Genomic DNA, 72,089 nt, shown 5'->3' on the forward strand with positions numbered 1-72,089 from the left:
GGTTCTGTCTTGGTTTCAACAAGATGCTTAGTAGCTTGGATTAAGCAGGCGGTTCGATAGCTCGGTCTTGGCAAAGCGATTCGTTATCTCGGTTAAAGAGAAAGCTCAGTCAGATCGGTTAAGCCTCTAGGGGCAGCTTTCTGAGTTCGGTCTAAAAACTTAGAAAGCTGGCTTAGCCCCAAAGACCTAGCTCGGTCGAACGACAAGGTTTCATTATGCTACGTTCGGACTTAGTTCGGTTCGTTTACCTCGGCTAAGGTCTATCAAGAAGTGGTTTGACTTATTCAAACTACTGGTACCAACATGGAGTGCTAGTTCGGTTAAAGTCTCTGATAGAAGGACATTGACTATAAACTACTTTTTAGTTCGGTTATATGGTAATTGTGGATCAAACACTGTTTTATAGATTACTTCATGAAGTTCATGAGGTTCTTATGAAGTTTTTCCTAGAAAACGCAAGGTGAAGCAAGAATATATGTTTTGCAAAAACAGAAACAGTGTGCCAAGAATGAAAGAAAGCAAATGCAAAGACCACAAAACAAAGTACGAAAACAAGGAAAGCAAGATAGAGGTGTAGTGCTTACCAGACGAAGAGGCAAGAACTGGAGATGAGAGCAGCAGCAATGGAGAACACGAGCTCAGAGGTTAAAGAGCAATAGAGGCAAAAAGAGAGAGAAGAGCTTGAAAACAGTAAAAATGATCGATGAGGGTGATTTAAAGGACGAAAAGGTTGTTTTGTGGAAAGAGAAGGGGCAAAAGACGGGAACTGTTCAAATTTTGCAGAGTACGAGGGCGGCGCGACAGCTGCAGTAAGCCAATGTTAGCATGCCACGTGTCATAGGGATAAGAATCGATTCAGTTTCTGTGATTGAAGGGACGTTGTGACCGGACAAGCACAACTCGGCTTAGGTTTAGCTCGGCTGAGAGAGTTTTAGCTCGGCTGGAAAGGCTAAAGGGTTTTTTTAGCTCGTTGAAAAGGTAAAACTTTAGCCTGGTTTATAGACAGGTAATCCCTATCATGCTACACAGATGGAAATAAGGGGCAATTGAGAGGGTAATTTATATGCAAAATTGGGCCGAGCTGGGCCTTTATGGGCCTCAGTACGAAGGGCTGAGTAAGGAGGCCATAAAGTTACTCCAGTCTTGAAGAGGCTTAAAGTTAGCCCGATCTCAAGCCCAGAAGGTAGACCGGTCCGAGTTACTCTTGATATTAGTCCGGTTGAAGGACGCTTTGTAGTTGGACCGGTTTAAGGATGCGTTGAACTTATATCAGTTAAGGCACAGTATGGTTAGTTCGGTCTAAAAGCCTTGCTAGAAGTTAGATCGGTTTAAACTTAACACTGTTGACAATGGAGGAACTGGAGTAGGAACACTGAAGGTAGAACCGAACTAACGATAGTTCGGTCTACTCTGTGGCTTGGCGTGATCATGATTACTTCGGTCCTGTTGGAGTTCGGCCATGGTAAAAACCATCTCACTTGGTTTAAGCAGTGGGGGGGGTGTTGAAAGATAAGCATTATCTTTCAGGAGTATGAATCCTAGGAGGACTCTGCATGGAGGAGTAGAAGTCCTACTAGGATTGTGCCACGCAAAACCTATAAAAGCTCACAAACATCACATTTGGAGAGGTAACACAACTTTGTTTTCTGGATACACAGAGCTTTTGTCTATTTGTCAAGCTTACTGACTTAGGCATCGAAGAGGTTTCCGGCACACACCCGCCGGCTAGCTCACGTTTGTGTTTTCAGGTAATAAAGCGACGTCGTACGGAGGAGCGCAGACTTGAACAACAGGATTATACGAGAAGGTTTATTTCTTTCCCGTACAGCATCCATTATGATTTGTACATTTATAGTATATATATCTATATATGTATGATTAAATAGCAAGAACAAATACTTATATAACATCCTGAGTATTTAATAACTAATTAAAAATACTTATATGAGAAATGATTAACTTTTCATCCCCATACTCACTATTGGTGGTGGGTCTCATTGTAAGTAGAAATAAGAAAATTTTAAAAACAAAAGGACTTGGTGGTTTAGATGGTGTTGGAACTAAAACTATGGCTTCTAGCAAGCATAAGTGTATGCTCAACAATTCACTCTGATCAAGCATCTCAAATATATATACGTATCAAAAGTTTTTGATGGTTTGATTAAATTAATTTCTCTCTCTCTCACACACACATACACACATACATATATATAGATGCACTAATATATACTAGAAGAAGATTGAAATACATACATCTATAATACGTATATCAATGTTGGGCCGCATTTGTCTTATGTATATATATATATGCAGGGAAACTTGGTACAAAATGCTACAATTTTTCCATCTGGTATGAAGACTCTAGCAGATTATGTCCACAGCAAAGGGCTCAAGATTGGGATTTATGCTGATGCGGGGTAACAGAGTTAACTGACAGTTCGAATTTGACAAATTATAGATCATCAAAGATAACATATGTCAGTAATTTGTAAAATTTATGAGAGCTGATTATTTATAGTCCTAAAACCTCACTCATCATAACTAATTCTTTAATCCAACATATGTTATCAATATCTTCTCTCTCTTTTTGATCAGCAAAAAGAAAGAGTATTATTGATGCAAATAAAAGGATTCCCTAGCTTGTAAATTGTTCCATTTATGTATTTTAGTTTTCAGGACATTGACTTGTGACAAAAGGATGCCTGGATCACTTGGCTACGAGGAACATGATGCCAACACCTTTGCTTCATGGGTACGTATGCATGTCTTAATTAATTGATCGATTATGCATTTTCATTATATTTTATTCATCAAATGATTGCATAATAAACTAAATTAAAATCGTATTAGTTATCTATGCCATGTGTGCGTCCGTGCTTGCATGCAAGATTAATAAGATGTTAGAGGTGGGAAGAATAAAAACTATAAACTTGGGATTGTATTTGTTTCTATTTTATTGTTCCTTTGATACTAATTAGTTTATTTAAAACTATTTTATTTGTTTCTATTAACATGGCATAAGGTATATAAAGAATATAAAATTTAAAATAAATTTCAGAAAAACTCAATTTAAGTATGTACAGGGAAATGACTCATTGGCATTACGAGTTTAATCTGTCTTCCAACACTGCAGGCTTATTTCAATGCACCTGACGGAGATGAGCCTCTGGCTTTGGACATGGGGAGTATGGGAAAAGGTCAAGTATGGATTAATGGTCAGAGCATTGGAAGATATTAGATAGTGTTCGCAACTGGTAATTGCAATGGACATGGGGAGTATGGGAAAAGGTCTCTTTGCTTGATCAAGCACAAGACTGATGCTTGGTGAAAAGAGCGATCAAGCACAAGGCTGATGCTTCAAAACCATATATATTCCTTCCAGTTTTAGGATTTTTTTTGGATTCCTTCATTGATTTTCCTTTTAATTTTTGTTCAATTACTTATTGGTTTTCAATGGATGGATGTTCAAAACTTGTCTCAATTAATGTTTTGAATGGAATGATTGTAAAGTTTGGAATTGAGCAGGAAAATATGATGAATTTTAATGTTATATTTGGGTTGGGTTGAATGAATTTTGTTCAATATTGGATTGAATGTTTATAAACAAAAATTGATTATTAAAAAAAAAAAAAAAAAAAAAAAACGAGATTTGGCGACTAACTAATTAGTCGTTGATTGTTTAATGTCTTTTGGCGACTAAATAATTGGTCGCCAAATTCTACATTTTTGCGACTAAAATCATTGGTCGGCAATTCCTTACCTTTTGGCGACTAAATTATTAATTGGCGATTTCTCAACTTTTGGCAACGAAAATAGTTGGTCGCCGATTTTTTGCTTTTGGCAACAAACATATTTGGTCTGAAAAATATCACTTTTCGCGACCAAAGTGTTTTAGCGACTAAATGAATTAGTCGCGGTAATGATATATTTAGCGACCAAAAAATTAGTCGGCAAATCTAACTTTTCCCGACCAACCAAAATTTTGGTCGCGAATTACTTTTGCCGACCCTCAATTGGCGACCAAAGTAACGATCAAAAAAATTGATCACGGATAACTTTTGCCGACCAACAATGGGCTTTTAACGACCAATTTTTTGGTCGGCAAAAGTGTTAATTCTTGTAGTGTACTATCACTACTGCTACCACCACCGTGCCATTACCACTGTTGCCGCCGCTACTATTACCACTTCCACTACCACTACCACCACCATCATGCCATTGCCACTAATACCACCATTGCTACTACTACTACCACCACCACCACCACCGCTACCACCATGCCACTACTATTGCTACTACCACCTTCATCACAATTGCCATTGTTACCACAAGTACTATCATCATTTTATTACAATTACCATTACTATCACTACCGCTACCACCACGATGCCGCCATCGTCGCACCACCATCATAATATAAAAATTAAAATATATAATTCAAAAATAATAAATTTCAAATTTGACCACCACCGCCGCCACCATCACAATATAAAAATTAAAATATACAAATTTGAAAATAATAATTTTCAAATTTGATCTTATGCATATCAAATAATTTATTTTTAGTTCATCACTTAAATTTTTATCAAATAGCTTATCAGTTTAAAAAATTTAGCATTTAATTTTCAATACTTAATTTTCAATTTTCAGTTTTCAACTTTGCCAATAAGTGGATATATATGATGGACAGTGGATAGATAAACAAATAGATAAGGATAATATGATCTTTGAAATTATTTTTGTCCGTATGGCCTCAAAATATTAGAATTTGAAATTATTGCTTAAAAAATTTTAAAATTGAATTTATGACTGAAAGTCTAAGAAACAATGTGTCCACATTATTATAGTATTTACTACTATGAAAAGTTTTAAAAATAAAAAATAAAAAATAAAAATAATATTTCACCTTTGTAACAAAATAAGCCTGAGGTTTTAATTTTGTTAATTTAAATTCTAATATTTTAATTTATTTTCAATATTAATTATTTATCTATTTTCGTTAGGTAAAACTAACGAAAAATAGGTACTTTAGCCATTAGATACACATAAAATATCTAAATTACCATTTGTTGAGTTTAATGACTAAAACACTATTTTTCTGTTGATTTTACTTAACAAAAATAGACAAATAATTTAGATTGAAAATAAAATAAAATATTAAAATTAAAATTGATAAAATTAAAATTTCAAAATTTATTTTATTATAAGGATCAAATCATAATTTTTTTTTAAAAATAACTTTCCCTTACTATTATTTATTAATGTGTATGTGCATTTAGAAATTCCTTGCCATACACAATATAGCATTGGACATAAAGTACATTAAGGACATAGATTGTCCAAAAAAATGTTTAATTTGGTTTGTCATGAAGGCACAAATAGATTCCACCATTGTGGTCCTTGTCCACACAAAATTGGGCATCATTTAAAATGATACATGAAATAAATGTAAATGTAAATGTACCACCCCATTGTGGCCCTTGTCCCTTTGGATTTTTCAAAAGTACATTTGATTTTCATTTGGAAATTTCGTGCCACTCTTCTCTTCTTCCCTTCCCTTGTTGGGTAATTTCCAATATAATGACGAATTTACCCATTTCGTTTTCATTGTTTGTTTCGTATTCAAGTGTTCCTTTTCCTTTTTATCATTGTGTTAAAAAATTTACAGAAATTTACAGCGTACAAATAGTCAATTTTTTTTAGGGAAAATTTTAATTCAGGGTATGTTTAGAAAAACAAAAAATTCAGTTTATTGAAAATTTTACAAAAATTAATAATTAAAATTTTAATTTTTTTATTTTTTATAAATCTATAATTATTTTGTGAAACTTAATCTTAACCATTGGCAAATACTCTTCCTACTTAGTCAACCACATATATGACACTAGCAAGCGGTGTTCATGGAACAGTTTAGTTTGATTTTAGGCTAAATTAAAAATTAAATCGATCATTATAAATTCAGAAATTTAATAATCAAATTAGATCTCAAAATATGTAGAACAAGAACCGAACTGTAAAAATAGATATATTCTTTTATATTTAAGATTATCTAACACAATAAAAATTGAGTCTACCTATACGTGTACTCCAAAAATTTCATTAGTTTAGTTCATAACTTTTTAAAATATTCTCCACATTAACTTTCATAAAATAGTGTAGAAATAAAACAACTCATATTATATAAAAATTACTATAAAAATGGAATTTTTAGTAATATATAAAGTGTCAAAATCATATAAATAGTGAAAACAAAAAACTGTAATTATATTTTTGTACAAAGAGAGAGCATTTTGTGAATAAGTTCAATGAATGCCCCACCGACGTCGGAATGAGAGTGAGGTTCGAAGAAATCAATGAGAAGAAAAGATATTCGTGAAACAGCATAGGCATAATAAAAAAAATTAAGAATAAATTACTAATAGGTCCTGATAGTTAGACTTAATTCCCGTTAAGTCGTATTGAAAATAAGTCTTGGTAAAATTGTCGTTAAAAATAATTTTTTTGGAACAATTTTTTATATATGTCTCTAAAAATTGACAATTAGTGACTTTTTGTCGCTAAAACTTACAATTAATGACTTTTTTTATGACGGATTTTTCGTATAGAACTTATTAGATAATAAGTCCACTTATTAAAGAGCTACACGTAAGTACTTCTAAAATTAATAATAACATGAAAAATTTTGCTTTGTCTTAATTCAGTTCTCTTTGAGCCTTAATTCGTGAACTGAATTGTAAATCAAATTTTGTGATACCAGAACCAATTCGTTCCCTAAACAATCAACATCAAATCATACCATTTGAACTTGTTCAAATCAATTTATTCTATTACCAATTTTTTTGAACCCCTCTACAAAGCATCAACTCAAAAACAATTACTGGTTTGTGTTTTGACTATTTTCTTTCTCTTACTTTTGGCTCTCTCTGTTGTTTGCCTCTCATCATAGGAACACAAAATGATTATCAAACTAAGGATCTATCAGAAAGTTTTTTTTTTTTTTTTTCCTCTAGAAAACAACCCAAAATTTACCCCACCAAAAAAAAAACACAAATTTTACTGTAACATGTTTGACATCATTCTTTTGTTCTATCTTTTTCCTTTGTGTTTTTTGATTGAATGATGATAAACTATTTGAATTTCTTTCTTCATCTAGAAAAAAGGTGAAAGTTTCATACTGCTAATTTTTGACAATTGTTAGAGAATTAAAAAATGAGAAGTGGGAGCATTCTCATTCTCAATTTTTTGAAGTGGGAGTACTCAGAGGGTGGGTAATCTCATTTACCCACACACACATACACCAAATCATAAGGGTATCTGTACTTTTTTTTGAGCAGAAAAGGACTATATATTAATTAGTTGAAGAAGAGACATCCAAGTGAGCCAAACAACTCAATTCCTGGGGGTGTAAAGCAACCCAACTTACAGGTAATTGTGACATTGCACTTGCATGGGCAACCCAGGGTGTAAATCATAAGAGCATCTGTACTTGAGTTGTCATTTTTGAGGTAACACTTTGATAATGAAATTTCACACAAGAGTTTTTTTTAGTTTGGTGTAAGCTTATTGATAATTTCCTCGTAAGTGCTGCTTGGCAATCCTTACTTTAATAGAAATTTCTATTGATCAACGAAAAATAAAAATAAAAAGAGTACGCAAAAGTGAGTTAGCAATTGACATGTCTTGAATAATGCTAAAAACAAAATGCCAATTTTATTTTACATTTTTTATAAAAATATTAAAGTAAAAATAATAAAATATTAAATTTGACATATTGGGTGAAGTGTTTTTTAGAGATATCAAATTTACATATGCCAATTTAACCCTAAGTTTTCACACAAAAAATAAAATAAAATAAAATAAAAAAGTAAAATTGCCGTATACAATTTTTAAAAGTTTCAGTGAAAATGTTCTAACATGCGAATCTTTTGAGATTAAAGAAAGTACACTTGATCATACGCGAAGCTTCATGTTAACCCTCTAAAGTTTGGAAGATTCCGCAATACACACTCTTATTTGGGTGGTATTATATTCAAGTTATAGTTTTTATACTATTTTGTGTTATAATCGAGCTATTTTAAGTCATAATCAAAAAGACTATAATAGATTATAATTAAAATTCTCTTCGATTATAACCAAAACAACAATCATGATAGGTCATAATTAATATCACAATAAATCATAAACAAATCATTATGATAACCAAACAAAATCATATTAACAAACGCAATATATCATAGTTAAGTGATAACCAACACGATCATAACTAAATATAACAAAAAGTTATAACTAAACGTATGATATATCTCATTTATAGATATGTATTATAGAATTTCTCCAAAATTTTTGAGTATTTCCCAATATATTATGACAAAAACTACTTTGCCTTTGTTTTGTGCTTACAGTTCCACTGTTTCTATAGTTTGTTTAAACCTGCCATGAGCGTTCATTAAGAATATCTTTTCGACTTTGGAGTGGAAAACTCTGCAAATCCTTTTAAACTTTAAGACTTTGAATTTAGGATTTGAGTAAGGATTTATACAGAAAATGAAAATGAACAAAGAAATATAAATTAATTTTATTTCATATTTCCCTTTATTTTTCTTCTTCTTTGGTAATCATTACTAAAATAAAATCCAATACTCAAACACAACGTAAAACATTTTACATTACTAACAATTGAGAAATGCTCTTCTGTTTCTCCTACTAGCTTATGCTTACAAAATATTCAGGTGGGTTTGGCATTCAAATTATATCCAAAAAAAAAAAATTTATAAATTTTTTTCAGTTCATCTAGTCTAGAAAAGTCTAAAAAATAAAATAATAAAATAAAATAAAAATTCACCAAAGAAAAAAAAAGGCAGAAAAATAAAAAACTTAGCCAACTTGGTTTGGCTTTTTATCTTTAGTAGATTTTTTTTCACTATATATATATATATATATTTAACTCTTTTGATTTATCTAGTTGAGTAAAAATTCAAAATTAAAAAAAAAAACACTAAATATATATATATATATATAAACGTATGCTTTTACTTTTATGAGGGATTATGTCAGCCATGTTTGTTTTGAGTTTCTAAATTATTTTTAGAAATTTTTTCCAAAAAATAAAAACTAATTTGATAAAAATAAATATTAAAAATATTTTTATATTTTTAAAAATTATTTTGACCCTCCAAAAAGATAAAATTATATAAAAATGATAAATATTTTTGATTTTTTAATTTTTCATGAAATTAATTTTTAATTTTTTTTAGAAATTTTTCCATAAACCAAACTAAACCTGACGATTCTCTTGTGGGTTAACAAATATTTTTTAACTGTCCTCCAGCACTAAAAAAAATATAAATTAAATTAAAATTAAAATTAAAAGTTGTCTTTTGCTTCACTTCTTGGTAGTAGAACCATATCGCCGTGTGGTGGAGCCTACTACACATCATAAAAAGTACTCCAACCCCAAAGTATGCATTGAAAGTACTCCAACCCCAAAGTATGCATTTTCAATGGACTAGTGTAAAGACTTTATACCATAAATCATATATTCATACACAATGGTGGTGCTTGGTGTAGCTGTTAAAATAGATTATAGATTATAACTTAACAGATTATAAATTATGACTTTAATCAGAAACGGTTAATCTGTTTGGTATAGCTGTTGGATTATAGATTTAAGTTGCTGAGTAGTGTTTGTTAAATAAGCTGTGAAGTAGCTTTTTCAATTAATTTTTATTTTTTATTATTCACTATTTGTCTACATTTTTCATAAAAAATAATAATAATATTTAATAGTCCATTTGAGTCTTTTTCTATTTTTAAAAAAAAAAATAAAAAAAAATCTAAGAGTATAACCGTGAATTAACTTGTCCACAGCAGAAGCTGATAATCAGAAGCAAGGGGTGAGCAGCTTCTCAGAATCAGCTTTTTTGACTTAAAATAAGTTGTTAGAATCAGAAGCTGTTTGAAATAAGTTTAACCAAACAGTCCAAAATAACTTTTTAAAAGCCAGAAGCCATAAGTTGGCTTAAAAAAGCTGCACCAAACACCCCCAATATCACATGCTTTCAGTATTGCTATTCAGATTTAAAAATTAAATTCATTTATTAGACCCAGTAATTAAAATATTTAAATTAATTTTTTCATTTATTCTTTAATTATTAATTAATTATTTTCTTAATATATCACTAAATCTAAAAAATAAGTCTAAAAAACAAACTTTTATACCAAAAAGCTTCACTTGTATTGTTAAAGCATCAAAATCAGTGCTGCACTCTTTATTAAAGTTGAAACGTATCCACTACTATACTATCACTTCTTCAAAACTATTTATATGTAATTGGTATTATATGTATTAATTGATATATTAATTAATATATTAATATATATTATAATAATATTATTGACTACATTTATTATATAAATTATAAATATTCAAAACTTCTAAAAGTATATTATATTAGTACATTAATTAATAGTGCATATAATATTATTCTTTATATATTGTTTGATTTATTCAAATAAAATAGAATGAAATTGAGTAATAATGAATAATAATAATTCTATTTGTAACATTTTTATTATATTTTAAAAAAATTAAAAGTGAAAATAGACATTATGATAAAATGATCATTCTATTCTATTTCAATTCGTTGAACCAAACACACCATGAGTATCTCCCAATGTTGAATTGTTAAAATGACATCAAAATCAAAATTTGAAATGCTCTAAAAAAAATTTCTTTTGAAAAAAAAAAGAAAAAAAAAAGTGAAAGGGAAATAGGGGAAGGATAGTTACATTCACAACAGTCATATTTGAATCCAAATTTCAAACTTAATAAAGGAGCATCTTAACTGCTACGTCAACCCCATGATCTTCCAAATTTGATATGTTAAAGTACTACAAATGTTAAAATTTAATACGGTAATGATACATCCCACTAAAAGTGATGCTCTAAAGCACCACTAATGAATTGGCAAGCACTTTAAATAAATAAATAAATAAAAAAAAACAAGACACAAGCAGTGGACCCCGTCCACTGCCACATCACTAGTGATGCTTTTAGAGCACCACTTCTAGTGGTCTCAAGCATTATTAAATTTAATAACCCTACTCCACTGGGGTAAATTTTTTATTTTTAATTTTATAATTTCATTCACAAAATAATCAAATACAATTTGTAAGCCCCATCAAGAGAGAAAAGACTTCTACCAAAATTTGCCAATTTACCAAACTTTTTGCACAAAGTAAAGCAATGTCAAATTTTATGAGATCTAATAGAAACTGCATTGAAACTCATTCTTTGTCAAACTTATTATATAGCTATATGGCAGATGATTTATAGCAACTACAATGAAAGCAGCTCTTACACCACAGAAGAGGGCTGAAATACATGCTGAAGAATGTCTCTGACAATTTCTATAATATCCTCTTCTTTGCATGAGGTTACAAACTTCACTGCAAATACAAAAACAAAAGGATCTTCAATTACTACTATCAACATTTATGCATGTGGGGATAGACAGACCTCCCACATCTCAATTATGTGCTTTGATTCTTGAAAGGAAGACTACTCATCATTGCTCTCTCTTTATTTACATATTTAAAGGTAATATTAAATTAGTACCATATAAAATAAATAAGGATAAATTTTACTCACCTCCCTTAAAGTTTGAAAAAAATACAATTAGCCCCACACTTTTGATATAATTACACGGACCACCTATTTAGTAAGATTAAAATGACTAAAACTAATGTGGATGATAGGTAAACACTGAAATAAACAAAGATAAATATACATTTGAGTAGAAAATATATGACAATATCATTTTTTCAATCATACAATTACTAATGAAAAAAACTTAATTGTTATGTCAATTAAAATCTTAAGAGAGATCAGTATAATTATGTTAAAAATGTAAGATTAACTATATTTTTTTTCTAAGGTGAGTGTGATTTATCCTTTTAAAATAAATAAATAGAAAGTTCAACATCAGGCTAAATTTGATGACCAAGATGCTTCATACAGTTGAAATATATGTATCTAGTTTAATGAGACCCAAAAGACTTGTTTACACTGAATTAATAAGAAACCTTGTTTCTAGAGACAAAAAAACAAGAGGCAGAACTTGCATGTGACCTGTGTGTACAAAAAGTTAGGCCCCAAATGACTCCTGTATCTCTTGTGACCAAAGATGGAACCATTGACAGCACCAAAATTTCTAAAACCTACTTATTATTTTAATATCAATTTAAAATATTTTCAAATTATATAGATTTATCCCAATTTTATTTTTTTTTAAATTTAATAACCATCATTTAAGAATTTCTTCTGAAACTAAAAAATTCTAGTCATATTATAATTTAAGGTCTATTTTTTTTTTTTTTTACATATTCGACCTTGTAATTGGAATTCCGGGTACATTCTTTTATGTGATAAGTTGGCTGACTTCACTTTCAAATTACTTACCACAAAACCAAAAAAAAAAAAAACCTTAACTTTCAAAGCATATGCCTGAAGTTAACATTATCAGTAGGTTCTTTAAGCGCAATCACCTATCCAAATACCCTTTTTTTCTCTTATATATTTCCATGAATTTATAGACAATGGACCTCTTTGGTGTAATTTTTACAGGTAAAAAATGCACTAAACATTTTAATACAAATTTTCAAAAATAAAAATAAAAGTAGCTCTATAAACTACAACAAATATCCTATTGTAAAGTTCTCTAATCACACTCCACTTTGGCCATCTTGTTATAATTAAACCTTGTTGGAAACTTCAGCTCGTATAAATACTGTATTGGTGCAATAGGTCGTATCTATTCCTAATACAGTAGAGAACAGAAGTCAAAGCTCCAAAGGTATCAATTGGAGTTGAGAGAGAAAGAGAGCTGGCGTTTGGTGAAGCCATTGATCGCAAGGAAAATGATAAGAGAATAGGAAGGACCCAAGTATTAAGAGGTAGGTAGATAGAATTATTAACATAAACATACACACATAAGAACAACATCAAAATCATTTCTCTTTTAAAGATTTGGGATTGGAAGATTACTAAATGCAGCAAATGGTGGGTCGAATTGGGAACCCCCATGACCAATTAATCATAGTCAAGGTCAGCAATTGCCACGCTCACTAGATGCTTTTTTGATAAGGATAGGCAGACAATACAGCCAGCCTGTGAAGAGAGAGAGAGAGAGAGAGAGAGAGAGAGAGGGGAATAAATACAACTCCTATCCTACCCCAAGTAACCCCAACACATTCCCTAGCTTAGCAATTAGTGTTGAATTCACACGTGTGGCTTGAGACCTATTTGACACACAATTTTATCATAACTCATCACCACTAGACATTGATGTATTATGACCACTAGATACAGCTGGTGGAAAAGGGTACAGGGCCCTCTATACACAAAATTCCAAAATCTTGTAGGATGTTGTAGCATCCTTAACATATTTAATCCAATAAGTCTAGGGCATTGTGATACCAACCTAACCCTTGTATGATAGGTTGGAAGTTCAAACCTTGTTAGAGGCGAGGTTGAATAGAATAGTTTCATTAATCTCTATCGGTATCACCTATCACCTGTTGTTGCAGGTTTATTCACCTCCATTACTTGGCGGGTCCTCTTCTCCATACCCGTCACACAAATGATTCTTAAAGTATGTATTCTGTTATATTTTACTTCTTCATTTTTTAATTGTTCTACTTTGGTCTTCTAAGTATGCGATTTACTACATTTTACTCTCTAGCATTAACACCAAGGTTCTGAAAAGCGGTTGCGGTGGCGCGGTTGCGGTTGCGGGGTGTAAAGGCCGTAGTGTAACGGTTGCGGTAACCGGAACCGTGAATTTTTTTATTTTTCGCACAATTTGAAAAAAACTTATCGATACACATATTTTTTTTCCATGATCATATTTATTGGGTTAAAAATAAATATTGATCAATTTTTGTAAATTTTTAAGTATGATCCAATATATTTGATATTTTTAAATCACTATAAACTGAGTTTTTTACATTTTATTTTAATAATTAATGACTTTATATTATACAAAAAATCAGTCACTAACTATTATATATAAGATAAACAATAACAAAAGTAAGGGAATAAATAAGTGCCTAAATATATATATATATATATATATATATATAAATATACATATTTTCAACAAGCCAAATAAATAATGACCACAATTATTATTATTATTATTTTCAAACAATATATAGATGGACACATACAAACAAAATGGTTGAGTGATAGCAGCTGAATAGAATAACATAGGTCTTACAGCTTCAACAAATCAATAACATATTCTTTATCTTCCCTCTTCTCTCTCTCTATCTCTTGCTCTTCCATTTTCTCTCTTATCTTCCCTCTTCTCTCTATCTCTCTTCCCCCATTTTCAGTTTTTTTTTTGTGTGTTTTTTTGAAAGAAACAGTTTGGAACCGTTACGTAATGGTGCGTAACAGGCCGTTACGGCTGTTACGGCGCTGTTACAACCGCCATGGCAGCCGCTACGGCCGACACACCTGTGAATCTCAATCACACTGCAAAAGCGGCCGTAACGGGTGGCGGTAACCGCCAAAACCGTTACGTAACGGCGTTACGTAACGGTTGCGACCGCTTTTTAAAACCTTGATTAACACTATTCAAAATCAATAATAAGGTGAGATATTTTCATAATTTAAATAAAAATAAAAGAATAGAAAAGAAAAGTAAGATGTAACATAATTAAAAGTGCATCCTTTGAAAACTAAACTAAAATAAAATGCATATTTTAATGACCAAAATGCATACTTTTAGAACATATGTACATTCGTTTATTTTGATTTATTGTGGCTTCTTGTAAAATTTCAAAAATAACCCTTCGGTTGTTATTGATTTTGAATAGCACCTGACATTAGGGACTAACAGTGCAATAAATCACATGTTTTGGAAACTTGAAGTATACTTATGCTATCAAAAAAAAATTAAGAAAAAAAAGCCCCTCATTGAGGAGAAGTTATTTAGTGGTTTTAAGAGTAGTAGTCCACACTATTTAATGTATGACACTTGTCTAGTTGTCTTGTAAAAGTCAACATAACAGTAGTGGACACCAGTCTTTCAACTAATAAAAAAACAAAATAGGGCACCATATAAATTTATCCCAGAACTACAATATAATTTTTCCTCAAAGAGAAACCCTAAATCGGATTTATCATTGGGAGGTCCATGAAATCACCTTCAATCACATCTTAAGAGAAAAGAGCATATAATCAAAGTCCTGGTTGAGAGAGAAACCCTAAATCAGGTTTATTAGTGCGAGGTCCATGAAATCAACTTCAATCACATCTTAAGATGGTTCAACTTCAGCTATTAGCTGGAACATCATTTTACGAGCCAATTCTTTATGCATCGGAAGGGTAGTTATGAAAAGTCTAATAATTGGCATAAAGGTATGGTTCTTTTTCCCTTCTACTTCATTCTACTATTTAATGCCTATTTCAAAAGCAAAGCTTAATAAATTAATTAATAGAGACTGCTACAATTCCCTAGCAATAAACCTAACCATAATCCATTTATTGAAACTCAAAATGAAATGAATTTTGATTTCTTCCTGTATGTTAATTTCTTCCGATGTTTTGTAAGTTAATGCAAATAAGAGAATGTGCTCAATTGTATCATCATTTTTTATACTTGACTATATTAAAAAAGAATGTGTAGCTAATGATAATGTCATTCCCTTTTTGTATTGGTAAAAAATTATAAATAACTTACCCAAAAAAATATTAATAATCCAACAAAATATATTATTTCACGTTTGGCTAACAAAATTAAAATTCAGACTAATAATCTATCCGAACATGTTATCTCCAATGAGAGATTACTGAATAACAAGAAAGGGGTTAAATACAAAATGGAGATGGACAAAAGGTTCGGATTAATTAACTAGATTATAAAATTGATACAATTTTGTTAATCACTCTTTATAATCTTAGGTCAAAACAAACATAGGACAAGATACAAAGGCCTAGTTTGGCATCACTTATAAGTTAACTTTTATGATTATAACTTTTTAAATTATTAGCTTAAAAAAATTTAAATAAATTATAAATCTGTTTGGTATAACTGTTCATAATATATATATATAATAAAATAAAATAAAAAACTGAAACTATTGGTTAAATAAGCTGTCAGACAGTGGTTTTTTTTTTTTTTTTTTTTTTTGGTTTTTGTGCGCCCGTGCAAATATCTAAGATGCCTTGAAAAGTTACAATTATGACTAAAGAAAAGAGCAATGGTAGAGGGCCCAAATTCTGTGGCTCAAATGTGGCTCAAATGGCCAAAACGACATCGTTTTGAGTACAAAACAACATCAAAATGGCCAAAACGACGTCGTTTTAGCCATTTGAGCCACATTTGAGCCACAAAATTAGGGCCCCCAAACATTTTTCTAAAGAAAATGAACTATTTTGCCCATACATATTTAAGAGTTTTAAACATTCTAAAAAAGTTACAAATTATAACTAAAGAAAATCTCACATTTTTTTGGCCAACTAAGCTGAAAAAAATAATCTAAAATTACAACTAAACATCATTATTCAACTTATTTTAATCAAATAAACTAAATAAATTAACTTATAAATACTACCATACAAGGCCAAAATTCAAAAAATTGATAACCCACACTATCAGTCTTAAGAATATTAATCAAATCTATCCAAATAAACATGGCCATAACCCTATGAAGTCATTTTAATAATTAACAATTGCCATGTTCACTCCACTAGAGGACCCTCAACCACCCTATTAGAAAAAAATTCCAAAGACACAATTATCAAGTGAGATTTGTGGGCTCAAATCAATGCCCAAGAACAAGGGGCATCAGTCCAAGAAAGAAAAATGGCCAGCAAAGACTTTGAAAAATTTTACCCACTTTGGCAGTGAGAGAATCACCTTTCCATTGACTTGGTACCATCAGTGAACAAATACATCTGATCTGAGATGCAATATACTGTTCGTACAAACAATATAATCTACAGTGACGTCCTTGATGTAGGCCCACTGATGAGAGGATCTGATATGGCCGGTGGTCAATATATCAACCTTATCCATACACCTTTTTATTCAATTGGTAATGCTTTTCTTTTTTGTTTTCATTTTTTTTTTTTAACTTGAAACAATAATTTATTAGATATATTATTCTCATTTTAGAAAAAGTGAAATTGATTTTAAAAAATGAAAAATAACATTTTTTTAATATTTGTTTTCAAAATAAATTTTTACTCTCCTCTCTCCCTCCCTCTGGCCACCACCCCACTACTGCCACCAGCTACCTGACTATCAACATCATTGGCTATTGGACGGCTAATGACTAGTTTCGACTCCAACCACACTCCAACAAACTCCAAGTGCCTTCCAACGATTTATCGATCACTGCCTGTTCTGCCACCACTACTGTGAGCTATCACATCCATCACCATCCACCGCTAACCATCATCTCTAACAACATATCAATATGGTTCTTTATTTATTTTCATTTATTTTAAAACATTTTTATACACATTTAAATTGTATTTAGATCATTGATTTGAATAAGAATTTAGAAGAAAAAAATTATATAAAATGTGACTATATTTTGTTCACTTATTACCCACACTTTTCCTATCATTTTTCAACTCTACCTAAATTGATAATACAAACACACTTAAAATTTTGTTTTTTACCCGAAAAGAAAAATGAAGACTTGATTCGCGTAATTTTGAAGAAAAAAAAAAGCCGACAATGTTATGAAATGACACCAAAGAGTCATGTCAAATAAAAAATGCTCCATAGCTTTAATTACAGTGCCACAAAGACCACGAGGCATATTACAGTGCCGCAAAGACCACGAGAGGCATGAATTGTCATTAAACTTTTGTCCCTATGGGCTGGTTAACATCACCGATCATACCAAAGGCCTATCTTCTGCTACTTATCCACAACCCACCCGACAACAAAGGAAGCCCTTTCAGCCCAGACCTATGTCAAATGCATCAGTGGACTCATACCATGAAAAAAGCTGAAAGTCAACGAGGCACTTACGGGTCAGTCTTGTTGTCCAAACTTATCAAACTTAATTATCTCTAAAGCATAGTTTGGGAAGTTGGTTTTGGTGGGTTAGGGGCTAAAATAGTCACAAAAAAAAAATAAACTATTTTAGACACAAAAAACAAAACATCAAATCCAACTCATAATCATTACACTACTCTCTCACAAAAAAAATTAAAAAACCCTTCCCAAACCAGACTTTTTAGCCTCAGACTAAAATAACCAAAAAGTCAAAAAGCTAAAAAGTCAACCCACTTCCCAAACGGAGGCTAAGGCCTCGTTTGGGAACATGTTAATTTAGTAACTTTTTGGCTATTTTGCTAAAATATGAGCTAAAAAAAACTAATATGTTTAGGATAACTTTTTAACTTTTTACGAAAAGATGTGCAAAAAGTAGAGAGAAAAGAGAATCTTTGACTATTTGGTATAAGTTGTTGGCTTTTTGATTAATTTAGTAACTTTTTGACTTTTTTGCTAAAAAGTTCAATTGTCAAACGAGGCCTAAGTCTTTTTATTTTTTCACCTATCAACATCCATAAAATATCCTTCCTTCACCTTCATCTCCATTATCAACGCTATTATGACTCTCCTCCCCTGCCAGCAATCACATCCGGCTGTCGGTGATCATATCCGATGACTCCTCCAACGATAGTTTCTGACAACATTTTTTCAGCCTTTTTTTGAACAAAAATAGCATCTATCTCCACCACATCAGCATTGGCACCACCTCCACCACTCACTCTCGCACAATCACTCATATCTACATACACAGCCTCACTATCATTTACTTATATACTTATTCATTCACATAAGCACAACTACACACAGACATATACACAGAGAAGGTGACATAGACTAATTTAATAAATTTATCAGAAACACATATAGTGAAATTACAAACGACAAATTTGATTAATTTACTCTTACTAATGTTCACTCACTCACTTACAAGAACTCACCTTGCTCTCCCACACACAAGGGGAGGAAAAAAAAGAAACAAAAAAAGGAGAAACGGATAAATTTATCACTGAAAAATAAATCTAAATCTGATTTGCAATAAATCTAGTTTGAGAGAGAGAGAAAGAGAGGAGCGAGATCAAGAAAATCACCATTGTTCATGTCATTTATAGTCGATTTCCAAAAAATAGCACCACCATGGAACACGGTAAATTTCAAAAAATGAGAGTACATGTGGATACGACAAAGAGTAATTATATATTTTTATAGGTACTCAGCCAAATGTCCAATTTTGAAATTTTTTGGACAATAGCTCCAAAGTCTATTATTTTAAGGTCATAAAAACAAAAACAAATTGAAAGACTATATTACTCCTACTACCTATTGTCTATTTGTCCATCCCCTTTGGGGACTTCTATTTTGGCTAAAACATCCAATAACCAATAACCAATAAGACAAAATGATACACCTTACAAATCAATCAATCACTTTTTATCTTACAACCATCTATTCAACTACAAAAAATTCACAAAGCATCAAAAACACAACTTGTTTTCATTTCATAAAATAGCCAAAAAGCAAACTAAAATAGCCAAGTCCTCAAACGAGGCCTAATATGGTGACGTGTCCCTAACATGTCCAAGTGGAGAAAAAATAATTTTTAAAAATAGGACACGTGGCATGTCCAATATGTATCCCGGCATGTCTAAGACACAAATATGGCAACTAAGTTGAAGTGTCCGTGCATCATAACCCAAAAGCCAAATCTGTCTATTCATAATCATCTGAAACTTCCTATTGTTTTTGCTAGACTGCTGTCTTTTACACCGTGAAAAATCTAAGCTATACAAAAGCCTCAAGTAAATCACTTTTCTGTAATACAGATTTAGTTGGTGGCTAGTAGGTTTCTAATCAGAATAGAACGGAACATAATGATTGGTATTAGTGTTTCTGACTGTGCATAACATCTTATTTTTTTGGTATAACCATAGAAACACAAAATGATAACTGTAGATCAAATAGAAGAGACGACCGGAGAAATTTCGAGTACAGAAATATTACCCCAAGGAAGAACAGGAAATTCCCATCTCTGTTTTGGAACTGTGATAACATATGAAGCAACCTGCAAAAGATCCAAAACTATTACAAAGTAAAAAGACATAGCAAGTGCAACATTTCTGAATTATTAAATTAGAAATAAGAAATGTAAATGCACATGCCAGTATTGATGCAGCAAGATATTTGGGAGAATTATAAAGAGCTGATGTCTGATCCTTCTCATAGAGAAGATCCATGATGTCCATGCATGCTTCAAAGTTTACAAGTTTCCCAACCGTTGCAATTCCCCTAAACTCATATAAGACAGAAAAGACAGAATTCGTGACCCATTAGAATAAACAGTAAACTAATCTAAACCCTAACCATATGATTGCCAACATATTTTATAATGACGACACAACAAAAAACTCACTTGAACTGAATGAAAAGCTCCTCAAGGAATATAAAAGCAATATTAGATGTACCAATCTCAAAATCCAATACCTTCCAAGAAGAAGAGAAAGAGTAGAAAAACATCTCAGTTGAAGCTGACAAATGCAACCATCCACTATAGTTCTATTCTATGGGATTTACCTGCATTAAGACCACCTCCTGCAGAATATCTTCATTAACCACAACAATGGAAAATATAGAGCTGAAGTTTTTTTTAAAGGAGTTACAGAAATTTAGCTTACTGCTTCCAAGAAATCACGAGTTGTAAAATGTTGCTCCTTAATCATCTTGTCTCCCAAAGATTTCAAACATTTTACAGATAGGGGATGAGAATCATGCATCTGCAACCCATTAATTTAGTAAGAAATACAAGACTACACCCTAATGATGAAAGCTTATGATAAACAAGGTATGATAACCTACTTTGCTTGAGATCCATATAGAAACAAGGGCAAATAATTGCAGGTTGCTCTCCCTCATGGGATGTAAAAGCCAGTTTTCCATATCATTGCTATGTCTGAATCATTGCAAGTACAAGTTAATGGTCACAAATTTGTAGTAATAAAGACATGAAACAAACTTTTTTTTTCCAGCTAGAAAAGTATAAAACAAAATCTTCCACTCATAGACAATCAATTAGCATACTTAAATTCTGGTACAAAAGCATTCTCAACATTTCTGAATTATAATCCTCATAGCATACAAAGTGTGTATCAGGCTCTTATACCTAACTCAGTGACAAAACCTTTGCTGAGTTTAGCATGTTCGAGTTTTTTACATGTTTTTCAAATTCTATAGTTTGTTCATTCTATGATTGGTCGACTCAAACACTAAAAATAATAACTATTGACAGGTAAGGCAGAGGGACATTGAATACAATTTCTAAATCTCAATTCTCGTATTTTCAATAGATAAACCTTTGGATTGATTTAGTTCAGATTTTTCAATGATGAACTTGAGTCTTGTTTCCCCCTGTAAATAATACCATCATATTTGTATAAGTTCACATATTTATAGATTCATTGGTCCCTCAAAGAGATTAGTGTGTGTAGAATTATTGGAAGATTTAATTAGTTTGATGATCTGTAAGCATTGTTAGTGGCTAAGATTGAGGAAATCTATAGCTAACAGATCATGATTTGGCCCCACGATTTTAGGGGATTCTACTAGTCTGTTACCAAATCTGTAGATAAGAGTTTCCTGTTTTATTGCTTTCTGTTTTAGATAAGTTTGATTCCATTCTATGTAAGTTGTAAATATCCCTACAAATTAGATGAGTATTATCATCTATAAAAGGGGGAATGTAATCCTTTATTTGATATAGTGGAATATTAAGTTTCTCTTCCAAAGCGACATGGTATCAGAGCATTCTCTAAACCCTAATTGCCTCATATGACCAAATACGGCAGAAGTGACTCAACTGCTTTCGTTTCCCAAATCACCTCCAATCAAGAAGCCATGGCTTCCAGCAACAGTAGTGCAGATAGTAACCTCATGCCCATTACAGGACACAAACTGAATGGGAACAACTATCTCCAATGGTCCCATTCCGTAATGATGTTCATATGCGGAAAGGGAAAAGACGATTATCTCAACGGAGTTGCTGCCAAACCAAGCAAGGATGATGAGAAGTTCAAAATCTGGAATTCTGAAAATAACATAGTCATGTCTTGGCTCATTAATTCCATGACAAATGACATTGGAGAAAATTTTCTTCTCTATGGAACAGCAAAGGAGATTTGGGAAGCTGCCAAGGAAATGTATTCTAACAATGAGAATACATTTGAATTGTTCGAGGTGGAAAGTGTTCTCCATGACTTCTGCCAAGGAGATTTAATGGTGACTCAGTACTTCAACACACTCAACCGCTACTGGCAACAGCTGGACTTGTTCGAGGAGCACAATTGGACCTGTCCTGACGATGGAATCAGGTATAGACAGATTATTGAACGGAAAAGAATATACAAATTTCTGATTGGATTAAATAAGAATCTCAACGAAGTACGAGGGAGAATCTTAGGATCCAAACCACTGCTGAATATCCGGGAAGCATTTTCAGAAGTTCATAGAGTGGAGAGTCGAAAGAAGATCATGATGGGCTCTCAAGAATCTGTGACAGATCCTGAGAGCTCAACCCTTGCAGTTAGAGGAAATCCATACAACAACAATGACAACAGACCAAAGAAAGGACAGCCATAGTGTGATCATTGCCGACGTTCTGGTCACACCAAGGACACCTGCTGGAAAATCCATGGCAAACCTGCAGATTGGAAGCCTTCCCGATTTGCCAATGACGGAGAAAGACGGGGCAATCTCGTCTCAGTGGATGAAAAACCATCAACCGAACCCACTCCCTTCAGCAAGGAACAACTAGAAGTATTACAGAAACTGTTCAGCCAATCATTGCCTGCCCTTGCCCCCACTGTGGTTGGTACCGGTTCCTTGGCACACAAAGGTAATTTCTTAAGCGCTCTCAATGTTAAAAAGGAGAAGCTAAGTCCATGGATTATAGACTCGGGAGCATCAGATCATATGACTAGAGATGAGAAGATTTTTTCTACTTATAGTCCATGTTATAAAAATTTAACTGTCAGGATAGCCGATGGTTCACTCTCAAAGGTGGCTGGTACAGGTTCTGTTAGAGTTTCAAAAAACATCACACTTGCCTCAGTTCTTCTTGTGCCAAATTTAAATTGCAATTTACTATCCATTAGTAAACTCACTCGGGATCTCAATTGTGTTACTAAATTTGACTCAAATCTGTGTGAATTTCAAGTCTTGGACTCGGGGAAGATGATTGGCAGTGCTAAGATGTGTTCGGGGCTCTATCTTCTCAAGTTTAATGATCCTTTTCAAGGAGCAACTCACCAATCTGATTGTTCAGTGTCCAATAGTCCTAGTTCTTTTTTTGTTAGTCGTTCTAATCATGATAGTGCAATTATGTTGTGGCACTATAGGTTAGGTCATCCAAATTTCTTGTATCTTGAGAAGTTGTTTCCTTTACTATTCTATAATAAAAATCCAAATGCGTTTCAGTGTGAGATTTGTCAATTTTCTAAACATGTTCGTAACTCTTATCCCAATCAATCCTACAAAGCATCCCAACCCTTTTCAATGATTCACAGTGATGTATGGGGTCCATCTAGAATCAAGAGTGTTACTAGTTCTAGCTGGTTTATTTCCTTTATTGATGATCACACTAGACTTACATGGGTCTTCCTCATGAAAGAAAAATCAAAGGCAGGTTAGATTTTCAAAAACTTCAACACCATGATCCAAACACAATTCCAAGAAAAAATTCAGATTTTGAAAACTGACAATGCCAAAGAATATTTCAAATCCATCCTTAATGATTATCTCTTGAGTCACGGTATAGTTCACCAAAGTTCCTGCGTGAACACTCCTCAACAAAATGGAATTGCCGAAAGAAAAAACAGGCATCTTCTAAATGTTGCACGCTCCCTTACGTTCTCTACCCATGTACCAAAATTTTTCTGGGGTGAAGCCATCCTCACTGCGGCATATCTCATAAACAGGATGGCATCTCGTATACTCAACTTTCAAACTCCCTGTCAAATCCTACTTCAGTCCCTTCCCAATACCCGTCTCATCTCCACTATCCCCTTCAAAGTTTTTGGGTGCTCAACTTTTGTTCATGTCCATCAACAACACAGGGATAAACTTGATCCTAGAGCCCTTAAGTGTATTTTTCTTGGGTACTCTCCAACTCAAAAGGGATATAAGTGCTACTCACCGGTCACTAAACAGTACTATCACTCCATGGATGTCACCTTTTTTGAGTACCAGCCTTATTATCCCAAATCTGATATTCAGGGGGAGCCTAATTTTACCCAGGAATACCAGCTTTGGGATATTGAAGAATCATCTCACCTCTCTCCTAATTTTGACCAATTTCGCCCATCGCTGAATCCTGAATCCATTCCTCTTCAACATCTCTTCCTAGAAACTCCTTCTCAAGATCAAACCAACAATCTGCCTGTCCCTACTAATCCACCTCAAAATCTGGACACTATTCAATCAACAAAGAATGATGAGTTGATTACCTACTCACGGAGGAGAAGGAACCAAAAGGAGATGGAACAACAAGCATCTCTTGAGCAAGCCCAAGAATCTGATCCAAGTCCTAGATCAAGTGAAGATCCATCAAGTAACTCTAATCCCGAGACTTCACATAGTGAGTTAACTAATTATGATAAAGATATTCCTATTGCTGTGAGAAAAGGTGTAAGATCATGCACAAAACACCCTATATACACATTTGTGTCATATGAAGGACTGTCACCGAAGTTCAAATCATTTGTTGCCAACCTCGACAACATTCAGGTTCCCAATAACATACAAGAAGCCCTTGGCTCACCTGAGTGGAAATTAGCAGTGTATGAAGAAATACATGCACTTGAATGGAACCTGGGAAATCTCAGAATTACCAACTGGAAAACGTCAAATAGGTTGCAAATGGATGTTCACAGTCAAATATAATGAAGATGGGAGTATTAATCAATTCAAGGCACGGCTGGTTGCAAAGGGATTCACCCAATCATATGGAATCGACTATGAGGAGACATTTGCCCCTGTAGCCAAGTTAAACACAGTTTGGGTTCTACTATCTTTTGCTGCAAATCTTGATTGGCCTCTTCATCAACTAGACGTCAAGAATGCCCTCATAAATGGAGACCTAGCTGAAGAAGTTTACATGGAAATTCCTCCAAGATTTGAGACACAAACTATACGCAACAAAGTTTGTAAACTTAGAAGATCTCTATATGGGCTCAGGCAATCTCCAAGAGCCTAGTTTGAGAGATTCACAAAGCCAGCTAAGAGGCATAGCTATTCTCAATGTCAGACGGATCATACTCTATTTGTTAAACACTCTCCTGCAAGAAAACTTGTTGTCCTCATTGTATACGTGGATGACATAATTCTAACAGGAGATTATGAGGAGGAAATCTGCACTATCCAAAGTCTTTTAGCTACAGAATTTGAAATCAAGGACCTTCGGAATCTCAAATACTTCCTAGGCATGGAAATCGCAAGGTCAAGAAAGGGAATCTCTGTCTCCCAAAGAAAATATGTCCTGGATCTCTTAAAAGAGACTGAAATGCTCGGATGTAAGCCGGCTGATACTCCTATGGATTCAACAACCAAACTAGGAACTAAGGAAAATTGTGCACTAGTGGATAAAGGCAAATATCAAAGACTAGTTGGTAAACTTATATACCTGTCTCACACCAGACCAGATATTGATTTTTCTGTTAGCATGGTAAGTCAATTCATGAATAATCCAAATGAAGAACACATAGAGGCAGTGTATAGAATCCTAAGATACCTAAAACTAACACCAGGTAAAGGATTATTTTTTGAGAAGTGTTAGAATTTACCATCACCTACCACCACTACCACCTCACCTACTCCACTAAACCTAACCCACTACACCACTACCACCTCACCTACTCCACTAAACCTAACCCACTACACCACTATCACCATTCACTACACACCATCCACTACACCTACATCTATATAAGGAACCATTTGTAATAGATAGAAAATCAATTAATATCAATCAATAATACATATATTTTTACATGGTATCAGAGCAAGGTTGATAACCTAGTAATTCCGCTTCACCGGCGGGTGGCAGCCTCACTTTGGCCGCCCGCCGGACCTCAACCTATTCCGTTTATTTTCTACACATACCTTCCCATCATTACCCAAATACTTTCAGACTATGTCTCCATTGTGAGTCTTGAGAGCCTTGACAGCTTGACCCCTTGATACACCTACCTGTGTCATCACCAAATCAATGTCACGTGGCTCCACCCCAGTCTCGTCAATCTCTTTCTCTTTCTCATCCACTTGTGCTCCAGCAGCAGCAGCAGAAATGTCTGACTTTTCAGCAATTCCCAGGCCCTCAATACAAGCTCCTGATTGTTAACAGTACCATCTGTTTCAGCAATTATCATCTGAATTGCATTGCTGAGAGCTCCATAAGCTTCATCAGCATTGCCAGATGGGCTAGCATCAGCAGAAGTTTGATCGGTTTGGCAGCCACTAATCAAAATGCCATTTTCAGGGAGTGCCCGCTTGCTTGCTCCTGCATAAACCTCTTGCTTGCTGGCCACTTCTGTTTCAAGCACAGGTTTTGCATAGCTTTCATCATTTTCATCAAGCTTTTGCTTCAGGAACTCCTGAGCCAGATTTCCAGCCGGCCTCCAGTCCCCACTTCTCTTAATTATTTTAATCTGAGTTGTGGGTGGTTTCGTAGTAAACCGTGGGCTGGTTTTGAGGTTTGGTTGAGTGTACCATTCAAGTCTTTGTAGAGCTGGCTACTGCAGGAGGGGTTGTTTGGTTCTTGTGCAGTTTTTTTTTTGGTTCGGCACATGGTAGTAGCATGGAGGGAAACTCAAAAATTGGGTTAAGTTTTGATATGATTGACAGCGTGGTTCAAAGTTTATGCACATGGGCTGGTTTGTTTTTTTTATATATATATATATATATATGAGTTTCTTATATTTATATATTATGTATGTGTTTTCAAACACATGGGCCCACAGTTGCTAGTGTCTCCAAGAGGTTATTTATTGTTTTGTTTTAAACTTGAGCCGATTAGCACGTGGGGCAGATCAATATGGTGGCTGGTTTTCTACATTGGTGGACTGAATTTCAGTTTTGTCTGCCATACAATACACACACAGCTGTATGATTCTTTTCCTTATTCTCCACCCACACAGCCCAACACTCTCTCCTCACTTTGCATCCACCGCCCAAACTTTTTTTTTTATAAAATTTATGGTGCACTCCTTGTTCCCCACTTTCGTTATTGTATATATATATTTTTTAATATATGTTTCATTATTCAAATCTATTTTTATTATTTCTTTCTTTATTTTTCTTTCACATTATTTTTAATCTTTTTTCAATTCCATTCATACCCATATAGCTTTGCACACCAAACCATCTTTTATTCTTTTCACCGATCACAATTTTACATCATAAAAAAAAAATAATAATAAAAAAAAAAATAAATAAAAATAAATAAATAAAAAAAAACCACCAACACAACAACCACACCCACAGTGGGATTTTTTCTCTACTCTGCCGCCGGTCTTTTCTTCTTGCCTCCGTCCTGGGCGGCCCTTGACGGTGTAGCCTCCGTGCTTCCTAGACCACCAAGCAAGTTGCCTCCTCCCTGCTCCTCCACTACAGCATATGGTGGACCTCCAAATCGGAACATCACGGTGGCCTTCCGCTTCAGCTCCTTATTTTCTGCTTTCAGCACACTTATCTCTGCTCGCGCATCCTTATACATGCGTTGGAGCAAAGCCAGTTGGGCGTTTAAATGCTGCACCTCATTTGTCCTACTCTGCAGCCGGTTTGACAAATTTGTGACAGCCGTCATCGTCTCCACACAGGACTTCAGAGTATACTGATTGTGTTAAAATCCACCTACTCTCCACCTACTTCACCCACTTAAACCTACTCCACTAAACCTAACCCACTACACCACTACCACCTCCACTTCACCTACTCCTCACCTACTACACACTCACCCTCTCCTATATATAGGAATCATTGTAACCATAATATAACACATCAATCTCAATCAATAATACAATCATTTCTCTTTATACATTAAATTTCTACATGGTATCAGAGCAAGGTTAAGAGTTTAGTATTTTTGTTCGCGTCACCGGCGGGCGGCAACCTCGCCTTGGCCGCCCGCCGGACCTCAACCTAGTCCGCCGGTCCTCAACCTAGTCCGCCGGTCCTCAACCTATTCCGCTGTCATCTCTAGCAATACATATAGCTTCCAGTTCGCCGCCACCAGAGGCGACTTCTCTACATACAAAGATCAACACAGTCATAACACCACCAGCGGTTTCCAAACCAAGGGAAAGTGGGGTAACATCCAACAACAAGAGGTCCTGAACCTTCTCATTACCCTCGCCACTCAAGATAGCAGCTTGGACAAAAGCACCATAAGCAACAGTCCTTCCCATTGAAGAAGTCCTGCAATAGCTGCTGGACCTTGGGAATCCTGGTAGATCCACCAACAAGAACAACATCGTGAACAGTCCTTCCCATTGAAGAAGTCCTGCAATAGCTGCTGGACCTTGGGAATCCTGGTAGATCCACCAACAAGAACAACATCGTGAACAGTGCTCTTGTCCATCTTAGCATCTCTCAAACACTTCTCAACTGGTTCCATACACTTTCTGAAGAGATCCATGTTGAGCTCCTCAAATCTGGCACGGGTAATGGGGGAGTAAAAGTCAACACCCTCATAAAGGGAATCGATTTCAATGGTGGTCTGGGCGGTGGATGAGAGAGTCCTCTTCGGGTGCATGGATTTAATTATGCTAATGCATATGCTCCACCCACTGATTTTATATTTTATTTTATCACATACCCATCATGTACCCCACTCTCTCTCTCTCATCTTTCCACTTTCAAACCCACAATCCTTGTTTTAATCAACCCACTCCCTCACTTTCTTTAAACCCCTCTTTCCCTCACATGGGCTTGTCCCCTCTCTCTCCTCCGTTTGATTTCAAACTCCATTATTTTTTATTTATTTTCTCCAAACCACTTTCCTTATTTTTCCCCATCTTTCATTTTGATTTCAAATATATTTTTATTATTTCTTTCTTTATTTTTCTTTCACATTATTCTTAATCTTTTTCAAATTCCATTCATACCATATAGCTTTGCACACCAAACCATATTTTATTCATCTTAGGGATCAACCCCGATCACAATTTTACACCAAAAAAAAAAAAAAAAAAAAAAAAAAAAAAAAAAAAAAGAAACCACACAAGATCACCATCACAACAACAACAGATTTGTTTTCTTTTCTGCAGACGGCCACCCACCGACCTACTCTGCAGCCGGTCTCTTCTTTTTGCCTCTGTCATGGGCGGCCCTTGACGGTGCTGCCTCCGTGTTTCCCACTCCACTGGGCATGATCACTACTCCCTGCTCCTCCACTGCAGCATATGGTGGCCCTCCAAATCGGAACATCACGGTGGCCTTCCGCTTCAGTTCCTTATTTTCCGCCTTCAGCACACTTATCTCTGCTCGCGCATCCTTATACATGCGTTGGAGCAGAGCCAGTTGGGAATTTAACTGTTGCACCTCATTAGTCCTACTCTGCAGCCGGTTCGACAGGTTTGTGACCGCCGTCATGCTTTCCACACATACCTTCAAAGTATACTGATTGGCCTCCACATCCGACAGCACTGCCATTCTTTGCTCCACAGACCGCATCGGAAAGTTCAACGGAGTATACCCAGCGGTGTTTGGTTGAGGTTCCAGTGCCACCACACCAGTTCTTTCTCTCGTTGACTCGTTGAGGTCGGGAAAGAGGGTGAGCAGTCCACGGGAAGACGAGGACGAGGCCATTTTTCTGGGCACCAGAGTGTTACAGCGTATTACAGAGTTTCTCTCTCAACACAACAGTGTTACAGCCTCTCTCTCTCAGCACAACGAAGAGTTTTACAGAGGATTTCGCAGTTTTTTTGCTTCTGCCTCGGCCTCAGGCTCTGTCATGGTTAAATAGCCGAGGCAGCCACGCGCATCGCGCGCCTCTTGCCACCAGCCGACAAACGGGCACGCAAGCCAAGGCGCCCACGTGCCTCGCCATCATGTCCGGCACACCTTTTGATGACTTGGGCACGCCTTTTGAAAGATTGGGCACACCTTTTGAGGGTGCGACTTTTTAAGGGTCCGACAAGACTCTGTAAACTGTCCCGACATTGATTCCGATTAGCTCCTTTATGAGTCCGACAAGACTCTGTAAACTGTCCCGACATAGATTCCGGTTAGTTTCTACAAGGGTCCGACAAGACTCTGTAAACTGTCCCGACATTGATTCCGGTTAGTTTCTACAAGGGTCCGACAAGACTCTGTAAACTGTCCCGACATTGATTCCGGTTAGCTCCTTCATGGGTCCGACAAGACTTTGTAAACTGTCCCGACATTGATTCCGGTTAGTTTCTACAAGGGTCCAGCAAGACTCCGTAAACTGTCACAACAACTGTCACAACATTGTCCGCTACAACGGTCCGACATGACCCCATAAACTGTCTTCTATATCGGTCTGACACCGCCATCCAGTGTCCTCTACACCGTTATGACACCCCCATACAGTGTCCTCTCTCCAAACTCAAGTTGGTTAGTTCCTATCCCCCTTGAGTTTGCGGGGGGCTGTTAAAATCCACCTACTCTCCACCTACTTCACCCACTTAAACCTACTCCACTAAACCTAACCCACTACACCACTACCACCTCCACTTCACCTACTCCTCACCTACTACACACTCACCCTCTCCTATATATAGGAATCATTGTAACCATAATATAACACATCAATCTCAATCAATAATACAATCATTTCTCTTTATACATTAAATTTCTACAGATTGGCCTCAATATCAGTTTGCACCGCCATTTTTTGCTCCACCGACCGCATCGGAAAGTTCAACGGAGCAAACACAGAGGTGTTTGGTTGAGGTTCACTGGCCACCGCACTAGTTATTTCTCTTGTGGACTCGTTCAGTTCTGGAAAGAGCGTGAGCAGACCACGGGAAGAGGAGGCCATGTTCTGGGTAGCTGGACGGGAAGAAGAGGCCATGTTGCTGAGTGTTTCAGAGACGGGTTGGTTACAGCGTCTTACAGAGTTTCTCTCTCAGCAAAGGAAGAGTTTTTTCAAAGGTTTCTCTCAGTTTTTTTGTCTCAACTTCTGCCTCAGCCTCAGACTTCGCTTTGGTTTATAAAGACAGAGACGACGAGGCCGACACGCGCTCTGTCAATCACGTGCATCGCCGCGTGTCAGGCGCTCCTTTTGATGGCGCGACGCTTTCTGTCGGGCACGTCTTTTGATGAAGTGGGCGCGCCTTTTGATGGCACACCTTTTTATGGATTGGGCACGCCTTTTGATGGCACGCCTTTTTGAAAAATTGGGCACACCTTTTGAGGGTGCGACTTTTTAGGGGTCCGACAAGACTCTGTAAACTGTCCCGACATTGATTCCGGTTAGCTCCTTTATGGGTCCGACAAGACTCTGTAAACTGTCCCGACATAGATTCCGGTTAGTTTCTACAAGGGTCCGACAAGACTCTGTAAACTGTCCCGACATTAATTCCGGTTAGCTCCTTTATGGGTCCGACAAGACTCTGTAAACTGTCCCGACATTGATTCCGGTTAGTTTCTACAAAGGTCCAACAAGACTCCGTAAACTGTCACAACTACTGTCACAACATTGTCTTCTACACCGGTCCGACATGACCCAAATAAACTGTCTTCTACAACGGTCCGACATGACCCAAATAAACTGTCTTCTACAGCGGTCCGACATGACCCAAATAAACTGTCTTCTACACCGGTCCGACATGACCCAAATAAACTGTCTTCTACAACGGTCCGACATGACCCCGTAAACTGTCTTCTACACCGGTCCGACATGACCCAAATAAACTGTCTTCTACAGCGGTCCGACATGACCCAAATAAACTGTCTTCTACAACGGTCCGACATGACCCCATAAACTGTCTTCTACATCGGTCTGACACAACCATCCAGTGTCCTCTACAACGTTATGACACCACCATACAGTGTCTTCACCAACGGTCTGACACGACCATACAGTGTCTCCTATCCTTTTTTATTTTTATGTATTTTCTTGTTTTGTTCCTCTCTTCAAACTCAAGTTGGTTAGTTTCTATCCTCCTTGAGTTTGCGGGGGGCTGTTAGAATTTACCATCACCTACCACCACTACCACCTCACCTACTCCACTAAACCTAACCCACTACACCACTACCACCTCACCTACTCCACTAAACCTAACCCACTACACCACTATCACCATCCACTACACACCATCCACTACACCTACATCTATATAAGGAACCATTTGTAATAGATAGAAAATCAATTAATATCAATCAATAATACATACACACCATCCACTACACCTACATCTATATAAGGAACCATTTGTAATAGATAGAAAATCAATTAATATCAATCAATAATACATATATTTTTACAAGAAGAATCAAAGAAGAGATATTGAAGTATTCAGTGATGCAGATTGGGCAGGATCAGTACAAGACCGAAGACCTACTTCAGGGTATTGCACATATGTGTAGGGTAACCTTGTTACATGGCGAAGTAAGAAGTAATCGATGGTGTCTAAGAGCAGTGCAGATGCTGAATTCAGGGCAATGGCACATGGCATTTGTGAGGGAATATGGTTACGAAGGTTGCTAAAGGAATTAAAAATTTCAGATGAAGAAACTATGAAAATGTTTTGTGATAATCAGTCAGCAATCAGCATTGCCAAGAACCCAGTACAACATGATAGAACAAAACACGTGAAGATTGATCGACATTTCATAAAGGAGAAGATAGAAGAAGGGACAATCAAGATGATGTACGTGCCCACATGTCTGACATTCTTACCAAGGTCCTACCGAGAAAGACGTTTGATGATCTGAGTTCCAAGCTGGGGTTAATAAATATTTACCGCCTAGCTTGAGGGGGAGTGTAGAATTATTGGAAGATTTAATTAGTTTGATGATCTGTCAACATTGTTAGTGGCTAAGATTGAGGAAATCTATAGCTAACAGATCATGATTTGGTCCCACGATTTTAGGGGATTCTAGTAGTCTGTTACCAAATCTGTAGATAAGAGTTTCCTGTTATATTGCTTTCTGTTTTAGATAAGTTTGATTCCATTCTAGGTAAGTTGTAAATATCCCTATAAATTAGATGAGTATTATCATCTATAAAAGGGGCAATGTAATCCCCTTCATTTGATATAGTGGAATATTAAGTTTCTCTTCCAAAGCAACAGTGTGTTCCACTAAGATTAAGAGTATGGGCATGTCCTTTAGTCATCCCTTCCTCTATGCAATAATTCAACGCATAGACTGGAAAGTTTTTAGAAACAATTCTTTTTTTAACTTATGGGCATAAACTTGGTTACAAACTTAAAGGGCATTCAACTTATGCTATGACAATAATGTTGCATGGCAAGTATGTGAAAACACAAGGAAATAGCCTTTATAGTCATGCAAGAGTCACATAATTACAAAAATCAGTTAAATTTTTTGAAAGATAAACAAATATTGAATCATAGCTCAATAATAATTAACCAAGTAAAGATTGCTGGAATGATTTTAAATTTGCTGGTGACCTCCATTTTGGTAACTGGGTATCAATGCAGCATTTTAAAAAACTATCAAACCCAAGTATAATTCAAAAGCATTTGACAGTAAATGAAAGGAAGCCAAGTGGCCAAATTAATAGATGAAGCCAAGTGACCAAAGAGAGAACTTTTGTATAAATCATCAAGCATTAACATTATGCAACTTAGCCACCAGGATTCGGTGAAGGAAACACTAGTTCTTGCATTGGTCATTCTCGTGATGATGAGCAAGAAAGCAATAACATAGCAAAATTTTAGCTGAGTAACCCAAATTGTCATTGTGTAACAAAGGATTTAAACGAATACATGTATTTATATTTCTTGACATTAAATTATAATTTTTAGAGCTATTTCAAACTTTCAACCTCAAAAATAACAGCCATTTTCTAACCTTGAGATGTATTTGAATAAAATTATATGATTTTAAGAAAAGGTTCATTGAATATGCTATATTAAATTATATAATTTGCATGTATTTCCAGTGTATCATGTCCTTCATTTTCTAAAATTGTCATATCTGCATCATGTTTTTGTCATGTTATGTACTAGAGCTAATTAGATCAACTCAAAGTTGAATGCAAATTATAGATTCAATTCAATTCAAGTACTAGTGCTAAATTAGATCAAATCAAAGTTTCACTCAATTGTGTACTTTATTTTATATTTTTTTCCGTCTTTGCTCAAGGGAAATACAGTTGCATCACGATTGAAGGTTTGTCACAATGGGCCGTAACATAGGTGGTTTTTACACTGCAAGAGAGATAAGAAGTGGCCAAGGGGTGCTATTTGTGGATATTTGAGTTGAAACTTGGTATAAATGGTGCTAGAGGTGTTGGTGATAGTCTAATAGAGATGGTGGTAATGGTTTGAGGGTGTCAGACTTAGTGGTGGTAAATTAGGAATTAAGTAATGATTGTGGTTGTTTGGTGAGTGCTCGAATGGTGACAAAGACCATGATGGTGGATTATTTCAGTAGAAGCTATGAAGCACTAATACTTCTAAATAGGTGCCCATTGCCGTGTTGGACAAGTATGTGACATAAACAAGGCAGCAACATGTACGGGTCACGCCACATGGCATGTACCTTTTAATTTTTAAAAAATTTTAAATTTTTTGTGGAAAAAGTAGGGACAAATAGGTGTTATTTTAATATTTTAAGAGAACCGCTATTCTCACTCCACTTTACTCCAAATACACTTCGTCCTTATTATATATAGTTATATTAATACCTTTGGAATTTTGATTTTTTCAAGAGGTGTATTTTGTGTGAAAGGATATTAATATAACTATGTATAAAAAAGACAGAGAAAGGAGTGTATTTGGAGCAAAATGGAGTGCTATGAAGCACGGATACTTCAAATAGGGTGAAATATCCGTATCGTATCCGTATCAAATACCGATACTCCTTTGATACTCGCAGATACGTATCAGATACTTATTAAAAGTATCGGATACTTCTTAATTAATTTTTTATTAATTTTGGAGTATCGAATGCTTAATTTTGAAATATCAAATATTCCAAGTCACGTTTTACTTGTTTTACAAAATTAGAATTGTAGAATTTCTTACATAGTATTATAATATAATATAGTTGTAAGGACAAATATAAAAATATTTTTCTAATACTTTGTTTAGTTCTTTGATAAGAAGAACATAGTTACTTAAATAATAGGTTTTGTCAAATTGATGTATCCTAATTGTTTCATGCATGTCTCCTTTAAGTACATAGAAAATAAGAATTAACAACAGAATATAACAATAGTAAAATTAAATATCAATAAACAAAACAAACAAGTAAACTTGAATACAATATTTTTTACTAGTGCTACAGGGAAAAGTACAGAAACAAGTTGTGGATTATTATATTATTGTAATATAAACATAAATGAAATATTTGCAAGACGTATTGAAATTTTAAAAGGTAAACAAGCTACTAGTTTAAATTAATACCTAATTTTTAAGGGTTAGTATTTTGCATTATAAATTACAGTGTAGTTTCTCAACGTTCTTTAGTTTATGTGTAACTCACTACTAATAATTTTAAAAAATATATTTTTCACCAACGTATCCTAGCCATATATGTATCTTATTTTTTTAGGTTTTGTCGTATGGCCGTATCCGTATCATATCTATATCCATGCTTCCTAGGTGAGTGGAAATAGCGGCTTCTATTTTAAAGTTAATTTCAAGAGTCATATTATAATATTTGAAAACATGATAGTTAAAATTTAAATTTATATGATTCATATCAAACCATTGACAATGCAACACAGATATATAGCTCCAGTTGTGAAGTTGAGAGACTGAAATCTAAACATCACTAGAGCCTAACACAAATCCAGTCTCTGCTAATTTAAATTTAGTTTGTTTTTATGTTAAATAAGTGTTAGTTTTTCATTAATTTTGGTTATAGCCAAAAAAGAGTAAAACAAATCACATATCAGCCTTCATATCCACAAATTATTGAAATTCAACACTAAACTGTGTCCAATAATGGAAAAAAAAAAAAAAAACTGACTTGGAGAGAGAATGGCAGAATCGATCAGCAAAGAGTGAAAATGCGGAGTACTTGACGATCGGACGAACTTGAAGTTCCTGTAGTTGGAACCAAAGCATTTTTAAAATAAAAAATAAAAACTAGAAAGAAATGAATGAGAACGAACAGAGGGGCTATGTTAGGGTTAGTTTTGAGGGATTTAGTGAGAAAGAAGAATTGAAGAGGAAGATACTACTTACATGAGCGGAGTGGATGAGGAACTCCAACAATCGAAGTCGGACACCTGAACACAACTCACTGCTCATCTCTCTCTCTCTCTCTTTGAAATCTCAGGGGGTTTAGAAAAAATTAAAACATATAAATCTGCGATGCTGGGGGCCTGGCTTCTTTGGAGGGAATTTTGAAAAGGAAAGTCTGGGGACCCAGACTTGCCTCCAAAATTTTCTTGCTGCGTGATTACGTGGTAGGAATTAATTTGTATTGTGTGGGATTTATGTTAGGTTTGTGTCATGTATAGTGGAGATTAATTTCTTAGGCTTCGTGTGGAAAGTAAAGTTTGGGGATTTTGTTTTTTTGTTTTTCTTTTGTTTTTTTGTTTTTTTTTTTTTTACTATTTTAGTTTAAAAAAATAAAATAAATTTTTTAATTCAATAATATAAAATATCATATATAACTCATAATCATTACATTCTTACTCTCACAAAAAAATTTAAAAAGCTAAAAAACTTTTCAAACGAGATTTTTTAACCCCAAATTAAAATAGTAAAATCAAAAATCAAAAAGTCAACTCACGTTCCAAATGAACCTTAGTAATTTTTAGATTCATAAGAATGGGTTTGTGCCAAAGCACTTATGATGAGTTGGTATATAGGTGCGGAGAGGAGATATTAAAGATTCTAGTTGTTGGAGTAATGACAACCTTTTAAGTGGTATATTAACTTTAAATTAACAAATCTAACTACTTAAAATGTTGAAATAAAAAATAAAAAATTTACTGTATTTGGTTGTGATTTTTTAAACATAATTTTTTTAAAAATTTATACAACTTGTTTGATTATTCTGAAAAATGAGTTCCGTTTTCAAAAAATGATATTTTTAGGATTTGATTCTTCACGTGACGTGAATAAGCTAGGCATTAGTACAGTCTACTCATGTACACCTCATAGCCTCTGCCTTGCCCGTTTATTACCTTTACCAAACCTTTTTCGCAGTTGGCTTCTGTTGATATGCCAAGGTCGGTAACACCGGAGCAACGACAACGGCCACCAACGAAGATGCTATTCAGGTGTGGTCGATTTGAGCTAAGGGTGATAAAGATCAGACGATGAAGAGGTTAGTCATTTGGATTGTGGTTCATTATGTTTTCATTTCATCTCCATTTCCCCTTTCGATTTTGATTTTCATTCTTCTTAATAATTTGTAAGAAATGAAATTTTGGCCAACAAAATTGTTCTTTGTGGTAGCAGTTAGACCAAAATCAGACTTGAATCACGAAATTGAAGTTTGTGGGTTAACCTAAAACTGATGTGGTTTGAGTTATACACCAAATCCCTAGTTTAATCTGAAAATCCCTTTCAGTATAGAAATCAGTCCGCTGCTTTGATTTCGGAAATTAATTTCATCATTTGAAACCAAAAGAAATTTATGAAGCTACTGGTAACTGGTTTCGATTTCCGAATGTAAGTTCCACATTTCGCACATACTAAGCACAGATTTTCTACTTTTCATTTAGAAAATTAACTTCATCATATTCCAATGTGGTCACAGTTTCCCCTTTCCCGACTGTGGTTTCAAAATCGCTATTTAAGTCCTCCATTTTCAAATTAAAGCAAAAAAAAAAATTGGGTACGTTCTTCGGGTTTGGTGTATAAATCTAGGACTTTAGCAAGTTTTAGTATAACTTACTAAAATATCAAGAACAAAAGCCCACCACAAAATGAATTTTATAAAACTTATTTATACAGTATTTATTGTCAATCTGGTAGATTCTCACCCATTTTCTTGACGAAATAAAGCATGCAAAATTCACTTACACATAAATTCAATTACTGGTTTTCCCCTCTTTTTTCGAACCTAACTCTTATTTTTGGGTTATCTAAAACTATCTCATACTTGCTTATGTCTTCACAAAAAACAATCCAAACAAAACTGTGAATGAAAAGGTGTGACTGCTAAGGAATATGATTCATATCAAGCAAAAAATAGAGGAGAGCCACCTTAATTGCCTTACAGATCATTTTTATGAGTACTGTGATGTCACTTAGTATCATACAGTTGAGCAAAAAAAAAGATATAAATTGAATTTTGGCCTTTCTTAATTTCCTTAAACCAACCAATTGTTTTTCGTTGTGTGCTATACCCTCTAAATATGTAGTAGATTTGGTAAACAGTATTGTTCTGTCTTAGGGTGTATTTGAATTATGAATTTGGATACAAAAATGTGTCTGAATTCCCTACCGAATTAAGTACATCTCATATTGTGTTTTTGGAACTTGTTTTGACCTAGACTTTATTTCAAACATATCATTTGGATTTTATGGTTACTGTCATTGACTTCGATTCTGATTTACTAAATTTCATTTCCCATAATATGTTGATAAACCAGCCAAAAGAGCATAGGAAACATGATTCTTATTTCTTGACAACTTTCTCTCCTCTAACAGGAAGTTGTACTTATTTCTTTACTTTTATTGTTGTCATCGTTGTTGATGTAATGATACCGTCAATTTCTTGTGATCGATTCAATCTCCGCTATACCAAGAGTCGCGTATTCTATTTATTTTTTGACAACATATTTATTAAATATAGTTCATTCATATCATAATGTTATCGTCCATCTACTGAACAACAATGAACATGAGGACCCCCATTTACTAAAGTGCACTATACAGCTCATTTACAAGGACCCCCATTTACTGAAGAAGCTTTCAAGATGAAGCAAAAGACAGGACACACACCGGACTCTATTGCATATTGTTATGGTGAAAACGACATGGAGGTAAATATTACTCCGCTGAATTTTGTAAATGTGTTACATACATTGTTTAGTGAAACATGAATACATTGGAAAAAGCTTACTCTATTCACCTTCTTTTTTTTTTTTGTACACAGAATATTACATTCTACCAAAAAGTGCTTGTTTACACATACAGAATACTCGTATAAATGTTAGACATGTCTATTAAACTTGGTTTGGATAGTTGCAACTTATGCTATGAAATTAGTTACCATGTGCAACATGTCACTACTATTGCAAACGACAAAAACCTTTTATCCATGTAGTACTCTACAATTGTAATTGTACAAACATGTTCCTTTTTTTCTTTTCTTTTTTTCTTGCATAAACAACTCGCTTGAAATTTATGTTCGAAGTTGTAACTTGGTATTTTTAAGAAGTTGGAACTCATCACTTAAGTAAACCCATGACTTACTTCACATGTGTAATACGTGTATTTCATAGATGGATAGTGAGGGGTTTGTTGATGATGCGTAAGACCTGAGGTTGTGGCCAAACAAGATTGAGTTAGCCTTCATACAACTGATGGTCGAAGAGGTGAAGCAAGACCCTTTGTTAACTAAAAAAAACTCTTTCACCACAAGGCATTGAAGTCGGATTGGCGATGAGCTATACAATCAGTTCAAAGTTAGGTACATGGTTAACCGTTTGAAACAAAAGTACCACCGCATCAAGCAAGCTTACAATACATTTGTGAAAGTGAAGAACCATACGGGGTTCAGCTGGGATGACCAAAGGAAAATGGTCGTGGCCCTAGATAATGTTTGGGATCAATATGTTAAGGTAACTACCACCACCTTAGATTTGAGTACAACCTTTGTACTGTAGTACGTTAACTATCAAGTGACTTACTTACCACATCTTTGGTTGTCTTATTTTTGTAGGCACATCCCAAAGCTAAAGTGTTCAGGAAAAAGGGTCTAGACCATATTGACTTGTTAGATGTCCTCTTTGTAAACTCCCAAGCCACTGGCGCACTTGCCCATGCTTCAACCTAAGGACCCCTAACCCAAGGACCCCCAACCTTTTGATGAAGAAATGGATATCCAAAGTGCATTCTTTGGTGTTGGTATCAACTTAAATACCGATTTTATGCCTGTTGGTGACGACATTGAGAGAGATGATGACCCGAAGGTAGGTAGGAGTAGTGGCAATGATGGTGGCCGTAAGGGTGCACACCTTGATTTGGCATTTGATACATGGATTGCCACGAACCTTGCAAAAAAAAAGAATTTTACGCGTGTCAGAACAAAATAGCTGAAGCGAGTCAGGCCGAGAAGAAACAATATTCCATTGATGCATGTATGGACTATTCGGCAACAATGGACAGAATCACTCCCGACTAATATGTTAAGGTGTGTGAGAGTTTCCGTGATGAAGCAACGAGAATAATGTTCATGAAGATGCATTGGGTTCGTAAGCTCGCTTAGGAATTAAGTTTGACAAATGATGCAATTTTCTTTTGTTAAGCATCTAGTTTGGTGTAAGTCAATGTATGCGGCTAAAACATTAAAAATCAACTCTTAATTATTTTTTTTTAATCTGTGTATTTCATCTGTGTACTATGGCTATGTAAGGAACTTGAAGGCTGTACCAAATTATGAGTTTGCCTGTCATGACCAGAACATTAGAGGCATATTTTATATTCAAGTTTGGGACTGTTAAGAACTTCTGTTGTTACTTGTGCAATGAATTGTCGACCAATGAGGTTGAGCAGAGAAGCCTCTACTATTCACACCCTTAACATGTTTGCTTGCTACAATTACTTATGCTTAACAAAACTTATATAGTTTTGCTTGACCATCTCACAGACAGACTAATGCTGTGATTTTGTAAGCCTGATGCTTTTAGGCAAATCAGTGGGCTTACACATGATGATGTAGCCTGCTTACCAAGCTGCTGAATCATTGAGTTTTTATTATTTAGTGTTGTGGCATACATTGAATTGTGTTACTGAGGAATTTGGCCATTTTTTAGATTTGAGATCATCGAATAATTTTCCGTTCTGCTTAATATGTAGCTTTTTTTGGGTTATATCTCTAGACAGTTCATTGCTGAGGGAATTTGACCATTCTTTAGATATTTGACATCATTGGATACTTTTGCGTATGGTATTGTTCTACTTAATATGCATTTGGGATTTGTTTGAGTTTATATTTGTGCCATTGATGTGGAGCTGCTCCACCATTACTTTTTGGTTTGGTCATAAATTTTAAATATTAATTTGGTTAACTTGTTGGTTGTGCTATTGAGACTAGATTCTAAGATATTGTGAATCTTAATTTGTGCTATTAGCTTTCCTTGTTAGTTATTGATGCAATGCCGTTGGGTACAACACTTCGACTGTTGAAACAATGCAATGCCTCCACTTAAGGGGGTCAATAGGAGTACTCCAGTTAACTACCTAAACTTTGAATGGGAGGTGTATGTATTGTTCTAATTGGTGTTAAGGTCAAGTATTTAACCAGCATTTCTTTTTAAAAATTGTTTATTGCAAACATTTGGTTTCTGAAGTCTTTGTCTGCCCTACGTGTGGGAGTTTTCACAATGTTCTTCTGTTTGTGCTGTGGAAACGAATAGAAAGGGAACAAAATCCAAGTGAAATTATGTGGAAAATTAGAAAGAATTTGAAGAGAGATGCTTATTCCAATTAGGAAACTGCCTCTTAGCTATCCACTTTTGGGCCACTGGCCTTGGCTGATAGTATCCAACAATTCCATTTTGGGCCGTTGGTTATCATTAAGGATTTTGTGTGTTAGTTTTTTTTTTTTTTTTTTTTTTTGTGACACTCTAGGGGATCTTGACTCAAATTCGAAACCTATTTTCAGTCTAATCTACTATTGAAAAGGGTTTGTATTTTTGTTTCGAAGTTAGTATTATTTCCAAGTTAGTATTATAATGTTATGGATTTATGTATCAGGCCTTCATATAATGTTATGGATTTATATTATTTCCAAGTTAGTATTATAATGTTATGGATTTATGTATTAGACAATTAATTGAACCTCTTTCTCGTGTCAATGTGAATTAGATTTTCATTTTTATTTTACTTACTTTGTACTTACAGAAATAGACCCAAGCAACTCAACAAACCTGTTTGATATGGACGTCACAACGAACAATCAGGCAAATGAATTTCCTGACTACGACAACATCATGGTGGAAATGGATTCAAGTAAGGAAAGCCTGGAGAGCGAGGACAGCAAAGACATCGAGGACATTCGTGACAGCGCTGATAGCAAGGACAGTGAAGACAGTAGTGCAGAGCAGTTGAGGTCGTCATTTATTACATCAAACGACAATGACGTGGACTTTGCCATGGTATGCCAGGTATTCGAATCTGTTAGAAAAATAGTACCAAACTATCGGGAAAATATAATTTAAAGTATGCAAACGATTTTCGGGCAAAACCAAAACTGAAATAAATCGATATAATAACGTGATAAAACTATAAATAGATAAAACCTGATCGAGTCAAGTGTGTGACACTCTCTTCTTAAGACAGATTCGTCCTCCCACCGGTGCTTAGGATTCAATGGACGTCTATCTCTCAAGATACAATGATCAATGTCTTGCACTAGCCTCACTACTATTGCAAGCCTAGCAAACTTTGCTGTGCATGAACTTTCTTTATAAGAAAATTAGACTCAGGAAATATCAAGAATAAATGCAAAGTGAAGAAGAATGGCAATTCCCCCTCCAAATTGAAGTGAGGGAGATGGAATATAAAGACTTCTATGTGACTCTTTAGAAAGGTTGTGATCCTTCAAAAGGACACACCCTTTCATCTCAAGAGACAGAACCATTGGAGTAAATTTAAATTCAAATTTTCCAACAATCCCCCACATGAATGAAATTTACGGAAAGGACATGCAACAACATGCAGACAAAGAGAGAGTACATTATGGAAATATCCTGCATTGGGATAGGTAGCTTTCGGCTTTGAACCTTCCCTAGTGAAAGCCTATCGGACTTACTAGCTAATCAGTGGATACGATGCCTTGAACTGTTCAGCCGTTTGTGTAAGCCAAGACAATGGAATTCACACCGAATATCTCCAAACACAGTTTAGTTCTCACGGTTGTGCCCGTTTTGGCCTTGGGCAAGTCCTGGTGTTTCTTGAGTGCTTTAGAGAATTTAGCCTAATTAATTCTCATAGAGGCGGCCCCTTCACACTCATATAGGTGATCCTTATTTCGAGTCTCTTAAATACTCCTATTGAAAGATACCTGTAGACACCCCATTTTTGACCGACCTTAAGACTTAGACGTCACCAGTTGAGCGCTCGGTGATACTACATAATGTGCTTGTTCAGAAGTTTCAGAGTCTTGGCCGTCAGCCCTGCCTCCGGATTTCCGAACCCTCTTCTGTGCCTTGCCTCGGTTTGCGAACCAGACTCGGTTTTCTCTGTTTCTTTTCCTGAGGGGAGGGAGAGGTCCCGTAGACTATCTCTCAGTGGCCGTGGGCTACATTTTGTGGCTATAGGCCATTTTTCCCATTTCGGAGCCTAGTTTCCGGTTTTTTTGGGACCGTTGGCCGTGTGCCTCGGTTCGGGACCGCTTAACCATCTCCGTTTGCTCTAAATTTTGGCATACATCTTATTTTCTCCCTTTCAAGGGACACTGGTGTCTGAGAAACCCACTTCGTGGCCGAACGCCACTTTCGGTGCTTGGCAGCCCATTTTCGGGACCCCAAACTGCGTGTTTTGGCCCCCGAGCATTCGTTTTAAATCGGTTTTCGTTCATTTTTGGCAGGTGCCTTTGTTTCATCACCAGGAAGGTCACTGGAGGGTGGGAGGCCAGCAATTATCTTGGCAACCAGTTATATTCCATCTTCGCCCTCCGACACCCGTTTTTCTCACTTCCGAGCCAATGTTGAACACCTTGGGGCCACTTTCTTTAACCCCAAACCACATATTTGTGTTGTACACACATGAGAGGATCCTAATATGATATGGCCGGCCAGAAAATCCAATTGAACCTTTTGAACCCCTCTTAAAAATGGCTTGTTCTCTCTCCTGTTTCAGAGTTGCCAATTTTGAACCACAGGGTTGTGATGAGGGGATCTGGGAGGCCACCTTTTTGTGGTGGCCGGCCACTAATTGAACTTGACCTATTTGACCCCTAGCCGGCCGGCTAGGGGGGGTGGCCGGCCGGCCACCTTGTAACAAGCCCGCGGGGGACCTCGCTACAGCTCGGACTCGATTTGTTGTCACGGTTCTAAGTCTGAACCAAAGAGTCCAAATCCGGCAAATCGTTTTGAGAAAAAACAGATTTTTGAAAGAAGTGCCAAACATGGACTGCTTTGCCAGATACAGAGTCGCCACCTAAATATTTTATTTTGGAAAATTTAGGAAACCCTGACTCGGTGCCAAAGGCCACGTGTCCGTCATCACCAAAGTTGCCTCGGCTCGGGAACTTGGGTACGATTGGGAAAGGTCACTTCGTGAGCACCCCCGCTCGCCCGATCAAAGATCGGCCTCTACTAACCGTGATATCTATTTTTGAAAACTTTGTGTGTTCTTATTCCGGTTATTAGCCTAGGTTACTATGTGATGCATACAGCATATAAGTATAGACTGGGTCGCCCGAATTGGAACAAAACATTTCATGCTTGTTTATTTGAAAATGGTTTGATGATGCTACTCGCAAGTAGGCTAAGACGTGGATTTGCCACCCTCAGGTGGGCTTAGAAAAATGTGATTTTGCCACTATCTAGTGGGCTTAAAACTCACAGTCAATGATTTGTTCCAATTTAAACAACCCGACCTTCACCCACAGGCATTCAGGCAGTTATATCACATAAGCACATAGCCTCATGGTAAGCATGCTATTCATGGCATTCACTCACACGCATGCAAGGATGCTAAAGCATAGAACTTACCGAGTACTCCAAGCCAAAATAGGAACTCATTAGAAATCATGCATGAATCCTAAGTATACAGAAATGCCTAATGCAACACATGCAAAATGCAACTATAGCAGGCTCGGCTATTCTAAGATGGCATATGAAATGCTACAACTATCATGTATTCAACTTGGGAATTGAAAGTACAATGCAATTAGTATGATGCGCCGAGCCCGGTGCATGCAATACAGATGAATGAATGCAAACATGCTGTCATACTGTATGCTAATTTAAATATGCCTTAATCTAACCATCATAAGCGGATAAATAAAAGGGAGAAAGACGTGGGGTTGGAAGACATACATCACACTCACGCACACTTATTACAGTTGTGCCCTCGCGCAGAGGGTCCGAATAAATAATACAGTCCAAATATTACAGTCCCGAATAAAAGAATATTACAGTCCAAAATATTACAAAATTCTAATTAATTAATGAATTAACTAAGAAAGTAAATGAAACTGGCGTGCAAGCCAGGGACTGCCTTGCTTCTGATGGATGATGCATGTCCGGGTTGCCTTGCGCAGGAATCCACCGGAATGCCCCAATTAGCCTCTGTTTACACCTGTTTTTTAAATGCGTGCCAAGTCCCAAAAAGTTGCTGATTCCTGATTTTGCTGCAACAGAGAGCAGGAAAGGGGCATAGCAATGTATTTGCACAGATATATGCATGTTTCGAACCTCGTGCCACCAATCACGCATATCGAGGCATGATGGCCGAGGAGTCGAAATGCACAACTCAATATAGGATGAATGCACATGAAACTACAGCTAAAACCTAACTCCATCATGGATAATTCGGAGTGTCGGTGACTGGGGAATTGAGACACATTCCGTCACTCGGAGTACGAAATGTACCTCGTTTCCCGTGCCCGGGCTAACTCCTATTCCGGACACGATGCAATATGCATGATATGCATGAAATGCAACTAAGATATAATCCTAACATACACAATGCTGCACACGGGCACGCAAACCGAGAAAATGACAGAATGCAATCTAAGATACAACCTAGTATGCACAATGCTATGAAAATGAGATGCCTCGAAGTGCGTGCACACGGGCACGCAAACCGAGAAAATGGCGGAATGTAATGAAAATGAGACGCCTTGAAATGCGTGCGCACGGGCACGCAAACTGAGGCGATGACAGAATGCAATGAAAATGAGATGCCTCGAAATGTGTGCACATGGGCACGCAAACTGAGGCAATGATAGAATGCTATGAAAATGAAACGCCTTGAAATGCGTGCGCACGGGCACGCAAACCGAGGCGATGATGGAATGTAATGAAATGACATGAAAACATGATATGGGCTTATACCAACATGAATGAGCCTCAGCCACACTCACATAGGATGCCGGCGGATAAAAATGGGGTGCCTCGAAATGCGTGCACACGGGCACGCAAACCGAGGCGGTGGCAAAATGCGATGCAATGTCATGCAAACATGATATGGGCTTATACCAACATGAGTGAGCCTCAGCCACACTCACATAGGACGTCGGCGGATAAAAATGGGGTGCCTCGAAATGCGTGCACACGGGCACGCAAACCGAGACAATGGCAAAATGCGATGCAATGACATGGAATGGATAGCAATCATTCTAATGGAATTTCAGCACTAAAATATGGGGGAAAACAGTCCCGAAATGAGGCGAAATGACATGAAATGCATGGAATTGTCCCGAAATGCGAATTTAGGCGCCCGAAATGGCCTATAGCTATGCCAAACATGCACAACATGGACATGAAATGCAAAGACAGAAGCTAGACAGTCCCAAAAAAGGCACTTTCACAGTTATAAACATGGCCAAACAGAAAGCATAGGTATGGCAAAAATGGCATGCAAGAATAGGGGCCAAGAGAGGGGTAATGAAGCAAGTGATATAAGAAAAACCCAAACTGAAAAATTTCCTTCTACAACATTGAATAGGGACCAAAAATATGAATATTTACAGTATATGGCAAGCTTCGAATCAATATACAAACATGCTAAAAAATGAGCACAAGATTGAGGCTCAAAAGGTGCTATAACATGAAGTATACAAAATAATCACCAAACGGAAAAAAAGTGTTAATGAAACATGAAGTATAGGCCAAAATAAGGCCACTTTCAGTTCTGTGAAAAAGCCAAAAACAGAAGCAAAGGGGGCTACCAATTTATGCAAAAATGGGGCCAAATAAGGGATATAACTACAAGTGACATATGAAGGCACCAAATGGTGAGGGGCCCTTCAACAATGTTGAAGAAGGGCCCAAAATAAGCACATTCACAGATTACATCATGCTCAAAAACAGATTAATCATGGGCCAAAAATAGCATGCAAGATTATGACATATAAGAGGATTAATGAAGCAAGTGCATCATGGAGGGCTCAAACAGGGTTGAGCCCTTAGTGAAAAGTGAAGATAAGCTCAAAAGAGGGTCACTTTCAGTTTTGGTCGGAGCTCAAATGTATAAGAAGGAGAGGCTAAGAAATATTGCAAAGAAAAGCTCAAAAAAGAGAAAATGGCAACTCACCTTTGGAGACAAGTCTTTTGTTGCTTCTTGGACCAATTTGCAGCTCCTTTAGCCTTTGAGAAGCCCTCCTTGTTGCTGGAAATGAAGTGGTGATGGTAGAGCTTGGAGGTGATGAAGAAAACAAGGTGTAGGACTTAAGGTTTTTTAGGAAAATGAGAAGGATGGAGGGAGATATGGATCTTGAGGCTTGAAGAACAAATTTTCTAACCCCCAAATGTGATGCCACCAGCTGGTTATATGGACAAAAAAAGGGTGTAAAGGTGGGGCAAAAAGGAGGTAAGCTTTCCCCTACAAAATATCCCCTGGATTGGGATATTTTCTGGGGGAAACAGCTGCACAGCTGTAAAGTGCAAGTTGAGAGGAAGCAAGCCGGCCTTTTACTTTTTCTGCAGGTGGCCGGCCAGCCACCCCCCCTAGCCGGCCAGCTAGGGGTCAAAAGGGTCAAGTATAATTAGTGGCCGGCCACCACATATTGGTGGCCTCCCAGGTCTCCTCTTCACAACCCCGTGGTTCGAATTTGGAAATTCTAAAACAGAAGAGAGAACAAGCCAATTTTAGGAGGGGTTCAAAAGGGTCAAAAGGAATTAATGGCCGGCCATAAAATTTTAGGGTCCTCCCATGTGTGTACATCACAAATATGTGGTTCAAAGTTCAAGAAAATGGCCCCAAGGTGTTCAACATTAGCCCGGAAAGAGGGGTTCAAAAGGGTCAAATTGAATTAATGGCCGGCCACCACTTTTTAGGATCCTCCCAAGTGTGTACATCACAAATATGTGGTTTGGGTTTGAAGAAAATGGCTCCAAGGTGTTCAACATTGGCCCGGAAGTGCGAAAAACGGGCGTCGGAGGGCGCCGGAGGAGTAAAAAGCTGGTTGTTGAAACAATTGCTGGCCTCCCACCCTTCCATGACCTTCCTAGTGATGAAACAGAGGTACCTGCAAAAAACGAACGAAAACCGATGCAAAACGAATGTTCGGGGGCCAAAACACGCAGTTCGGGGCCCCGGAAACTGCCTGTTAAGCACCGAAAGTGGCGTTCGGCCACGAAGTGGGTTTCTCGGACCCCAGTGTCCCTTGAAAGGGAGAAAATAAGATGTATGCCAAAAAAAACAGAGCAAATGGAGATGGTTAAGCGGTCCCGAACCGAGGCACACGGCCAACGGTCCCGAAAAACCGGAAACCGGACTCCGAAATGGGCAAAATGGCGTGCGGCCAAAAAATGTAGCCCACGGCCACTGAGAGATGGTCTACGGGACCTCTCCCTCCCCTCGGGAAAAGAAACAGAGAAAACCGAGTCTGGTTCGCAAACCGAGACAAGGCACAGAAGAGGGTTCGGAAATCCGGAGGCGGGGCTCGCAGCCAAGACTCTGAAACTTCTGAACGAGCACATTATGCAATATCACCAAGTGCTCAACTGGTGACGTCTGAGTCTCAAGATCGGTCAAAAATGGGGTGTCTACACACCTGCAACTCCAAAAGGTGGCCGGCCATGATCCTCTCGATTGGCACTTTACAGCTATATAGCTGTTGTTCCCCAGAAACATCTGTATCCGGGGGATATTTTGTGGGGAAAAGCCTTGGTCCTTTTCCCCCACCCTTTCCTTCCATGCTCCCCCTCCTTTTGGTCCATATAACCAGCTGCAAGCATTGGTATTAGGGGTTAGAAAAAAATTGCTTCAAGGAGAGGCATCCAAATCTCCCTCTATCTCTCTCATTTTCTCAAAAACTCCTAAGTTCTACCCCATTCCTTCATCACCACCAAGCACCACCACCACCACTCCATTTCCAGCAGCAAGGAGGGATTCTCAGAGGCTAAAGGTGCTGCAACTTGGCCCAAGAAGCAACCAAAGATTGGTCTACAAGGGTGAGTTGTCATTTCCCCCTTTTTGAGCTTATTTTTGCAACATTTCTTAACCATACGTGCTTACTGATTTGAGCTCCGACCAAAACTGAAAAGGTCATTTTTTTGAGCTCATTTTCTTATTTCATTAAGGGCTCAACCCTGTTTGAGCCCCCCACCTTGCACTTGCTTCAATACCTTCCTTGAATGCTATTTTCTTGCATACTTTGGAATCCCATTATGCTTCCATTTTTGAGCGTTTTACAGAACTAAAAATAGGCTCATTTTGAGCCCCTCTTCAACATTGAAGAAGGGCTCAACACTGTTTGGGACCTCCATGATATACTTGCCTTTACATTCTCTTTTGGTCCCCATTTTTGCATGCTTTGGCAGCCCATTATGCTTCCATTTTTGGTCATTTTATAGAACTGAATATAGTCTTATTTTGGCCCATTCTTCATGTTTCATTAAGGGCTTTTGGCTGTTTGATGGATATTTAGCATACTTTGTGCTTTGGCCACCTTTTGGCCCATTTTCTTGCATAAGAGCTTAGCCATATCTATGTTTGTTTTTGAGGTTTTTACAGTTCTGTAAAGTGGCTTATTTTTGGCCCCTCTTCAATGTTGTTGAAGGGCCCTAACCTGTTTGGAGTCAGCAGCTGTGAGTTGCTTCATAATCTCATATTTAGGGCCATTTTTGCATACTAGTTTTGCCCTATTTATGCTTTCTGTTTGGCCATGATTTGTACTGGTAAAATGCTTATTTTGGGGCCTCCTTGCTTCTGTATTTTCATTCCATGTACCAATTATGCATGCTTTGTATAGCTGTAAGCCATTTCACGTACTTAATCTTGCATTTCGGGAGAAATTCCATGCATCGGGTGTGTTTTCGCCTTATTTCGGGGTGTTTTCCCCCACATTTCAGTGCTGAAATTCCATTAGCATGTTTGCATATCATATTTCCATGTCATTTGCATTGCGTATGCCATTGTCTCGGTTTGCGTGCCCGTGTGCACGCATTTCGAGGCACTTCATTTTCATCCATCGACATCCTATGTGAGTGTGGCTGAGGCTCTCTCACGTTAGTGTAAGCCCATATCATATTTCCATGTCATTTGCATTGCGTATGTCATTTTCTCGGTTTGCGTGCCCGTGTGCACGCATTTCGAGGCATCTCACTCTTTTTTACAGCATAGTGCATATTAGGTTGTATCTTAGATCGCATTCTGTCATTGCCTCGGTTTGCGTGCCCATATGCACGCATTTCGAGGTATCTCATTTTCGTAGTATAGTGCATACTAGGCTGTATCTTAGTTACATTCATGCATGTCATGCATATTGCCTTGCGTTCGGGATAGGAGTTAGCCCGGGCACGAGAAACGAGGTATGTTCCGTACTCCGAGTGACGGAACGTATCTCAAATTCCCCAGTCACCGACACTCCGGATCATCCATGATGGAGTTAGGTCTTGTTGTGTTTTCATGTGCATTCATCCCATATTAAATTGTGCAATTCGACTCCTCGGCCATCATGCATCGATATGCGTGATTGGTGGCACAAGGATCGAGGCATGCATATATCTGTGAAAATACATTGCCATGCCCCTTTCCTGCTCTCTGTTGCAGCAAAATGAAGAATCAGCAACTTTTTGGAGTTTGGCGCGCATTTCAAGAAAAGGTGTAAATAGAGGCTAATCGGGGCATCCCAGTGGATTTCCGCGCAAGGCAGCCCAAACATACATCATTCATCAGAAGCAAGGCAGCCCCTGGCATGTATGCCAGTTTACAGTTTTCTTAGTTAATTTGTAAATTAATTAGGAATTTGTACATTATTCGGACTGTAATATTTGGACTGTAATATTCTTTCATTTGGGACTGTATATTTATTCGGACCCTCTGCGCGAGGGCACAACTGTAATAAGTGTGCGTGTGTGTGTTGTATGCCTTCCAACCCCACGTTTTTCTTCCCTTTTATTTACCTGCTTATGATGGTTAGATTAGGGCATATTTCAATTAGCATACAGTATGATAGCATGTTTGCATTCATTCATCTGTTTTGCATGCACCGGGCTCGGCGCACCATACTAACTGCATTTGTATTTCAATTCCAAGTTGAATACATGTTAGCTGTAGCATTCCTTATGCCATGTTTAGAATAGCTGAGCCTGTTATAGTTGCATTTTTGCATATGTTGCATTAGGCATTTTTGTATACTTAGGATCATGCATAGATTTCTAATGAATGTTTGTTTTGGCTTGGAGTACTCGGTGAGTTTTATGCTTTAGCATCCTTGCATGCGTGTGAGTGACTGCCATGAATAGCATGCTTACCATGAGGCTATATGCTTATGTGATATAACTGCCTGAATGCCTGTGGGTGAAGGTTGGGTTACTTAGATTGGAATAAATCATCAACTGTTTGTTTCAAGCCCACTGGATAGTGGCAAAACCATCTTTTCTAAGCCCACCTGCGGGTGGCTAAATCTGCATTTTAAGCCTACTTGCGAGTAGCAAACCATCTTTCAAAAAACAAACATGAAATGTTTTGTTCCAATTCGGGCGACCCAGTCTATACTTATATGCTGTGTGCATCACATAGTAACCTAGGCTAATAACCGGAATAAGGACATACAAAGTTTTCAAAAATAGATATCATGGTTAGTAGAGGCCGATCTTTGATCGGGTGAGCGAGGGTGCTCACGAAGTGACCTTCCCCAATCGTACCCAAGTTCCCGAGCCGAGGCAACTTTGGTGATAACGGACACGTGGCCTTAGGCAACGAGTCAGGGTTTCCTAAATTTCCCGAAATAAAATATTTAGATGGCGACTCTGTATCTGGCAAAGCAGTCCATGTTTGGCACTTCTTTCAAAATTTGTTTTCTCAAAACGATTTGCCGGATTTGGACTCTTTGGTTCAGACTTAGAACCGTGACAATTTGAGAGTCCGAGTTGTAGTGACCCCATATGAACGGAACGGGAGCTCGTTCCTCCCGGGGCGTTCGGGGACGTCTACAATACCCCTCTAGGATTTCCAAGATATAAGTAATCATTAAAAGCATAGCTTACCCTAAGTTCCCTGCATACAACACATGTTGCAGATATCAATCTCATTATAGGAATGGATAGGAGTTAGACTCCTTTAGTGATTTCTAGCAAGCTACACATAACTTAGTTGTCCCTTTGAACTTAGTTCTTGGGATCTCCAGTCATCTAAGTAGGGTTACCATTATAATGACTCTGATGTAATAGACTTTAATCACATTCCCCTCGATAAACTGTCCCTCATTTGCTCTCTGGTCAAACTTTTTGTTTAGCGGCCGCTATTTTCCATTTGACCTTCTCAGTTAGATATCATTGAGTAGTTAGTGAATCCATTATATTATCCTTAGACAATATTCACAACTAAAAGCAAATGTCATACGGTGTTAATTCTTTGATTACATTGAGACTTATCGTTACTCTATGTCACTCCCATTTAAATAATAAACATAGAGTTGTTCCTTAGGAGTTAATGAAACCATTGTTGCTTCTACTCCAACTTTGTCCTATATAAAGAATTGAGATTCTTTGTGGACCTATTATCGGAACCGTTACTTTGATAAAATCCTCCAAGCACCCCCACATTTTAAGCATTCTAAGGAAACTTAATTTCTCTTGTTAATGTATAATTATACAAAATATTAATACACCCCCACAATTCTGAGATAAATCAGAATATATCATTAATTGGTGTGCTTGAACTCAATAACAAGATGTAAACTGTTTTACGAATATAATCACAATACTAATTTGTCTAAAAATAATTAGACGTCATAACTTGCTTTTGCAGTACAAAGAAGAAATGACTAAAACCGGTTGTGGCCATAACACTTTGTCAAATAACATTTCTTTAGCTATGATTAATTTTTTTTTGTTTACTGCAACCCTTAATTCCAATCTCAACATGAAATATAAATATCACTGTATAAATACATTTACATTTTGTCTTATCTAGTATTAGTGATTACGTCAACAATTACCAAAGCGTCTTTCACCCATGAAATATTTTAACTCATGTAATATTTCATTACGAAGTTATCAGTCACCACACCAATTTTAGTCTTTATTCCAAAGAATAATTCGAATTCCTCTTATGTCAAAACACATAAGTTCACATTTTTATCAAATTTTTATCAATACTTTGATAAATAATTGACATCCATTTATAATACACCGCATGCCAAATTGAAATTAATGACATCACAAATTGATTGTCAACTCTACAACATATGTAGACATGGAATCTCTCTTCCCCCACATTTGTGATAATACATAAATTAGCACAAACAACATGATTCATTCCCAGACAAGTGTCACTGCCACAACTAATAATTCATTTTTGATGAATATTTGGAACAAAGAAAATTTAATTATCTTTTCTTATTCAAAAGATAAACATCCACATTAATATTATGGTTCATGGTTAAACAAATTCTACTATACAAGTAAAATAATGATTGATGACAATTTATGTCACAAACTCAAAGTTACTTTAAAAATAACTTTCAACTTGATTATTAACAAACTAATAATCAGCATAAAAGATTCTTCAATCTACTTCCAATTAAATGGAATGACACCACTATTCAATCATCATGTTTAAACTTTTCTGGTGTTAACGATTGTTAATACTACTATCACAATCAAACAAAAGGATTATTTACACAGGAAATATACTTTTCGATATAATACCCCATAAGAGATCCATTGGTATGTCATCATCACAATCACAAATTAATTAAAAATTTCACAAACTTTCAAATAAAATTTTATTTAAATCTCAGACAAAGCATTGAAAATAAATCAGTCAAAAACTAACACATCACATTTTCCTTTTCCCATAAAAGATTTCATGGCAATATATGACACCATAAGGCTCATTGCAAATTAATTAGAATTACTACAAATTAAATGCACATGTAAATGACATCAAATTACATTTAAAAAATTTCCCAAATATATAACATATACTCTATATTTTCTCAATTTTCAAGAATTTACAAACCAAAAATCATACTAGATTTTAGTAATTAAAATCATATCTTGATTTAAAAAACATATTTTGGAAAACTTCCACAAAATATTTGTCAAATATTTGTGCCTTTCCTTAAAAGGAACTTGAGACTCTCACTTATAAACAAAAATACATAATTGAAATTCTAACAATTATAAAATCAATAATGTCTATAAATGACATCTCTTCATCATATCCATACATGAATATTAATGAAATCAACAGTTCCTCAAATAAAAGTTAATCATGGCCATACCCAATCAAAATTCTTTGGGGTATTTGGCTTCACCATAACAAAGCTCTCTTTGAACACCTAGTGGAGGACCCAAACCAAGCTGTATGTGCAATTAATAATTTAAAATGGAATTGTAGCAAACAAATTACCAACTTGAAGCAACTATGTATAACTAGTGCTAATAATAATGTATTATTGAAGTCATTTTTTTTTTAATATCAAACAGTGCACTGTTTTTTTTTTTATATATATATAAATATATTTAAATTTCTAATAGGGCACTGAGCGTCCCATGCCCACTCTACATAGGTTTATTATAGATGGTGGTTTGAAAAGAGCACAATCACCTACACTAATCTTGTGACCATCCTTGCAGAAGGAATCGAGCGTAGATGGTGAAGAATCACCGGCTACACTCCTCGTCACTGTGGTGCTGCGCGAGGGGACCGACCACATGTGCCGACTCCATTTTCGAATTTCACCTCTTCCAAACAACAACAACAAAAACCTTACAAAACACCAAAACCCAGATCGCCTCCAAACCCACCTCTGCCTCAACAAAATCACAAAAATGCCAACTCATAATCTGTTGAAAAAATTTGTAGAAATATAAAACATATTTCCGAATAGTGAAAGTTCTAGAGGAAGATGGCCATCTTTTTCATCTGAACCAACGTGACTATTACGACGGAACGGAACAGAATTACGACGGGACGTTCAACGGGACGTTACACACAACCCACATTCTCTCTCTCTCGCTCTCGATGGTTTGAAGCAAATACACAATACATCTTGAAGATTGTTGTTCTTTGTCTTTGTCTGGGGTCCATAGCCACTTGCAATTTCTTGCAAAATCAATGGCGATGACCACCAAAGACCACACCCCTATCGAAATCAAGGCGCCACAGCCCCGCGTCTCCATTGATTTCGCTTTAGACGAATTGGGAAAAGAACAGAGAGTCCCCTTCTTCAAAGCCTTATCGCAGAGGAGAGAGAACACTTGGATCATCTCTCTTTTCGTCATTCTCCACATTGTGGCTTTTGCAGCCACTATGATCGTCAACGACTGCTGGAAAAACTCTCACTGCGATTGCGCCCTCAAACCCCTCGGACAACTCTCATTTCAGCCCCTCTCCGAGAATCCCTTGCTCGATCCCTCTTCTTCCGCGCTGGATACAAAAGGGGCAAATTGACAGACAAAACGAGAGGACCACGTTTTCTTGAGAAAATCCATCTGTCGTCAACTCACTCCCAACGTGAAATCAATGAATTCCCATTCAAGAAACACCATTTTCCCCTTGAGATTCAATAATTGCAATAAGATCTCGAGTGAAGACAAAAGAATAATAATAATAATAATAATAATAATAATAATAATAATAAGAACACAGAACACGAAGGTGATGTATCCAAACAACGCCTAATCGACGATTTAATATTATTGATTCATGCATGGCTCCTTCTTTCTCTAACAATTCAAAATTCGAGATCAGTATAAACATACATACATATATATATATATATATATATATACATACACATGCACAGAAACATTTTGATATATCAAAGATGATTCTCCAATTACAACTATGGGATAAATACATACAAAACCGTATACATAGATGTGACTTTCATACATTTGTGCTTGTGCAAAATACATGCATAAGAACCAAAACCAGAACTGTTCGAGTTTCGGCACAAAATCAAAACAATTCGAAAATCAACATAGCAAACAAATAATATGAAATAAAGTGAATTATTTATTCAGATAGAAATTGAGCAAATAAGATTTGTCAAGGAACATAAACAATTTCTATCTTTAACAGGGTCTCATAACAGAGTATTATAAGAGTTTTACCAAAAACAGAAACTATAACCAGAACAATGTTATGTTGTTCATAAACACCGTTTCACAAAACAATATTTGCCCAAAAATTATATACATGGAAAATCTGTCTTTAAGATTGTTATAAAAATAGTACCAAACTATCGGGAAAATATAATTTAAAATATGCAAACGATTTTCGGGCAAAGCCAAAACTGAAATAAATCGATATAATAACGTGATAAAACTATAAATAGATAAAACCTGATCGAGTCGAGTGTGTGACACTCTCTCCTTAAGACAGATTCGTCCTCCCACCGGTGCTTAAGATTCAATGGACGTCTATCTCCCAGGATACAACGATCAATGTCTTGCACTAGCCTCACTACTATTGCAAGCCTAGCAAACTTTGCTGTGCATGAACTCTCTTTATACGAAAATTAGACTCAGGAAATATGAAGAATAAATGCAAAGTGAAGAAGAATGGCAATTCCCCCTCCAAAATGAAGTGAGGGAGATGGAATATAAAGACTTCTATGTGACTCTTTATAAAGGTTGTGATCCTTCAAAAGGACACACCCTTTCATCTCAAGAGACAATCATTGGAGTAAATTTAAATTCAAATTTTCCAACAGAATCAACCAATGGAATTATGGGGAAGCAGTCCCAACGGACATGTCCGTACACTGGAGAAATATGCACTCAACATTTATTGAATGGTCATCTGCGCACAATTCGGGAGATCTTGCGGATGGATGCGCCAACGTTCAGGTCCCTTTGTGCTGAATTGAAATGCAGAAAGTTCATAAAGGCGGACAAGAACAGGTTATCTATTGAGCAATCACTCGCTATATTTTTGTATGTATATGGACATAGTGAACGATATAGACTTGCGGCTGATCGTTTTCAACACTCTATGGAAATTATTCACCGACATTTCAAAATTATGATGAGAGCATTGCGTCATCTTGTCGTCCTTATCATCCAACCTCCTAACCCGAATGTCATTCCTCTTGAAATTCAAAACAACCCGAAGCGTTACCCATGGTTTAAGGTTAGTTTCGGACATCCTTGTTTGTTTGCAAGTTTATGACGAGTATTATTTCAAATTCGGTGTAGACAAACGTAATAATTATCATATTTGCGTAAAGTAGGACTGTATTGGGGCAATTGATGGTACGCACATTGCGGCGCATGCACTTGCTACAAAGAGAACTACATATTGTGGTAGGAAGGTTACAATAACACAAAACGTTCTTGCAGCAAGCTCTTTTGACATGAAATTTACTTTTGTTTATCCTGGTTGGGAAGGTAGTGCAACTGATTCACGAGTGTTATTTGACGCGCTTACACGTCTCGATGTATCCTTCCCACTCACTCCTACGGGTAAGGCTTTTGCTTCTGTACTCACGACGCTTCCTAAGCATTACTTCAAAATAGTTTATAATAAACTTTGTGTTAATGTGACATATTGATGTAGGTAAATATTACTTGATCGATGCGGGTTTCACAAATATGATGGGATTCCTCGCACCATATCGTTCAGAACGCTATCACTTGGACCAATTTCATGGACGTTGTCCAAATGGGTACAAGGAATTGTTTAATTATCAACATTCATCGCTAAGAAATGTGATAGAACGATGCTTTGGGGTGTTGAAGAATTGTTTTCCTATATTAAAATCCATGCTGAACTACATGCAAGTGTGACAAGGCACAATAGTTACAACATGTTGTGCCTGTTACAACTAGATTCGCATGCACTCCGCAAATGATCCATGGTTTAATAGGCGTGATAATGCATGTACGAGGCAAGCAGCACCTGCAACTCCTGTGGCAGGAAATTCCAATACAGAACATGAAGTCATGAATGAAATGGTTCAACTTCGTGATGAAATTGCGACAGCAATGTGGAACAACCATAGGGTTCATCCACAGTACCACGTTAAACTTGTCATTTATATTCTTAACTTGCATCATCTTTTATGGTTGAAATTATGTAAGACCTATGATATATACTGTTACATGATGTTTGTTTCAATTATGTGTTATAGTCGAACACATGGATATATGTAATCACCCTTCTTGATGTTTGTGCCCCGAATATTGTATGGATGATTGCATTGACTTAGTAAGTTATTGTATGTGTAAGTGTGAATTTCGGTTATGAATGTTCAGTACAAAATTTGGTTCTAATTTTCATAATTGTAGCAAAAAAAAATTCACACATATTCCTTTTATGTGGTCATGTAATTTTCATAATTTCGAAAAAATTATAGACAGTACAACAAAATTTGAAGAATCAACCAATTTTTTGTATTAACAAATTGTTGCAGTATTTAGTGTTTTAATAAGCTAAAAAACATAATGGTAACATTTTTAAACATATACAGTTACAATTTTAAATGTAAAGCAAAATTTAAGTACACAACCAACAGTTAATAAAAACAGATTGCAAATAAATAAAATGTAACAAATCTCTGATAAAAAATGCATTATTGCAAATTGAAGTTTCCCTCCAATTTAAAGAGAGACAATTTTGAAAAAAAAAAAATTTATCATATCAAAACGTACTCTTATCTTAGTTATATATATATATATATATATATATATGTACAAATATATAAAAATGAAAACATAATTTGTGTTTTTAGCCATTTATAGGTACATATCCTACCATTAAATGTGTAACTTTAATATAAAATTTTCACTCATTTCAAACACAGAAAATGTAGTTTTTTTCCCCAAGTTTTCATTAAAAATTTTCTTTTGTAGCTGTCACGACCCAAACCCGCCCCTATGGGTTAAGGACATGACCGGCCAGTAATCCTGTGATTACCTACGGCCTCAGACCGATACAGACGTAACTTGTCAGAGTAAAGGGGCCAAACGGAAGCAAAAATTTAAAAACTTTGTCCATAGAGCCGTGCTTATATGCACATCAAACAAACCATGCTCAGATATGTTAATAACCCACGTCAAAAATACAGTTTCACAAAATTCATTACAGACAGGATCATCTAAACTGAGTCAACCCATATCACAATTACATACTGATATACACAAGATCCTTGCCAACAAGACAAAATGGAAATACATAACAGAATGGCAAGGTTGAGTCTCGTGCGTGAGACACAAGGCTGACTCTCCAAACTCATGTTATTCCTGGCAGACTTCACTGGGGCTGGGTTTGAACTTCTCTTGGCTCACCTACAAAGACATGAATGAGCGTGAGCGATAGCCCAGTGAATAATATCATCAAATATGACAGTTACATCACAATATGTAGAACAACATGCTCCAAACGGCCTTGGGCCCAATTCATACTTCTAATTAGCAAATATATAAGACTATACGAAATGCAAATCAAGTAACTGTAGTTCCAACATTCTGGCCTTTGGCCCATTTGGGTTTCCATTCATGGCAAAACGGCCTTCGGCCCATTCACTTATGTCGAAACGGCCTTTGGCCCATTCATTTTTGTCAAAATGGCCTTCGGCTAATTCATTTATGTCAAAACGGCCTTTGGCCCACTCGTTCATGTCAAAACGCCCTTCGGCCTACTCATTCATGTCAAAACGGCCTTCGGTCCACTCACATGTGTCAAAACGACCTTTGGTCCATTCATTTACATCAGGACGACCTTTGGTCCATTCATTTATATCAGGACGACCTTTGGTCCATTCATTTACATCAAAACGACCTTTGGTCCATTCATTCATTTCAAAACGACCTTTGGTCCATTCATTCACATCAAAACGACCTTTGGTCCATTCATGCAATCATATCAGACTTACGTCCACAATCCCAATTAGCAATTCATAAAGCTAAAAAGGGAGTAAACAATTGGGCATTCGCAAGCATTCAAATATTGATATTACTCACAGTGATCGGCTTGTGGATTCGCCCTGGAGCTTGACCCTACACATTCCATGCACACAAAAGGGTCATTAACAATTCAATCCGTCCTTTAATTCACATATTCCTCTTTAGGTTTTATTCTTATCTCATTAACTCATTTATAATGTTTAACATACGCCTAAGAGTGATTACAAGTGAAAGAGAACGGAAAACGAAACACAGAATGCATGAACAAAATTCCAGAAATTAGGGTCCCCGCTCGAGCGTCAATTTACCCGCTCGAGCAGACCCTCAAGGCCTGCAAAAGTACTGGTTGCATGAAAAATACGCTCGAGCGTTAAATAGGGCGCTCGAGCGGAAGGCCTGTCAAAATAGCTCCCACGCTCGAGCGTCGACTTCCACGCTCGAGCGGGAACCATGTCTGCAGAAAATGCTGGGAGCTCGATTTCTTCGCTCAAGCGTCACTTAACCCGCTCGAGCGGACATAAAAAATCTGGGTTTTTCCAGATTGAGTTCTTGAGCTTTATCTCGACATTCAAAGGCTCTAAATGCATGATTTCGGCCCAAACTTCACATAATCATATACTAACATGGTACAAACATAGAATTACAACACATTGAAGCTCAATTTCATAATTTATTTACATGCATGGCTCATTTTCCACCAACTCATTACCAATGTAACCCTTTCATGCATTCAAAGCTCATATCTTCTGAATTTGTACATGCATGTGATGGATTAGCCACATTCTCAACTTAGATAACACAAATGGTGATCAAGACATGAGTTTCCTTTAATATTTCACATGGGTTATACACATTTGTGCTCAAACATGCAAATTTCAAAGTATTTCTTACATGCATGCACATATTAAGCTTCAATTCAACAAACACAACTCAACTTCATTACAATCTTGTTCTTGATCACCAAGATAGCTTGGACATGCACAAAATTACAATTATAATCCAAGAATCACTCACCTAGGAGCTTGATCCTCACAATCTATGATCAAATCTTGAATTAGACTTCCAATTTCCAAGTTTCAAGACCAAAGTTGCATAATCCCTCTTTCTCCCTCCCTATAGTCGGCTCTCCCTCTCAAATTGAGTTAAAGAATCAGCCAAAATAAGCTAAAGGAGAGAAATAAGGTGTAGTGCTCAAATATATTAAGTCCCACTAAGTCAATATAATAATATAAAATAATGGGGTACTTAATTTATCATTTCAATCAGTTTAAATTGACCAGAATCAATTTTCAATTAAATTTCACCGTAGGCTCTAAAAATTATGCTAACTACAATGGCGTAATCGATTTCGGGTTCTGTGGCCGATAAGGCCCTCAATTAAATTTCCAAAGCTGATTATTCAAACAGATATTTCTACGGTGAACAGATAGAACTTCAAACCACATATTTTCACATAGTGGAACACAAAATCATATCAAAATACATAATCATATCATGTTAAGGACCAATTAACATATTACGGAACAGGGGTATTACAGTAGCATTAAATTTTCATAAATGTTATGCAGAAAATTGTGTAAATCATAAATTTAAACATAATTCTTTTATTTTGAAAATAAATTTAAACATAAATTTACGGTTTTGTAAATAAATTTAAACATAAATTCACAATTTTTTTAAAGCCAACTTGAAAAAATTGGCCGTGTTATCCCAGATAGGCAACCCAAGAGGGGGGTGAATTGGGTTATTAAAAATTTCACAATATTAAAAATAACACAATATTCAAAATTTTAATAAATAAAAAAAAACAGAATAATAATTATCAATATAAAAGTAGAAGAGATAGAGAGAGAAAATCAAACACTGCGATTTATAGTGGTTCGGCACGCCAGGCCTACGTCCACTCCCCAAGGAACCTCCTTGAGAATTTCTTTACTATCAATTGAATAAATACACCACCAAGCTTGTGGATTTGGCACAGGACTTACTCTTATCTATTGAGCCTCACTCAACAATAAATGTCTTACCCTTACAAAATCTCTCACAAAAATAAGGAATAAGAATAAGTGGTAATTGAACCCACTTTTACAATAATTCTCTCACAAAGAGTAGATATGAAAGTGTAAGAACAAAAGCTAGACTTAGATCTGAAAGTGAAAGAGCAGAATACTCAGAATTTTGGAGCTCACAGAAATATTTTCTCTTCAAGTTCTTGATTTTTTCTCCACATCCAACACCTCTATTTATACACAAAAATATACCCGTTGGACGCTCCTTGCTGACGTCATGGCTTACATAAGCACGCTCCTGACGTCATCGCTTACATAAGCACGCTCCTGATGTCATTGCTTACATAAGCACACTCCTTAAATTTAAATAGTCAGCAAATGATAAGAATTAAAAAGATAAAAATAAGATTGATTTTTTTTCTTCTTGTTTTTTTCAAATATGGAGCCACCGTTTTTGTAGACAATTTAATACAAAGTTCACAACTTTCAAACAAACAAATAATTTTCTCCATCTAGTTTATAATATATATATATATATACATATATACATAACTCCATCTTTTTCTTCTTGTTTGATTATAATATAATATAATCAATGTAGTGTAAAAAATTTAATAGCGCACGTGATGTATTCTGCATATAATGTTATATAAGTTCTAATCAAAATTTTGCATACAGAAAAATCTCTATAAATAATATTTATGATGGATCTGAAAATATATGTCCTCTTTAAAATATTGTATATGTTGTAAAGATTTTATACTAAATATTTTACCACTCCATATTAATTTTGTCAAAATAAGACAACCCATAAATATCAAATTTGTCAAAATAATACAACCAATCAATCATTTTTGTCAAAATAATATAATTAATCGATTTGTCAAAAGATGAATAGTAATTAACCCTATTTTTCAAAAAGTGAATAGTAAAGTTTTTGAAAATATTTAAAATAATCATTTTTGTCAAAATAATATAATTAATCGATTTGTCAAAAGATGAATAGTAATTAACCCTATTTTTCAAAAAGTGAATAGTAAAGTTTTTGAAAATATTTAAAATAATATTTAACATATATATTTTAAAAAGATAATATTATTTTATTTAAATAATATTTAACAAATATATATATTTTAAAAAGATAATAATTTGTGTCAAATAATATGTATATTAACTAATATATTTTAGACATCATCAAAATTAAATAATATGATTAACAGGCCGTTTTTCTCAAATCACATTTTCTGAAAATTTGTACATAAATTTACCTTTTAACCCAAATTTGTAAAAATTTACGTTTTTTGCAAATTTGTAAATAATTTTTGGTTATTCTGAAAATTTGCAAAAATTATGATTTTTTTAATGCGAATTTGTGAATAAATTTTCTGCATAATATTTATGAAAATTTAATTCTACGAAAGAAATTTTTTAATGCCAATTTGGAAATAAAATTTACGTTTTCTGTGCTTGAAATGAGTGAAAATTTTATGACAAAGTCACACAGTTAATAGTAAGATATGTATCTATAAATGGGTATATACCAAATTATGTTTTCATACATGTCTAGCATGTATATATATATATATATATAATTTAGATAATAGTATTTTTTGATGTGACAATTTTTTTTTAAAAATTGTCTCTCAACTTTAATTAGAGGGAAACTTGAAAATGTAATGATGTATTTTTTAGAAAACCAAACAATTATTTTTTTAAAAAAAAGAGTTTTCAAATCACTTTTTGAAAAAAAAATTCAAAAAAATGAAACCAGGCAAAGTGATTAGTTTGTATTATTATTCAGCGTGTTTGGTTTTAGTCTTCTAAATTCAGTTTTCTAAAAGTTGAGTCTTTTATTTTTCATGTTTTTTTATTTTTAGTGAATATTTTTAAAATTTTAAGCACTTTTTTTTTTTACTTTTTTAGATGCACCTTACTTAGATGTATTTAAAAAGTAAAATATTTGTGAAAATATATTTAAAAAAAATAATAAATACACAAAAATATGAAAAATATATTGAATTTTCATTTTTTTTGTATTTTTTGGTATTTAGTGAATTTTTTAAAGATTTTTTTTTTAAGTGTATTTATGTTAGGTGTGTCTAAATTTTTAAAAAAAAATGTTTAAAATATTAAAAAAATTAGTAAAAACAAAAAAAAAAAAAGTAAAATTTTCTAAAAAGAGTTTTCAAAAAATTAAAAACAAACATGGTGATTCATTTTGAAATGTGTGAGGAAAGGTGTGGATGTGCCAAATAACTGTCTACGTGTGCTTTCACTTCCCTTCTTTAAAAATTGACAAATATATTTATATATATGTTTTAGCTATTAAATTAGATGAAATTATGAATATGATGAAATTGAGTAAAAATATTATTAATATAGTGATATTAGTTTAAAAATGAATAATAAAATATATTTGTTTCTACTAATATGATAATATTAATTTGTTAAGATTAAATCTATAAAATTATATAACCACTCTCGTTCTATAAAAATTATTAACTTTATTATTTTTGTAATGTAAAGATAAAATTATTTTTTCGCACCCAATCCCATGGATTCATTTAGCAATCCCACCGTTCAAGGTTGGTGGGTGACCTGGCAAAGAAAGTTAGGATCACTTCTGCGTTTTTAAGGGGAGGCTTTGGCGGTGCGTCATGTGTGCATGATGGCTTCGTCTTTCAAGTTATCTTATGTTGAAATTTTGAGTGATAACAAACCGTCATTCTTTTATGTGTTTTTAAAAATGAAAAGGGTAAAAATAGTCTATGGTCAGTTGGTGATTCGAAATTTACTTGTGATTCGGGATGGGGTCGACCTGTTTAAGCTAATTTGGGCTCGGGCTCGGGTCCGAGCCCAACTTAAGACTCTAGGCCAGGGCCTAGGCCATCGTTTTAAAGTCTGGCCTGACCCATCGACCCACTTAAAGCTTACTCAAGGTTCGGTCTGTCCGAGACCCAGTATTTTTTTTAGTGAAAAATAATAAGATTTTGATTAAAAAAATAAAAAAAATAAGAAAATTGTTTAAGTCCATCCAAGCCCGTCCCAAGTCCAAGCCCGGGCCTAGGCCCACCGGCCCGTTCAAGGCCCGAATACCCCCGGGACTGGGCCTAATTTTCCAGCTAGGCCCAAATACCCCCGGGACTGTACCTCTTTGAAAGTGTGGTTATTTTTGAACATATTAGGCCTGGTTTATTTATCAGATATGAATATTAGATTGAATATAATATGAGATGGATTTCAAACATTTTTTTGTCTTTTTACATCTCGTGGATAATATATGATGCAAAATGGGAGATATGCAATACTACTCTCCTCGTAGTATCGTATATCCCTACCGTCGGATATAACTCATATTTTATTTAAAAGTTAAAAATTATTACTCTCCTCTTGTTCCATCATATATCATATTTCAACCAAATATAATATAAGTGACCCACAATATATGTAATCAATCTCATATTGTATAACATATTATATCACGTTTTTATCCCCAAATAGTATATATATTTCTCAAACTCTTATATTCAACCTAGACAATCAATTGGGGTCTTGAGTTTTTGACGGACCACGATGGTGTGTCTTTCAAGTGGAGCCTGCCTAGAGTAACTAATGGGACATCTCATTGGACGGCTCGTGCTTGCCTTGATGAGGTTTTGCCGTTGAATCGGATCTCTTATCCTCCTTCGGCCCTTGTTCGGTGTTATCTTTCAATTCCACGTGACCAGTATTTTTTCGATTAAAAAAAAATAAAAAATCCCACCCCTCTATTGGCCTTAATGGCTACAAAAATCCCAATGACCCAAATTCTTAAATTTAATAGAAAAATATATTTTAGACATTTTATATATGCTTGAGTGTTTATTTAACAAAAATAGATGAATGATTTAGATTAAAAATAAATCAAGAGTTTAAATTGATAAAATTAAAAATTTATAATTTATTTTGTTATCCTTATTAAATCATGCTTCTTTTTTTTTTTTTTTGTAATTTTCAATATGTTTTTTTTTTTGCATTATTAAATGTTTAAGCAACAATCATCTATACTATTTATACTATTATAGTGAATATTAAGTTTAGTGTCTAAACTTTTGTTTGCTTCTCTTTATATTACGTGTCTATCATTTTTTTTTTAAATTTAAAATTAAAAAAAAATTATATAGAGAAATATATAAAACTCGAAACCTTGACATTCCATTTAAAAATATATATATTTATTACCACTTGAGCAACATATTGTGATATTAATTTTTTTTTTTTAATTTTAACATACTTGAATTATACAGATTGTGTGTGCCAATGGCTAGCTGACTCTAAAGTGAACGGAATGAAATCAGTCATTTTCTTCCAACTGTTTTTGTTTTGTTTTGTTTTTTTTATTATTTTCTTTTTCAATATTTATACTTTTTTAGGTTATTCTAAATTTAGAAGTTGCTAAAACTTAAAATAAATTGGACAAATTTGAAAAGATTTTGCCAAATACAAAATTAAAAATTGAATACAAATAAATTTGAATTTGTTTAATATAAGCTTACATTGAACGAATGGGTTGAAAATTTTAAAAATAGTAGTCATTTCATTAAAAAAAAAATTAAATAAAAATATTAGTTAAATACATATAGTCAAATTATCCAACTTCAAAGAAGGGAACTTGCCGGAATAACAATGAACTCCACATCAAGAGTCGTAAAGCTTTGCGATTGAAGTACTATACAGTGCACGAGTTCGTAAATTTTGTGTCCCTGAGTGTCAAACCTGGAATTTGAAAAGATTTTGCCAAATACAAAACTAAAAATTGAATACAAATAAATTTGAATTTGTTTAATATAAGCTTACATTGAACTAATGGTTTGAAAATTTTGAAAATATTAATCACTTCATTAAAAAAAAATTAAATAAAAGTATTAATTAAATACATATAGTCAAATTTAATCCAACTTCAAAGAAGGGATCTCGTCGGAATAACAATCAGTGTATTTGTTTTGACTTTTCTGGATTAAGTTTTTTAGAAATTGACTTTTTTGGTTCATATTTTTTTGTTTTTAGTGAATATTTTTTAAATTTTAAACATTTTTTTTTTTACTTTTTTAGATGCACCTTACTTAGATGTATCTAAAAAGTAAAAAATTTATGAAAAAATATTTTAAAAAATTAATAAATACATAAAAATATAAAAAATGTACTGAATTCTTGTATTTTTTTTTATATTTTTGGTATTTAGTGAATTTTTAAAAGATATTTTTTACAATTTTTTTACTTTTTAGGTGTATTTATGTTTTGTGTGTCTAAAAAGTAAAAAAAATTGCTTAAATATTAAAAAAATTCAATAAAAATAAATAAACACAAAAAATAAAAAAGTATAATTTTTTTAAAAATATTTTTTGAAAAGTAGAAATAAGCAAGGTAAATGGCTTCGCATCAAGAGTCCAAAAGTTTTGCGATACAAGTACAGTACAATGGCCCCGTTTGGTGTAGCTGTTAAAACAGTTTATAGATTATAGCTTAACAGATTATAGATTATGACTTTAATCAGAAGTTGTTAATCTGTTTGGTGTAGCTGTTGGATTATAGATTTAAGTTGCTGAGTAGTATTTGTTAAATAAGCTGTGAAATAGCTTTTTCAATTAATTTTTATTTTTTGTTTGTCTACATTTCTCATAAAAAAAAATAATAATAATCTAAAGTCCATTTGAGTATTTTTCTATTTTGAAAAAAAATAAAAAATAAAAAAATTTAAGAGTATAACCATATATTAACATGTTTACAGCAGAAGTTGATAATCAGAAGTAAGGGGTGAGCAGCTTCTCAGAATCAGTTTTTTTGAGTTAAAATAAGCGGTTAGAATCAGAAGCTGTTTGAAATAAGTTTAACCAAACAGTCTAAAATAACTTTTTCAAAGCTAAAAGCCATAAGTTAACTCTCATAAGCTGAAATAAACACCCCCAATGCACACGTTTGCAGATTTTGCGTTTCTTAGTGTCAAACCTAGACTCGACAACTTGTGTAAAGCAAGAGCAGGTGAAAAACAAAAATGTTTCAGAATTCTGATAAAGGAGTTCCTATTGGGGGTGAGTTTTACTGTGATAGTGATGTTTTGTCATGTTTGATTTACAAAATTAATAATAAAATATTAATAATTTTATTAAATTAGTGTGGTATTCACTATCCAATTGGATTAATATTCATTATTAATATCCATTAGATTAATAATTTCATCCTTACCCCATTACTAATAATCCTACAAATTTGTTGGATTAATTATCCATTAGATTAATAATCTTAAACCAAAATATTAAAACAAACAAAGAATAATTGGGTCTACAGATTAATAATCTCAATCCCATTTTCTAATCCACCCAATCAAACATGCCCTTTGTGTCTTGTGTGTTTTTTTTTTTTTTGTTGTGATTTTTTATATCATTAGAGCTCATTAAAGACCCTTCATTTAGAGAGATGCATCATTGTTGGATGAAAAAACACTGAACCACCATCCCAGGTGGTACATCATCAATACATTAAGGGTTGTTTTGAGTTTGACATACAAATTGATTTTTTTATTTATTACGAAAGACATACAGAAAAATAAAAAGGTGATGTGATGAAAATAAGTCAATAAAAGTATTTCATAACATGATTCAATACTTAAAACTGAATTGATTAAGTGATAATCAACTAAGGTCATCTAATAATCACAATTGATATTATTTAAAAATTTAAGTGCCTCTTAAAATGTAAGTTAGAATTTAAATTTTTTTAAAATCATATGAAACTTATTTTAATTCTAATTGATTTCATAAATATTAAGAGGTTGTTTGAGAAGTGTTAGATTATTATATTTTTTAATTTTTTTTAAAAAAACATGAAATATGAGTTATTTTGAAGTGATGTAGCAAATAAGTGATGTGACCTAAATAAAATGATTGTAATGCAAATAGAATAATGTATTAAAATAGCATGTGCTATTTTAGCACGTGCCAAACAAAGCCTAAATGGTGGTTTGCGATGTTCTAAATAAATGTACTTTTTGATTTTTTATAAAAAAAAAAATGTATAGAAAAATAGAGTAGTAGATAGAAAAGTAGAGAGGAGATATTGATAGATGTTGATTAATATAATCCAAATAAGTGTATGTATACAAAAATATATATATATATATATATATATATATTTTATTAGTGCATGCCAAACACCTACTAAGGGGTTGTTTGGGGTGTCCTAAATAAATGTATTTTTTGTCTTTTTAGACTAAAAAGTTGAGGTTGAAAATATGAATGTTTGGGTTAACTTTTTGACTTTTTATGAAAAAATGTGTATTAAAAAAATGTATAAATTAATATGTAAGGAAAAATTAGTATTGGGAGTTGTGCAACTATAATTGTTGACTTTTGGTGAATAGTGATAACTTTTTAACTTTTTGAGTAATTTTTTGACTTTTTGACTTTTTTGAGACTTTACAAACTTGGCCTAAATATAACTATTGATATATACTATTATAAACTCATCATTACCATCGCCACTGACACTATTACCACCACCATCGCTACTGCTATCGTTATCACCGTCATCACGCCACTGTCACCACTACCACCTCCATGACTATCACTATCGCTACCACTACCACTAGGGGTGGCGCGCGGGTCGATTGCGGCCACGGAACCTCTAATCCGTCATCCGTCCGTTAGATTGACAGATTGGAGAAAATCAATCCGCATCCATCCGCCAATCCGGCGGATGCGGATTGAGCGGATTGGTGGTTTGGCGGATGGATGAGAATCAGTTTGGCGGTTTGAAATTTTATGAATTTTTAACATAGTTCAACTTGTGCACTTCCAAAAAAAAAAAAAAAAAAATTACAGTTAATGATTTAAAAAAGTATTACAATTACTGTATGCCTCATCCAAAAAAAAGTTTGAAATTTTAGAATATCACAATCACTGCATGCCTCATCCACATATTACAATCATAGCATGCCTCATCCACATAAAGTATTACAATCTGTGGTTCTTAAAATATAAAAATAATTCAAACTACCAAAACCATGAACAGAGCAATAGTAGAGATTGTATGTCTTTGTATTGTTACATTTATATATGTTTTTGAAAATAAAAACCAACCAACATATATCATATTTTCTATTTATTACTTTTAGAGTTAGATTTAAAAACCAAAAAATATAGATAAATAATACGTTTATTTTTTTCAATTCAAAAAATATATTAAAGTTGAAAACTTTCTTTTAACAGAATATTTGAACTCTTTTTCAATTGAAAACACAAATAAAATATTTAAACAAATTGAAAACACAAAATCTTATAAATTATTAAAGGTGCTCGCGGTTTGGCGGTTCGGTTGCGGCCAAAGGAACCTCAAATCCGCTATCCGTCCTCCAAATTGGCGGGTTGGAGAAAATTAATCCGCAACCATCCGCTCGTCATCACGCATCCGTCCAAAATGTGACGGATCGGTTCAGTTCGGTCGATTTTGGCGGATCGGTATATCCCCTACTCACCCCTAACTACCACCACCATGCTACGACCACCGCTACCATCATTACCATTACCTTCATTATTATTGTCATTGTTGCCATAAGTACCACTAACATTTTACTATCACTACTGCTACCACCACCCTCATGCCACAACCATCAACGCTATTGCTACCACCACCACCACTAGTTTCGTCTGGGAAGTGAGTTGACTTTTTAGTTTTTTTTAGTCTGGGTTAAAAAGTCTCGTTTTAGTTGGACTTTTTGACTTTTGTAAGAGAAAAAATGAAATGATTGTGGTTTGAATGTGACGTTATATTTTATTGACTTTGTAATCTATTTTATCTTCTTATAACTATTTGAACCAAAAAACTAACCCAACCAATATGCCAAACGAGGGCTATGCCACCACCATCGGCATCATAATAAATTTCAAGTTTGATCTTATATATATTAAACATTTTATTTTAATTCAATATATAAATTTTTATCAAATAATTTTTTAATTAAAAAAATTTAACATCTAATTTTTAATATTAAATTTTTAATTTTCAACTTTATCAAACATTCCCTAAATAACAAAATTATCCGTAAAAACCACAAACGAATTTTACTTAAATTTAAATCAAGAATGGAAGATGGTTTAACGTCCACGTTTTGGGTTTCGTGCATCACGACCTCCGGACTCCCCCCCCTCTCTCTCTCTCTCAATCTCTCTCCCGCGCGCGCGCCCGCCAAATCTCTCTCTCTCTCTCTCGACTGTTTGATATCTAGGCTATGCCCTTTGGGGTTCATAGCCATTTCCCTAACAAAAGCACCACGGACAGGTCTGCATTTTCTCTCCATTCTTTCTACAATAAATTTGAATGAAGATGAATTTTCGTTTTTTAAAAAAAAATTCCAATCTCTTTCTCTCGCACTCCGTTTGGTTGCCGAGAAAATGTTAGAAAGGGAAGAAAGTATCCACTAAACCAAGCATTACGCAATTGCTCGGTTTAGTTATGCTTGGAGTTTAGCAAGCTGTACATGGATTTTAATATAGAACAGAAAGAAATATATTTTTTCACTTTAATTTTCTCGGTAACCAAACAGAGACTCGTTGTTCTGTGATATACTTTTATTGTTGTGTGATA

At 35.1% G+C, this 72,089-nt stretch overlaps 2 protein-coding genes and 1 long non-coding RNA gene across 3 annotated transcripts in view; 2 read left to right on the top strand and 1 right to left on the bottom strand.

Annotated features, from left to right (window-relative positions):
• Positions 1-11,196: 11,196 nt before the first annotated feature.
• CYCJ18 (cyclin J18) lies at positions 11,197-36,790 on the bottom strand. Its single transcript, XM_028241062.2, has 9 exons — positions 36,479-36,790; positions 36,261-36,337; positions 20,934-21,027; positions 20,753-20,851; positions 20,652-20,669; positions 20,491-20,561; positions 20,240-20,366; positions 20,082-20,142; positions 11,197-11,448 (listed from the first exon to the last, which is right to left on the bottom strand). The coding sequence occupies exons 1-9, from the start codon at positions 36,542-36,544 to the stop codon at positions 11,357-11,359; spliced, it is 705 nt and encodes a 234-aa protein (XP_028096863.1). The 5' UTR covers positions 36,545-36,790; the 3' UTR covers positions 11,197-11,356.
• Positions 36,791-39,725: 2,935 nt separating this feature from the next.
• LOC145803105 (uncharacterized) lies at positions 39,726-40,976 on the top strand. Its single transcript, XR_014345215.1, has 2 exons — positions 39,726-40,038; positions 40,140-40,976. It is a non-coding gene; the product is annotated as an uncharacterized LOC145803105 (long non-coding RNA).
• Positions 40,977-71,643: 30,667 nt separating this feature from the next.
• LOC114268446 (uncharacterized) overlaps positions 71,644-72,089 on the top strand; it is a 6,551-nt gene continuing 6,105 nt past the window's right edge. Inside the window, exon 1 of the mRNA XM_028209619.2 lies at positions 71,644-71,783. The gene's annotated coding sequence lies outside the window, so the exon portion shown is untranslated. The remainder of the gene's footprint in view (positions 71,784-72,089) is intronic.

The sequence above is a fragment of the Camellia sinensis genome, chromosome 11 (assembly GCF_055761805.1).
Source record: "Camellia sinensis isolate YWXY chromosome 11, ASM5576180v1, whole genome shotgun sequence".
Taxonomy (NCBI): Eukaryota; Viridiplantae; Streptophyta; class Magnoliopsida; order Ericales; family Theaceae; genus Camellia; species Camellia sinensis.

Excerpts from the sequence above, each read along its gene's own strand:
- CYCJ18 (XM_028241062.2), bottom strand. The coding sequence starts at position 36,544 with ATGAGCAGTGAGTTGTGTTCAGGTGTCCGACTTCGATTGTTGGAGTTC. Across the intron at positions 20,367-20,490 it reads GAGCTTTTCATTCAGTTCAA|GGGAATTGCAACGGTTGGGA; the intron begins GTGAGTTTTTTG and ends ATATGAGTTTAG. Across the intron at positions 20,143-20,239 it reads ATCTTGCTGCATCAATACTG|GTTGCTTCATATGTTATCAC; the intron begins GCATGTGCATTT and ends GATCTTTTGCAG.